Source organism: Puccinia triticina, chromosome 17A, assembly GCF_026914185.1.
Source record: "Puccinia triticina chromosome 17A, complete sequence".
Taxonomy (NCBI): domain Eukaryota; kingdom Fungi; phylum Basidiomycota; class Pucciniomycetes; order Pucciniales; family Pucciniaceae; genus Puccinia; species Puccinia triticina.
In genome coordinates, this window is record NC_070574.1 from 3,622,595 (window position 1) to 3,694,099 (window position 71,505).

Sequence of the window (71,505 nt, forward strand, 5' to 3'; positions counted from 1 at the left end):
GAAGCATCCAACAAACGGACCCGTCACACCGACCAAGAATTCTACATTACAAACCAAGCCCTCTTTTGAAAACAAATATTGTTATCCTGGGTTGATACCAAGAACCAATTCGCGGACATATTTACAAAGAACCTCCCAACCCTCACTCATCAGTATCAGGTACGGGTAGCTCTTGGAGCGGTCTCGTCGAGTGGGGGGGTGTTGTAGCCTGTTACGTAATGTACCATTACGTTACATTCCACACTGTCATGGTAAGTCATACTGTCATGACTTACCATAGACATGGGACTTTCCCATGTTTTCCTCGACTTGACAGCGCTCATCCATTACATACATACTACATATTAGCATGTATATATATAGCCTATGTTTCAGCTTTTGTTGTATTTCTCATTCATCCTGTTTGTTCTCTTCTCTCAAAATACATTCTCCCGCTGTCAGACTCTATTTATAATGGGACTAGAAATACAAGGTTTATTTATAGTCTACATTATGTAACTAGAGAATGACATGAGATAGTTGAGAGATGTCGCGTCGAGACCATAGTGTATGTCAGTCATGACATAACTGTAGTGAGACGTAATGCTTTACGTAATCGAGCTACAACACCCCCCCACTCGACGAGACACCTGAGATCACAAGTTGTTGATTGTGATGGATAAGAGGAGGAAGGTTTTTCGTAAAAACATCGGCAAACTGATTTTTTGTCAATACCCATGAGACTGAAATTTTCTTCTCGAAGAACACCTGATTCGTAATATAAAATTCTTGGTCCGTATGCCTGGTTTGTTTGTTGGACGTATCATTGGAACAAATTCTGACCGCCGCAGTATTATCGCAATAAATATACCCTGTAAACCATTCATTGCACAGGTCGTACAGTAAGTTCCGGACCCAAAGCAATTGCTTAGAGCATCCTTACCGGTGACTAGTTTAGCTCGAAATTAGCTAGTTTAGCCACCAATCTCAACCACACTGGGTGTAGCTAAGCCCAAGCTAAATTAGTGAGAAGCTTGAATTCCAGCTAACCGTCACTACATTTAGTGACGGTTAGCTCGAAGCTAACTGCCATTTCCCGCGCCCACCACTCAGCTCCACCCCGCGCAAGCCAAACCAATAGGGCTGAATCGCTGTCGCTAAGTTAGTTTGCAACAGCTGCGAGTCAAAACTCGCGCCAACATAGCTCGACCGGTAAGGATGCTCTTAGTGCAGTGGCCTAGCGCCATATATTCTGCGTGCGTGAGCCGTAGATGACGCAACAGTAGCAAGCTGTTTCAATACCCAAGAAATAGGGCAGCCATGATAAAAGAGAATCATCCCATAAGTTGAACGGGAAAACTCACCCCCCCAGTTTGCATCAGTAAAGCCGCAAAGGGTTGGTGCTTCTTTCCAGGGATGAATCTGGGTACATAGAGATCTCGTTGTCTCCAAGTAAGCCAGTAGATGCTTCAGCCATTTCCAGTGCTCTCGCGATGGGCACTGCAAAAACCGCGCCAGAAAGTTAACCGCAAAGCATATGTCAGGCCTTGTTCCCAACGCAACATAGCTCAGAGCGCCCAGTATGGATAGATATAATGTTGGCTCGACTCCCTCACCCGCATGGGTCGTCAGTAGATTTCCCGTCGGTAAAGGTGTACGGCTGCTGGAAGATCCGTCCCAGTGGTCCGACAGGACCTTTGCGATTAGTTTTGGCTGGGACAGATGAAAACCACTCAAGTCCCTGGTAATCGCCAGTCCCACCATATCAGTAAGGTCTTTTGTCCATTTGATTTTAATATTAGCTGACAAATCTCGCTCCAATTGCTCAAGCGCCGCAGAGTCAGACGCCGTCACTATGCCATTGTCCACGTGGATCCAAATACAGGCGTTTCCCCGGGCTTTCTTTAAGATATGGAGGCTGCTATCATACTGTGAAGCCTCATAACCCAAATTCGCCAAAGTCCCGGAGAGATGCTGCCACCAGCAGCGTGCCGCCTGCTTTGTACCGTAGAGGGCTTTCTTTAAAAGGCAGGCATATCCTTTTTCAACCGCCAAACCTTCCAGAGGCAAAACCCAAAGCTCCTCATCTATCGGAGAGTTAAGATACGCCACAACAAAATCAAAGGAGTGAACGGGCCAATGATTAACTGCCGCAATCACCAGGAGTATCCTCATGGAGACAAACATAGCAGTAGGGGCAAAAGTTTCATTGAATTGAAGCCCTGCGATTTGGGAATACCCACGTGCAACGTAACGGGCCTTAAAGCGCTCAACTTCGCCCAAAGCATTAGTTTTTTTTGCAAAAAGCCATTTAGCTGTCATAACTTGGGTCCCGGGAGGTACCTTCGCGACTTCCCACACACCAAGAGATTCCAAGTTCACAATTTCTTCTTTGACTGCTGTGGTGATCCAGATCTGTTGCGCGCAACAAAACTGCCAAAACCTCAACTCACAGCCTAAAATACTTTCATATGATAGAATATTACCAGAGAAATAGATTCTACATACAAACTTAACCCTAGTCACTCACTTCAACTACCCAGCTAGCTCTTCTAGTATAGAAGTTAGTTACAATTATAGGTTTAGTACAGGCCATACCCAGGTGGAAAGTCATATAAATCATAAAAGGCATGCATATACAGAAGAGTATAGTTAGATTTACTAGTTAGGCAGGCCTCCACTATTAGCTACAGATCACCTCACGCAACCTGCGCGTTGGAGACTGCATTGACTAGGCCTCCACTCAACAACTCAACAGATTTGCACGGACCTTACATTGATGCATGCGGTCAGAAAGCCTCCACTTTGGCAGTGCAACCAACCTATGCGGCCTTTGCCTTAAAAAGTACAAATCACACATTGTCATGCGGAACATCAGTTTAATTTATGCACCCCTTGCAGAAGGCAGTGCAATCCACAGGGTCACCACCAGCAGAAATGCCTCGAGTGCAGCCCTCACCAGCAAAAATAACTCAGAAAAGAATATATAAGGAGGCCCTCCTCCCAGCATTTTTCCAGCATCACCCAGGCACCCCAGCTCAGTGGTCACCAGTCATCATTTTGCCATCATCACGGAGGACACAGTCATCATACATTATCATAGAAATCTCATACCACACTCCATCATCACTTCCCTCTGCTGAAACCATTAAAAACCCAACAAAACATATTCTCACTTGATTATATTCTTTGCCCATCTTGCCATATAGAGGTTGTATACGCATCTTGTACTTGTTAAAACTGATCTAGGTCTGATAGAGACTACTACATACAAGTTTTCTCCGTCATAAAAGTCACGCCACAACAATAAATAAATTTGTTGTCAGAATTCTGTAGTATAATAGAGGGTCAGGTCTTTCAAACCACCCGTAACAGTAGTATTACTTAGCTGGAATATCATATTGTTATTTCCCCCTCAAAGGACTGCCAACCCATCCCAAAGGAGTTCTCACACCGCCGCCAACCATGCATCCTTCTCATCCAATTTCATTGCCTGTTAGAAAGTATTTGGCACACCTGCAGCAAAAAATTCCGATACCACCGAAGCCACCACATCCACCATTTGGTCTTGCGCACGCACCACCATTTTGTCTTTAAAGTCGCCTAAACAAAGATCTGTCATACTTGCAAGTGAGGCTATTGGTTGAGGATGAGCAGGATCAGGATTAGGAACTGGTAATTTTTGATTGAGAAAACTGGCGATGGCGGAGGAGATGAAAGAGTTTGTCAATGGTAACCAGAACCACCAGCCTTTTGATTTGGGGAGGTATGATATTACCCTGGCCGCAACAGCCCGCTCGTCCAGTTTTTTTCATTTCTCCGCGGGTATATGGACATATGCTAGATCACCAAAAACTCGAGCCGTGTCCAAACTAGGTTTTTGACCAAAGAATTTCTCAAAAGGGGTGACCAGTCCACTAGCGCTGTTGGGAATTCGATTCAGAAGATGACAGGCCCAAGAAAAAGAAAAGGACCAGAAAGAATTGCCCAAGTTACTACCGACCAGGAGAGTGCGGCCCATATCCTGGAGGGTCCGGTTGAAACGTTCAATTGTCCCGTTTTGATAGTGATGGTAGGCAATAGTACGCTCCGTCTGAATACCGTTGTCAGTCAAGAATTTAGCTAAGATAGCGTTGTTGAATTCCCCCCCATTGTCTGAGCAAAGCATTTTCAAACGTTTTCCGGTCTGCTTTTCCAATCTGGTGATAGTCGCTATAAGGTTTGCAGTTGCTTCAGATTTTTATCTTGCTGTACCCGGATCCAATATCCCTAATTGTAAGAATATACTTTCCCACCCCCAATTGCAGTTACTTCAAATGGTCCTATTAGGTCTACAGTCCATGCGTCCATGGGTGAGAAAGTCCGCTGATCAGAAGAAAGAGTGTTATGCTCCACACTCTTCAAAATCTTACATGTTGAGCAATGAATGACTCCTGCCGGTAGGGAAGAGGGCAGACCAAGAGCTACACCCGTCTTGATCATCCAACAGATCACCCAAAGACTTACATGGCCCAACTTTTGATGAAGGTTGAGGAGAAAATGTTCATCCGCTGTTAAGGTGCTTGGCAGAGGGTCTTTTGGCACAGTATCTGGTACAGTAAAAACAAATGGTTCTGTATTTTCAGTAGCAACAGCACGCGCGGACACAATAGTACAAGGCACCGGAGAGTTGGGAACACCGGTAACAGGGAAGGAAGAACGGAGAGCAGGAACAGTATATACATGAAGTGGGGAAGGAAAAAGCCATTTGCGGGTTGAGGGATTGAGAACACATTTGGCCCAAAGGGAAGATTGAAAAAAAACTTTAAAGGAATCGTCTTTGCAGGAGTAGGAAAATGAGTGACCGGCAAGTCAAAGAGCGCCGGGGAGATCAGAGTGTTACCTGTGTGTTCACAGTACAGGACATCCTTAAGCTCTATGACCGTTGAATTCAGTCCACGAAAAGTCAGAGAACCCATGGCTGTGACAAATTGAGAAACACCATTAGTTGCGACTTTCAACGGGATGGGATGTGACAGTACTCTAAAGTTGGATAAAGCTGACTTATCACCCTTTAAATGCTGAGTAGCTCCAGTATCAAATAACGCTTCAGGGGCACCGTTTGGATATACAAACTCTACATGACAAACTTCAGGTTCAGGAGCCCGTTTGTTATTGTATTCCATTGCTTCAGCAGGTGGCTCCTTGGCTGGAACCTCTGCTTCTGCCGCCCTCGCAGCCGGTCTCCTGGATGGTCCCCGAGAATTGGTTGGATAATTGGGCCTATAGTTGTCCGCAACCCGTCGGGTCCCTGCTGGAGCCGCTGGGGGTGGACCAGGGCAAGCAGGAGCGGAAGGAGCTGGTTGTCGGTATCCAACAGGAGGAGTGATAATTGGATAATGGGCTTGAAACTGATCAGGGTTGCTGGAGACCGGAGGTTGAAAACCGGAACGGGCATTGGATGGCCTAGCCGGTTCTGTACAGTCGGCAATCTGGTGAGTTGTGGAGTGACAACGGAAACAGGCTTGCGTGCCATTGTTCGGACGTTGATCTGGTCCGCCGGCAAGCCCGTAGACGTTGTCCAAATGGCTCTTGATTTAAGGAGCCCGTTGCACGCCGGGCCGAGCCGCCATCCCGCCTGGAGTAGGTCCACGAGGAGCAGCCCGGTCTTGGGCATTGAGGCGAGACTGGCTAGCCAAAAGAAGATCAATGAGTCAATCAAAGCGGGGAACTGCATTGTTGTTCCAGGAAAGCTCCATGTCTACACGTTGATTGAATTCGTTCCAAAGGTCTGTCCCGTGAGGAATGGTCGATTGAAGAACTAAACCCAGTATTCCGTCCCAAGAGAGAGTGATACCAGAGGCGACCAAATCGTCAAAACAATCGCAAAGAGATGAGGAAAACTGACTCGCCGAAGTGATTCCGGAAGAGGAGATGTTGATTAACGCATCCCATCTGGCAAGCTGATCGGCTCAACTGATATTGCTGAATCGGTCCTTGATTTGAACCAACATGAAATCACTGCGACAGATGTCATAAAGATCCTGTCAAATCGTTGGGTCCACCGATCCTAGAAGAATGCCCCTTGCCGCCCGCTCGAAGGGGTATCCCCGGCAATCCTTGATGTAGAAATTCTCGTCTCGAAGATAGGAAAAAGCCACCTCCACCAATTCCCTTAACCATAACCAAAAATTTGTCCCATCAGGTCGTAAGGTACATGCTGTGAACCTCGCCGTAGCATCTCTGATCAAGGAGGCTTCGGCCCTGAGTTCCAATGTGCCAAAAGGGTTTGCCGCAGGGAAAACAGGAGAAGGTGGAGAAGGTGGTGAGTTCGGCTTGGTTTCCATGGCGTTGCGGCGTCCATGATCATTCTGCCGGAAATTTGCATCTTCACCATCTTCGGAGTGCCCACGGGTCTCAGCATGTTGTCGGGCGGCCAATCGAGTAGTGATGTTGAGTGGGGATCGCTGGACAGACATGGTGTGATTTGGGGAGTAGAGGAGGTAGGAAAAAGTTGCAAAGGGAAAGGGTCTGGCGTAGATTTTTCCTGAAAATAAATGTCAAGAGAGCAATGAAGAAAGCTGGTTTGTTTGCAAAGTAGTGCTCAGAAAAAAAAAATATGGTTTGAAACGAGGAGATGGATAGATGGTAAAGGTTTGGTGAGCGGATGGGGAGAGTAGAAATTGAGACGGTTGAGGTTGTATATTTATAAGGGTTCCGTTCTAAGATAGTACGAAAGAATTATGGGGAAGTAGAGATATGCCCCAATGAGAAACGCGGGAAGATAGCTGGGAGTTTGTTTATGAAAGAGGAAAACTTTGCGAGAGCCACACAGGCAAGTAACCAAGGATAACCACACAGGTCGGAAAACAAGAGCCACACAGACTTTCTTAACACACCGCCACACAGGCGAAAACAGACTACTAGCCACACAGGCGAATAACACGCGAGCCACACAGGCAGGAAAGACACACTATAGAATGAAAAGGATTTCTAACTGTAATGCCTCAGAATAAAGCGGAGAGGCTCATAACCTAAAGAGGCGCGAGTATGTAAGTAAAAAAGAAAAGAGACTAATCAATTGATTGCATAAAAAGAGAAGGAGACATAATGGGACTAGAAATACAAGGTTTATTTATAGTCTACATTATGTAACTAGAGAATGACATGAGATAGTTGAGAGATTTCGCGTCGAGACCATAGTGTATGTCAGTCATGACATAACTGTAGTGAGACGTAATGCTTTACGTAATCAAGCTACAACAGGATTAACTGGGGATCAATGTGACCTGGAGCTCAATTTAAAATTTTGGAGTTGACATTTCTAATTGAGTTATTGTCTTTTTCAAGAAGCTTGGACCACTGTTCTTTTTTTTTCTTTTCAACATTGATATAAGAGAGATCAAATCTTATAATCTTTTTTGTACATGAGGTTTCTGCCTCATATTATCTCACCCCTTGCTTCCTCCCCAGCAATGAGGTTCTTGGATGGGGGGTTGCACAGATGCCAGCAAGGGTGGGCCACTACGCTACAGGGCCGCTACACAGCATTTTTTTTTGAGCAAAAACTTGCGGCGTGAGCGGGATTTTACGCCGCTAAAGCTAACATGCAGCCTTTTTGTTTCCGCACTAACACTTTTTTAGTGTAAGCGCAGAAAAAACATTGCTACACTAACTGTTACTGTAGCGGATTAACCGCTAACAAATTTTTGCCCCCCCCCCCCAGTACGCTGCGCTAGAAACTGGGCAGAAACATCATTCCAGTTTTTTCCTGTATTTGTGTGACTGTAGTAAAAAAACTGGGGTGTTACTTTTGCCGAGTTTAATCCCTGCAGTTGCCCGGGGACAAAATTGGGCTGTTTCTGCCCAGTTTTGCCCTCAGACGGCACTAGCGTACACCAAAGCTACGCTAAAGGTTAGCGTAGCTTTTTTCTAACCTAACACCGCTACGCTAACGCTACCAATCAAAAAATGTAGCGTGAGCCACTGTTAAAGAAAACCCGCTAGCGGTTTTCTTCTTTTTGAGTAGCGTTAGCAGGATAATTCCAGCCGCTAACAGTAACTTTTGCGTATGTAGCGTAGCTAAAAAAGCTAACATTACGCTATACTACAGCTACTCTTAGCGTAGCTGGCCCACCCTTGATGCCAACGCTCAGCTGGGATGGAAGAATATTGGGAGGGAGATTGAACGGAAAGAAGTGCTACACCAAAATCAGAAATTCTCTCACGCAAGCTTGCCGTCCTTATAAGGCATAAGCCTCGCCTGCACCTCACGCCTCTCGGCGGTGCTCGCGGGCTTTGTTACGCTCGGGTCAGTTGGCCGTCAGACAGACGGACCTCGCCCAGTCTTTGACAGTATAGGCTTGGAATGCTCTGCCGCAGTCAAGCCCCCGCTACTGCCGAAGCCTTTCTCCGCCAGCCACATCGGCCGGATGGGTGCCTCCGGTTTGGCCAGCTGCAGCAGTGGCGATTGTCTGGAATGCATACAAACAAAGGGTTACAAATTTGCTCTTGAATATTGATTGTATGTAATTGTCTGGAATGCATACGAACAAAGGGTTACAGATTTGCTCTTGAATATTGATTGTATGTAACTGGCCAGTTTTCGAAACTCAGAGCAAGACATTAAATACACTAGGGTTCAAGGGCGGCTCCGCCGCCCTGTGACCGATATTGCAATATTACTTTTAAGAATGTTAAAATCCACTTGTTTTAATCATCCTTCAAGCTCCTCTGACCGAGCACGTCGACGACAGCCTGGCGAGTTCTGTGAGCCAAGACAAGCCAGTGAGACCGTCGGGGAGAACCAACGACGGGCTTGGTGGTGGTGGTGGTGAGAGGGCTGGGGGTACAGGTACACCGGTGTTCGCAGTCGACACAGAGCCGACGTGAGGAAATGCGTTCGCGCGACCTCCCCGACGCCACCAACCAGTTTGGCTGGCCGACCTGATGTCTCGTAGCGGGAGGACGCGGAAACCGCGGTCGGCACTTATTCCGACGCGGGCCTTGCGCCAAGCTCCGACGTCGTCTTTTCTTTGACGCAGGGCCTGCGTGGTGGCAGTGCGTTGGCACATCTTTTGCGCAACACAAAATGCATTGCGCCCGGCTTGCGCAACGCGAATTGTAGTATGCAATGCCTGCGTACTGTTTGCAATCATTTGGCTGACGCAAAAATTCACTTATCCCTGGACTCCAACCCACAGCTGTCAGGCACGAGTGTGCCAAGTAAACAGGTTCCACACTCTACCGCAAGACTAAAGACCTTTCATATCATAGCCAATCGATGTGTTATACCAATTCCCACGTTTTCTTGTTCAGTATTCCTGCTGACAAACTTTTTTTGACATGTTCTCTTTTTTTTTTTTGCAAAATGAAACTCTCATCACCTTTCTCTTAAAGCAGAAACGTATATAGGACCCTTGCTCAAAAAAAAAAGAAAAGAAACCAATCAGATGATTGCTTGCCCACCCGGACGGCAAGCCAATCATGACCAATGCTTGATGCGGGCTCAACCAGCCAACAGTGTTGGCTTACTGCTGCTGGCTGTTGTAGTATGTTACGTAATGTACCATTACGTTCCATCCCACACTGTCATGGTAAGTCATACTGTCATGACTTACCATAGACATGTGACTTTCCCATGTTTTCTCGACTTGACAGCGCTACACTATTACATACATATATACATATATATAGCTTATGTTTCTTCACTTGTTGTATTTCTCATTCCATTTTCATTGTTCACTTCTATCAAAATACATTCTCCCATTGTCAGACTCTATTAGGTTATGAGCATTCTTTCTTGCAATTTTTTAGTTACAAAGTTATAAAGAGACTTACATCAGTTTATCATCCAAAGAAAAGCTTAGTGAAAGTTTATATTAGTGTTAAGTGTTGTGCAGTGTTTGCGGTGTATAGTGAAAATTCTAGTGTGAATATTGTGTAGTGTTTGTGCTTGTTTCTTAGTCTTAAGTGTATAGTTTTTTTTACATCTCTACCTGATACCCCAGATTATCCTTTCAAACTCGATATTGTTTATCCTTTTCTTAGCCATGGCTCCCATCAACCGATCCCCAAGCTCTATTGCCACCCGGTCCACCAACGCAGTGGCAGCCGCGTCGAGCAGCAACGCGGCCGGCAAACAAGTTGTTCGCAGTCCTCCGCCAACCTCAGACGACGAAATCAATACCGTCAGGGCACCACGAGAGGAACCGCGCCAGAACGTTCCCAGAGTTAACCTTCCAGATGATGATGCCCCTCTACCTCCTGACTTTGCATACGCGTTGGACCCCAGAAATAAGGACCAGATCATCAAACACGCGCACCATCTATTTCCCGAATCAAAAAAACTAGTACCGGCAGGGTCCAATTTTCGCACCTGGCTGATGAAAATGGAGGAACTCACGGATTTTGCCCTTGATTATTGCAATTTTTACTTCGAGGATTTTTCCTGTCACCCTGTCGACCATATCGCCCGTGTGATTTTTTGCATCGCCCTTTCAGATGAGATCAAGGAGGACATCAACCATTGTGATTCATGCTATGCCATTATGATATCCATCTGACGCCGTTTTACAACGTTCAGTTGTGCGGCCCAAATCAATTGTTGGGCGGCTTTGAAGTCTATTACCTGCAATCAAGGTGTTCCAGCCACTACGGTCGTGGCTACTTATTGACAACGTTTGTTGGATCTCAAAGAGTCGGGAGCTTCTTTAACCCAAGATTCTCTTTTTGGCATGATGCTTCAAGAATCAATTGCCCAAGGGTTGGCCTTACGTCAAGAATTCAACTATTGAGTTGACCAGGAACTAGCTGCCCAAAGACAAATCCCTCTCCTGTTCGTTGAAATGATTGATTTATTAAACAATTGCCAAGAGAAATTCCGCGGTCGGGAATCGGTACATTGAGGTTCAGTACAGCCTTCTACTTTTGAGGCAGAACCAAACTCTGCCCCGCTTCGGAACAACTCCATTGAAAGCCACCCGGACAGCGTCTGCACAATGGCCACCCGCCCTTCAAAGTTCAAGCAATTGCCCTCTCCATTCAGACATTGTTTTTGTTGCGGATCTAGTGCCCATTTGATTGGCAACTGCCCTGTCCCCCCAGAAGCGGTGCAAAAGAAACCGTCAGGCAATCATCAAACTCAGAACCGACTGCAAACCCCTCAGTATCAAGCCTACTACCCGATACTGGCCCCACCGGTCCCTGGGTATGGTTTCCAACAGTTCTATCAGCCAATCGTCCACACCGGTAATAGTCCGGCCAACACTGGCCAACCCGCTGATAACTACCGGCCGGTTTATCCGCAAGGTTATCAACCTCGACCTGCAGCCCGCGAAGCGTTGGCTGACATTCCCCCAGATGGCCCTCAAATGTTTGTTATGCAACCAGCACCTCAGATGTTTACCATGCCTCAAGATTTGGCCCCAATGGTTGGTATGCAGCCCGCCCCGCATATGATGTACGCAATGCCGCAAGACACACCTATGACGCCTGACGTTCAGCTGTCTGCTCAAATGTTCGCGATGGATTGTGATATTGGTTCGACTCAGCCCTCATTCGGCGATTTATCTTTCTCTGCTGCATCTCCTGCTCCTTATGCGGAGTCACCAGCTATTTTTGATACCGGTGCTACTCGCAATTCAAGATATTTTGGTTCACCAGACTCTTCTCATGCAGTTGTGTTACACGATGGCTATGTCTTTCGGCGAAGTAACGTGGACAGAGAACAAATACGCACCGGGCCAAGAATTCTCCCACATCGATCCTGAGGTCGGAGTGACTGCAAGCGCGGCTGCACACGCTCATGAATTTCCTTTCGCCCCCCTCGACAATCACGGTCGTCGCCATCATTACAACGGTGGGTAGTTAAGGTACGGTTATCGGTAATGTACCAATATTGTAACGGTTTTTCTCTTGTTACCGTTACCGTTAACCGTAACGGAAGTGCATTACAATATCGCACACCCAGGGTGTATGGCATTTAACATCCGTTACGATATCTGCCCGCACGGCGGGGCAGATATTGGACTGCATATGATCCAGAGGGGGCCATTTGCCCCTCTTTATCTCGTTAACCGGTGGTTAACGCGTTACGCTACTAGTAACGCAAATAACACACCAAAAAAAAAATCAGGCCTGTTACAATACATTACGGGCCCGGGGTTACAACACGTCGTTACTAGTAGCGCTGACGCCTGAGCGCAGTAACGGCAAGCGTTACGCTACGCAGATAACGGCGGTTATCGTAGCGTATCGTAACTACCCACCGCTGCTATCAAGCTATGTATGGGGCAACTCAACATTATCAACACAACCCCAATTTTTTCTACTCTTTGCTGCAGTACCCGGCCACTCCTACTGGCTACCCTGGTCTTAGACGACAGCCATCCTATCCCGCGCCTAGAAACTCGTTCGGCAATGGCAACAGGTTCTTTGGTGGCAGCGGCGGGCATCAAGGCCCTTTTGACACAAGGAAGCGCGTACGCGGCTATCACGGGTCTAATTTCGTGGAAGGCTTCATTGACAGGCGTCAACCTAAGGGGGGCCCTCCGGCTCACCAAGGCAGGCCGTCGGCGCAAGGGAAGAAGTAGGCCTTTTATCTATTGCCACGTTCTCATGTCCTTTTCCTTCCCTCTTGAGTTTTGTTTTTCTCTACGTTTTTATGCTACTCTGCGCGCATGTTCTGCAGGCGCGACCCATTTTTATAGATTACACCTGTTGTGTTGAGATTTTCCCTTTCCGGCGCGATTCCTTGACCTGTCCTAGGTCACTCCTACTCATCTTAAGTGATCATAGACACTTGCTTTTCATCATTTCCATTCTCTTTATCGTGTTAGTTGTTTTGGATGTTTGCCTGATTTGCTATTTGTTTCAAATTGAATCTTTTAGCCTTTGGCTGTCAGAAGTGAAGTGCGAGATGAACATCCACCTCTGAGAAGAGGCGCTTTGGAGCGCAGGATTGCTTCCAGAGTTGCATGACATTGTTGAGGGTTTTAAGTCGGGTTTTGACCAAGGAATCCCACATCATCATATTAGCGACTTGAGGTGGTTCACCCCGGACAACCATAGCTCGGCCGTCACGGCGGAAGAGAAGATCCAAAAATCAATTGCAGACAAAGTCATTGCCAGGCGGATGATTGGCCCATTCGAATACCTGTCAACATTTCTCCCATTTTTTCGAACTAGCCCGCTCGGTTCTGTAGTGAAAGCGGACGGCAAGATGAGGCCTATCAACGACCTCTCATTCCCTCGGAATGACCCCCTGACTCCGTCTGTGAACTCTTTTGTGGACAAATCAGAATTCAAAACTACGTGGGACAATTTCCGAACGGTTGCCCAATTTTTCAAGGACAACCCAGGACCTTTCAAACTAGCACTTTTCGGCTGGGAAAAGGCCTATAGACAAGTTCCGACGCTACCGGCGCAATGGCCTTACCTGATGGTAAAGGATTTAAAAGGAGACTTGTTCTTAGATACACGCATAACCTTTGGGGGTGTCGCGGGATGTGGCTCCTTTGGCCGCCCGGCCGACGCCTGGAAACACCTCATGCAGCACGAGTTCGACGTTGTGACCATATTTAGGTGGGTTGACGACAATCTATTCGTCAAACGGCCAGATTCGGCTTGCACCATTACGGACGTTGTCAAACACTCCCTAGCTCTGGGCGTCCTCACCAACGAAGAGAAATGCTCCGACTTTGCGGACGTACAAAAGTACATTGGCTTTGTGTGGAACAGAATCAATGCCACCGTCCAGCTCCCGGAGAAGAAGAGGCTTGAGCGTATTGAACAAATAAGGGTTTTCCTGGCTGCCGGGGCGTCATTCAAATTCAGAGCCGTAGAGGTTTTGGCGGGGCGCCTCAACCACGCGTCATATGTTTTGCCGCAACTGCGCTGTTATATTCGGGGCTTGTACGCATGGATGGCGCGCTGGAAGAACTTATGGTTGTTTCAGGAGCTTCCCAAAGACGTTGTAAGACTCAAAAGGTGTCGTGAGACCCTTTTGCTGAATGGTGAAAGGTATGGATGAGGTGCAAGCTCTGCCTTTCTGTATATCAGAAAACAAGACCACCAAGGTAAGCTTGGCAATTTATTTTGTGATAGGATATGTTTGAAGATGATATATATAAGAGGATTGTTGTTGATGTCCAAGGTTGATGGGGTTACTGATTTATGAGATAGGTGACGGTGACTTGATGTCTCAAGTGGGGCTTGAACCTAGGTCCTTGGCCTGGGGGGTATATAAGTTCAGAAAGTGAGGAGTGATGAGGGTGAGAGGGAGCTAAGCTCAACCAGGAGTGGAAACGGGGACTGGTTACTGGTGAAAGGTGTGTGACTGAGTGGTGATATAAATTTCAAATAAAGTGTGAAAGGTATGTGAAACTGAGTGGTGATATGAACTGATAACTGTGATATGGATAGAGGATAATATGAGTGGTGATAATTGAGTAGGGAATATAGACCGCCGGATGGCATGAGGATCTGAGGGGGAATGTCCCCTGATGGGATGAGGAGAAAACAACTGGCAGGCAGAGGCCTCCTTATATAGACAATGATGAGAGAATTTAGCTCCAGGGGAGCAGCTTTGAGGGAATTTGGCTGGTGAGAAAGTAAAACTGAGGTAATTTAGCTAGACTATCTACAATGTGTCCCTTTGATATGCAAACAGGATCATATATATTCATACAAGGATTTTCCAAGACCATAGGTATGCAAATGAGAAACAAACATATGCAAAGAGAAAATAGGAGGTGAGGACTGATAAAAGGAAGGAAGAAAATTAATTCATGTGCCGTATGCATTATGCCAAGTATGGTAGCCAAGAGTTGAGTCTGTGTGTGAACCCACTCGGACTGGTGCGTGAAATGGGTGATTTGCGTATCTTCTGATCCGGTAGAGATATGAGGGTGGTTTCAGTGGGTGACTAGGGGTTATTTTTGTCCTAGATTCCATTTCTGCTGTAAATTTGGCTGTATCTTGAGGCTTTTTGTGAGTACACATAAAAGTTTGAATTTTTCTCCTACAAACACAGGAATAATGACCACAACGTGAGGGTTGACCTGGAATTTTGGCAGGCCACGCTGCAAAGGTACGACTGCACTCGCCTTATTCCAACCCCAGAAGAACAAGAGATCATGTGGGTAGGAGACGCTTCCACCAGCTTTGGCATTGGTGTCCTCATTGGGGATAGATGGTCTCAGCTACGCCTCAAGGGAGGCTGGGAAGGCTCCAAGAAGCCTTTCCGTAACATTGCTTGGCTGGAGACGGTGGCTATCAGGATTGGCATCCTCATGCTAGGGGAACTCGTGTGGGTACGGAAAGGTTTGAATTTTGTGGTCTGGACAGATAATACAACCACCGGCAGTGTTCTATTGGCGCATAAATCGCGCAATGTACACGTCAACAAAGAGTGGAAGCTGATTCAGGCGTTATTGGTTGACATCCAATTGGATGTGACTCCCAAGAGGGTGGTCTCGAAGGACAACATTGCCGACACCTTGTCTAGGGGCATCCGCGGGGCCCATTTACCCGCGAACAGAGTCTGGTTCTGCATTCCTGACGATCTGTCCCCATTCCTTTTTCACGCCTAACAACTTGGTTTAGGCTCGGGCTCGCCTCGCCTCGGCTCACGGCCAGTCGCGCTTCTCCGGCACGCGGCGTCTTTGTCAGGCCGTTCTTTCTCCTTCTTGTAGGCCATCCAGCTTCCTTTTTTTTGGGGAAATTTAATGCCCCGGTATCGTCGTTTTGCTTCCTTGGTTTATGCGGGTTTTGTGGCGCGCTACATCCATAGCGGGGGGCGCGCACAAGAGTGTCGCCTATCGTCTTCTCTCTGCCCTCCGTTTTTCATTGAGGTTTGGGTGTTCGCGCGTGGCTCAGGCTCCCTAAAAAACCTGAGTCATGGGTTTACACCCGAATACCCGAAACCTTGATGTTCTTTGGCATAGAGATGAGGTGCAGGCGCATCCTCTTCTCCTGGTCAAGGTTAGGAAGGGACATTGGCCCTTCCTACCTTTACACCTGCACTTGCTGCGGCTCAATGGCGGCGCCAACGAGCCGCAGCAAGTACCAGGCAAAGAGTGGCCGCCGAAGTGGATTGTAGGGGAGCGAGTGAGGGACGAACAGTTCCCCCCTGTCCATGGAGGCGGCATGAGCGGGCAAAGACCTGGGCGTACCTGGCGCAAGGCTGAACACCAAGTCATGCGCATCTGTGATGCACAGCCTCGCGGGTCATATAAATATGACCCTCAGTGCTGATGGCTTGATTCCCTCAGCGCTCCTCTTCCCCATCATTGCCCAGGGCCAGCTCATCTAGAGCCGCTCCCTTTTCTCACAAAAACCACCCACCCTCCCTTCTCATCTCAGGTTTTGGTTTACAATTGAATCCCCAAAACCTCGATGTTCTTTGGCATAGAGATGAGGTGCAGGCGCATCCTCTTCTCCTGGTCAAGGTTAGGAAGGGACATTGGCCCTTCCTACCTTTACACCCGCACTTGCTGCAGCTCAATGGCGGCGCCAACGAGACGCAGCAATTACCAGGCAAAGAGCGACCGCCGCAGTGGACAGGCGAGTACTTGTACCAAGTACTTGCCAGACTTTTTGCAAAAAACTCAATACCCGCACCTGCACCCGGCACCCGCCGGCAGGTACTTGTGCCCCTAAACAAGTAGCAAGTACCCGCCAACAAGTACCCAAGTGCCATCTTTAGTATTGTTTCTGAAGCTGATGCATTGAAAAAGCGTAAAATTCTTCAAGGTCTGAGTCATAATCAGAATCAGAATCAAGCATCAAGGCAAGGGCAGCAACATTGCCCCCTTCAACTATCTTTTTTCTTTGAGATACTTTTGGCATGATTGATTTTGAGCTCTTGAAGGTTCCAGGAAGTGAATTTGATTGAGGTATCAGTTTGTTAGAAGGCTCCAGGAAGTAAAATTGATTGGGGGTTTAGTTGGGTAGAAGGCTCCAGGAAGTGATTTGGATTGGGTGTCAGTTGGGTCAAAGGTTCCAGGAAGTGAATTTTATTGGGGTGTCAGTTGGGCCAAAGGTTCCAGGAAGTGTATTTGATTGGGGTGTCAGTTGGCTTGAACTTTTGAGGAAGTGGATTTGATCGTGGCATCAGTTGGGTTGAACATTTGGGGAACTGAATTTGGGGCTCAGGTCGCTCAAGTGGGGTGAGTTGAAAAACTATGATAATTTGAATTGAATGATTTGAGTGAAAAAATTGTGATTTAGCCATTTCAAAATCCACCTTGTTTGGGTTGGTGGGTTTCAAAAACCCGTCAATTAGGAATTGTGGATTTGGCAATTTCTAATTGACTGGTTTGTAATGGTGGATTTCTCATATTTGATACCCCCTAATGCATCAAAAGTTGGTCTTGTGAATGATGGTTGAGAATTACATGAGATACAGCAGATGTAACAAAATTAGGGCTGAAATATCTGGTTCTCTCACGTGAGAATTCCTGATAAGTCATAAGTCCCTCTGGCAAAGCCTCAGGCAAGAGAGGGACTTAGTTAATTTCGCGTCAAGAGGGAGTGGGGTTGTATCTAAATTCCTGTATTTAATCATGAGAAGTAAAGTTCACATGAGTCATACACAACAGGGCAAATCAAAAAAAGGTGGTGTGCCACATCCGAGCCAGTCAACACCACGGATGCGCCACTGAGACCTTGGGATTGCCCAGCAATTGCACCCCCATACCATCATCGCGGCGCCTTGCCAACCATGGCGCCATTGGGATGTCCCCAGCACACTTCAGGTACCGTTGCGTAAAATCAGCGTCTGGATGGGCGGCCCCAGGCCGCATCATGCGTGTGACCAATCAATGACCCAGAAAAGCCAGTGGCGCTTTGGTCCCATAGCTTGCATCCAACTCCTACTGCCACCAGGCCGGGCCCATGGCAGCCCTGTGACGCCACAAGTCTGGCATCTGTCTTCTATGATGATGAACAGACTTGTGAATATTTCCATGTATGTATTGCTTCTATCATCAACTGAAACCTAACCGGCTTCATATCCACGGACACCTCACAACCAATTCCTCAGGCAACCCCAGTTTCCCTTGCCAACCATCATCCACCCCCCCTTCTTCCCTCTGACCAACCATCATCCACCCTCCCTTCTTCCCTCCAACTCCCCCTCCAACGCACTTGCTCTCCCCACCCTCAAGCATCAGGCCCTTGGCTGCTCCCCCAGACTCTCTTGTTATTATTTTATTAACATCTCACTCCTTACACTCAACCTCAACTTGCTCACAAGCTTACCATGTCATTGACCATTCCCCACCGACTCTAGGTCTCACCATACACCACCTCCTCAGTCTCTTTCCAGTGGGTCTTGTCGTCCCTTCTGATGCCAACATACAAGAAGAATCGGCTGCCCATGGGATTGTGTGGCCGCCGGTAGCTACTCGGTCCAGTAGCTAGTTACTGACTAACTCGAAGTAGAGATACTATGGTTGATTTCTTTCTTTATAGCAAAGCAATGTTATGGGGGGCCATGCCCACCCCCATGAACCTATTATATTCTATGTGTGTGCCCTGACCCTTGGCCAAGTGCCAGTACCAAAAGACCTACCCACGAGATTCCCATGGGCCCCACAGTTGCTTTTGCCCCATCAGAGTTCCGCAGAGCATCCGCCTGCCATCAGTCGCCAGGATGATCCGATTGATTTGGATCCCAATGGATCTGGCATAAATTGTTGGTGCCGGATCAAATAACTGCAGGTTGCTGCTGAGCGCCTCAAGGGACTCGGGTCAAATATCCGCAGGTCGCCGCTCAGCGCCCCAAGGGTACCAGATCAACTATCCGCTGGTAGTGGCTGAGCGGTCCCCAACCTCGCGATATCCTGACTTAACTAAGCCTCCCGGGACTGGGGGTGCGGAGCACCCCAATGCGAAGCATCTCCCATTCCCAATGGGAGGCTTATGAGTTATCGGCTTTTTTCCGCATGAGCGCTTCAGGAAATTTGTGGCTTTTGGCCAACTTTTGAATCAAATTTACATTACACAGCGCGCACTCATTGTGAGTCAGCAAGCTGAAGTACACGGGATAGCTGAGCATCTCAGCTTCAATGTAGTGTCACTTTTGTGATATCTACACTTGAAGGAGAGTGTTGCCCTTGCTCAGCAGTCAAGGTGGATGGATGATGGAGTTCTGTATTTAAATTGAGTCCAAATGGATCTTCTCGGAATTTGCATACACACTTCTGGCTGAACACAAAAAAATCACAAATTTCAAAGGGGGTTGGAAGGAGTTTGTGAAGGGGGAAAAAGTGGTGATTGACACCAAAAGAAAGAGAAAAATCAGGCCTTTAATCTGGCACCACAGGCAATAGGAATACACAAGGAGAAGACCCCTGAAAGGGGAGCGGGAAAAAACTCCCACCAAAACACTGAAAGCTCTCAAGCCAAATTCTTGGCTTTACCCTGACTTAACTAACCCTCCCGGGACTGGGGGTGCGGAGCACCCCAATGCAAAGCATCTCCCATTCCCAATGGGAGGCTTATGACAACACTGGGTCGCTACGCTATTTCAGCGCTACACGTTAGCGTAGCGGCAAAAAGCGCCCGGCTATTTTGCATAGCGTTAGCGCGCTGTTAGCGCCGCTACGCTACGCTAATTTTCAGCGGCGCTAACAGCGCGCCAATTCTTTGTTAGCGTTAGCGCGCCGCTACAGTCGCTACGCTGCGCTGCGCTGCGCTACAGCGCTTTTAGCGGAAAAAAAGCCCTTTTTTCCCGCTAAAGGCGCTGTAGCGCAGCGTAGCGCGCGCTCTTTTGCGCCCTGCATGCATAGCGTTAGCGCAATTGCGCGCATCTGCGCTAACGCTACGCTATCAGCTAAAATAGCTGCGCACCGCGTGCGCGTAGCGTTAGCGCATATGCGTGCAATTGCGCTAACGCTACGCTAAAAAATAGCGCATTCGCGCTGCGCTACGCTACGCTAACCGCTATGGTTAGCGTAGCGACCCAGTGTTGTTTATGAGTTATCAGCTTTTTTCTGCGTGAGAGCTTCAGGAAATTTGTGGCTTTTGGCCAACTTTTTGAATCCAATTTACATTACACAGCGCGCACTCATTGTGAGTCAGCAAGCTGAAGTACACGGGATAGCTGAGCATCTCAGCTTCAATGTAGTGTCACTTTTGTGATATCTACACTTGAAGGAGAGCGTTGCCCTTGCTCAGCAGTCAAGGTGGATGGATGATGGAGTTCTGTATTTAAATTGAGTCCAAATGGATCTTCTCAGAATTTGCATACACACTTCTGGCCGAACACAAAAAAATCACAAACTTCAAAGGGGGATGGAAGGAGTTTGTGAAGGGGGAAAAAGTGGTGATTGACACCAAAAGAAAGAGAAAAATCAGGCCTTTAATCTGGCACCACAGGCAATAGGAATACACAAGGAGAAGACCCCTGAAAGGGGAGCGGGAAAAAATTCCCACCAAAACACTGAAAGCTCTCAAGCCAAAATCTTGGCTTTACCTGCAAGTCCCTCCTTCGGAGGTCGCGCTTCGCGCGAGGGCGCTTTGCGCCAGCCCAGGCTGTACCAGGGCCCTCTGAAGCGAGGGACTTGTGATAAGTCAGGCTTTACCTGCAAGTCCCTCCTTCGGAGGTCGCGCTTCGCGCGAGGGCGCTCTGTGCCAGCCCAGGCTGTACCAGGGCCCTCTGAAGCGAGGGACTTGTGATAAGTCAGGCGATATCCAGCAACCGGGACGCTCCAGCAGCGTGATCCTCACCCCCATGGGACGCCCGAGGGACGGTCGGGGCTCGTCACTGTGGCGCCAATCCAATTTACGCAAGAGGTGCGTGACCAGATTGCGCAACGGGGACGGTTCATGACGCCTCAGGTGCGTCACGGTGGTGCGCCCCTGGGACATGTCGAGACTGAGCGGCACCGTTGCGGTCATTGACTTGCGGGGTCCCAGGGGCGCAACCCTATCGCCCTCGGGGCGCCCCATCGGCCCCGGTGTGTACTTTTTCATCTGGATTGCGATGTTTATTTCGGTCTTCCCTGGGGCATCTTTCATGGGTTGTTTGTTTTTGGATCCTTTTTTTCCAGCTTTCCCATTGGAATATAGAGAAACTGCTTGAAAGATAAAGAATCGTGATGGACGTACACAAGAGGAGTGCAAGCTCTCGACGTGCCATGTCCATGATGGGTTTGTCTACACGATATTCAACAGCCCGACAGCCACCAGATCACTCACTTCGTGAGTGATCTGGTGGCTGTCGGGCATTTATTCCAACAACAGGATTCGAAAGTCAAGAAGATGTGAGATTTGGACCATGTTTCATGGCGCGGCAGGGCCCCAGGGGGGATGTGATGTGATATTTGAAGTATTTAAGCCTCAAGTTGAGCCTCAGCTGGTGGTAGTTGGGCGTAGGTGTATTATTGGGGCTGAGTAGTTGTGTTCAGGTTGTGGATGCGAAGGGGTTTACAGCCAGCTCCCGACTGAGTGACTCGGGCCGGGCGCTGTGTGGCACGAGGATGACCACTTCGCCATGAACCCAACCGAAGCCAAGCCCGCAACGACAACCACTGCCATCGCTACTAATGAACATCATCCAGTTTATTCAAGAGAACATCTTGCCAGGCTCGATTCCCATCTGGAGCTCATTAGCGCCTTGACTCATTTGGGTACGTATCTGATTCAGATTTTCTTGCCTGGGTGTATGCTGGGGCTGATAGTCTTGAATGAACGCATCATACCAGAATCAGTCGAATGTCAAGTTGACCAGTCTCTTTCTAAGCTCCTATCTTCATCAGATAGGATTGACTCTGCCCTCAATACGATTGGTGAAATCGAACCGATTGTCCAGGACCTGTCAGAAGATGCTGCAGCTTTGCACGAAGTGGTAATCGAACGAGCCGAAGTCGCTGAGAGGTTATCAAGCAAGGTTCGTGTGCTCGATTTGGAACAAAGTCGAGTCAAAGATTGTATCGACCGCGTTCAATCGGCGGCGGAGCTCAAGGATGCATTCAATCAACTTTTTCAAGCAATCGAATATGCTGATTGGGAGGCTGCAACCCGACATGTCCAACGGGCCAACGCAATCGATCGCGCATTTCTTACCAGTCAATTTGTCGAAGCTGTTGTGGTAAGCCCAAATTTCTGCTATCTATTTTATATATCTTATTCTTTCGGTTTATTCACTTAGAAATTTGCGTTTTCTCTGGTCTCATTCTTGCAGCCAACAGCCAATATTCCTGAACCGCCAGCTATTGCATTAGAAAACTTGATCATTCAGTTGACCGAAACCTTCCTCAAGTCTTTCAACGCGGCGGCTCAAGTCAAGGATGAAGCTGCTACAACACGTTTTTTCAAACTTTTCCCACTCCTCGGGCCATCTGCATCAGAATCTGGTCTTTCGGCTTATTCCGATTTCGTTCGCACCTTAATTTCTGTTCCCTCATCGATCACTCGACCAACGGACGGAGCCAAACCAGCGAGCATCGTCATCCAGCTTACTTCAATTGTTGAACAGCTTGCTCTGATCATTGACCAACACCAAGGCGTTGTTGATAAATACTATGGGCCGCGCTCGATGGTCACTGTTGCGTTAAAGCTGAACAAAGAACTAGATCGCTTGATGGTGCGATTGCTATCTGCGTGGGAGACCGATCAACAGCTCAACCGTAAGCTTCTAAGCGTACAACGATACTCCTTCGCGACCCAGAACCAACTTCTTGCTGCAATCAATAACTACGGATCCGTAAACCCTCTCAACTCTCCCGCTGCATTGCACAGCTCCTTGCGGTCACTAGCTGGCAATGTCCAGAGGACGTATAACCTACCTCAGAGCTCTGTATCAAGTCTGAATTCAACTGCAGTAGTCTCACATGAAGAAGACACAGAAGATCCTCGAGAAATTGATTTTTTAATCGCTGAACTGGCCGGCATGAGTTCCCGATGGCAAACCTACAGGAGATTCCTATGTGGCAGGTTTGGCGAATTTAACCTCAATGAAACGCAAAACATACTGGAACGGCCAGATGAACCGCAATCACCTATTTCACCCTCCACTGTTCCGAAAGAACAGCATGCGTCGCCACCCGCGCATATTAGCAAACAATTTGAGCAACTGGGGCAAACAGAGCTGAGCCAAAAACTGAATGAAAATTTGGAACGTTTCTATCTACCTCTCGAAGCGTGGTATCTCAGAATCAACATTGAAAAGGCACATTCAGCCGATGAGATGGACCTGAGTGGATCGCCGTATCTTTCCTCCGCCCTAGACGATACGTTTTATATGGCCAAAAAAGTTATACTCAGGTTGATGAGCGTAGGAAACGTAAAATGTGTTCGGGCTGGTTTACTCAAAATTGAAGAGACAATACAAAGAGATTTTGGAGAGGTGATGAAGAAAAAATTAGAAGGCGTGAGTGCGAATCTATCTGCTGGAACTACTGTTGGATTTGGAATCAAGACCAGCGAGGAGAAAGAAAAGAGGGAAAAATCAGTTCGAAATTCGTGTGTCGTGGGTTATCCTCTTTCCATTTGTTTCTAAGACCGATGATCACCAGAAGCCAGTCAAACCGGTACGAGCTGATGCGTTGAAATTATGTGGTTGTCATATTATTATTTAAATATTTTTTTTGAAAAAAAGGTTTACTTGAATAATCTGAGTATGGCTTCCGAATACGTTGTTCGGCTGGTCGACGAAGTCACAAATGGTCCCACACTCACCCAAAACTTTTTCGTCCCGGTTGAAATTGACGAAATAAAATCCTGTCTGGCGGAGATGTACAGGCTTTCAAAAAAATTAGCAGGAATCAATAAGGTAATTGTAATATATAGTTTTGTCTATTATCGCTTTATTTTTGCATTTCACCGAATCATCCCTCCCAACATGACATAAATCCAGTATTCTTGCCTCAAAGGTTGATTTCTGATGTATCATAATCGTGATTTCTGTCTTAGAGTGGTCTAGAGCAACTCTTCAACCAACTTATACGTCCCAAGATTCGGCCAATCGTATCAGACTGTTATAAGGACGTCACGTATGTATTAGATGATCAATCCTATGCGGAGGCTGAGGTTCAAGATCTATTTCGGAAGCGGTTTCAAAAAGCTTGGGAATCTTTAATGGATCCATATCGAGTTCGTACCTCTATTCATCTTGAAAATATGGTTCACTTTATCTCGATGTCCAACCATCCAAAGCATCATTGCGATATCCCCTTGCTGATATAAGGCTACCCATGTTATCACAAACAAATGGAAACCAATGAAACTATTTTCCAAAAAAAGGACTCAATGACCACAGAGAACTTTAAAGAATTAATCGGGATGACAGTGAATCTGATCGTAAGGACGTGGGAGAACATGATCAAGAACCAAAAATTTAATGAATTAGGATCGATCAAATTCGATAAAGATATTCGAAGCATCTCATCGTTCTTATCTAATCAAACCTCCTTTGGGATCTCGTTGATCAATGAATCGTTTATCAGGTTGAAACAAATCTCATCTTTGTTGCTCATCAAAAGTATCGAGGATCACAACGATGGCGATAATCAGAACGAGGATGATGACCAAGTCTTGAAAAACTTCCTCGTCGCTGAAGACATTGATTGGCGGTTGAACATGTCCGAAATTAAAAACGTTTTAGCTCAAAAAATCTGATTTCCATTCATTTTCTCTGCCCACTTCTGTTTCCCTTGATTTCTCTTCCACTTCCATTATTTTCTTATTTCCTCTGTAAAGCCACTGTGTTGTTACGTTTAGCAAATGATAAAAAAAACCTTAACTCGTTCCGTCTTCATTATTCCTTTGACTCTAGAATCAAACACAGAAACCTGACGTGCTTTCCATTGACAAGAAAGGGTGCCCACAACAAGGCGAGTCTTCCTTGTGCTCTGACCGGTTTTGATGGCTAGCCAGCGTGATGACATCCAACAAGCGAAGGGCCGCACGTTAAATGCGCTGATGAACGAGAAAGAGTTCCAAGCATGAATCGTGATCCGACGACTTGCGTCAATAGTGAGCCGGATACTGGCCCTTTTGCTAGCCGAGACCTACTAGGCCAATACCCTTCCCGCAGCTAACACCATGAAAGTTCAATGCGCTTCTGGGTTTCAATAAATTATCATGCCTCATCTTGCCATTTGGCAGCCGTCGTATGAATTGCGGGCAAGCCGGCCTGCCGGTGGTTGAATGTTCGGTGTGAAGTGGGGACAGGCTCTGTGACAGTCTCTGTCCGTGACAGCTGCATAGTCTCCGTCCATATCAACACCGGCTAATGGGGCCCGGCCAGGTCGGAACTTCACAGCGAACGACCTCACCACCGTCACCAACCCACCAACGCAATCGCAACCACTCAATCGGGAAACATATCGACTCCGTCAACCTCGGCTTGTTCGACTGCCCATCAGCGAGACTTCCGCTGAACGACTTCAGAACATCCCAATCCATTCACCATGCTGTCCCGTCCTCAAAAGTCAGCCTTGATCCTTCTAACCTCGTCCTCATCATCGATTGCCTCATTCTGCTTCTCTTGTAAGAAAAACTGATGGTTATTGTTTTTGCTGATCTCCTCGCAGACAATCCATGTCTGAGCTGAAGCTCCGTAGACTTACAGAGCACAACCAACGTCTACGAGAAGATCTCGAACGTCCTCGAATCCGAGTCTCGGATGCAAGTGCAAAGTGAGACTATCCTCTCATCTTTTTCCCACGCACTTATACCCCAGAGAAAACAGTTCATCCTGTGAAGTTATCTTCACTGACCTTCCTCCCTTTTTCGGACAAAACTTAAACACTGAACAGCTTAATTCGCTTTTGTAAAACGACTCGAGATTACCTTGTACCCTCCGTTTGGGGACCACTCGGCAAGAGCGAAGACCCTTACGCTCCTCAGGCTGCCGGTGCCAGCTGTTGCTCGGTGGCATGAAGTGAGTCTGAATGTCCAAGTGCTGTTGACCTATGATCTCCCTTTAATAGACCAAGGGTGTTGGGCCTCAACGCTTGTAATTACCTGTTCACCCCACAGTCAGCTATTATTGGACCAGTCACTTATTGAAGCCCAATGCCGTGCGCGAATCCCCCATGGTCTCAGTTTTCCCAGAATTGACGAGTTGAACAACCGCCCGGCCGACGTGAACCAATCTTATAACCCACATCAGTCTACTCTACAATCTTCTGCCTATCACACTTTCTCTGGAACGTTCCTATCACCTTTTTCTAGCGCTATCATTCCATTATCTTCCTCATTCTTCCTGTTTTGCACTGTTTTGCATCATTAATTGCAGTCCACTTTTTGTTTCGACCTTCCATCACAAGTCCAAAAATCCATACCAGCATGACTAACATGAGTCGATACGTCCTGCTCTCTCTGCTCCTTGTGGCCATGGTGGCCATCTCGTCGGCTGTCTCGGGGACCTCCAGGTCGGCTGTTTCGGAGACCTGTACCGGTTGTAACAAGATGATCAAGGGTGCAGAGTTTAAGTTCATCGACAAGCAACCGTGTGGGCAGCCAATACTATGCCCTTGGATGTCGACCACGACCCACGGCAATTGCGGTGTGCAGCGGCACCCCTACGTGTTCTACTGTCTCACATGCGGCCGCGACCTTCACGCCAAACCAGTCTTCTATCCATGCGGATCAGATCACCGGGCAAAATGTGGTTGTGGCGTCTCTGGAAGTGCCCCACCACCCTTTCCGCCAACCGACTCTGGAGGTGCCCCACCACCCTTTCCGCCAACCGCCTCTGCGTCCGGTCCACCACGCCGTCCGCCCCCCTCTCCACTACCCCCTCCGCGCACTTCTGGTAACAAATAGCTGCTATTTCCCCTCCTGGCTCCCTCCAAAACAGAAGAAGAATAACATCAAGCTGCTCACATTAGTCATTTAGTAGTATCAACATTTAAACACTCATAAATTCTACGCATCTGCATAGCCTAGTACAAATCATTTAAGGTGTTCAAAGTTGAAATCATAAAATTTTCAATACATACAGTGCGGGACGTCACTTTTGTGCTAGCCCGCGCCCGCAAAAATGTTTTTGTTTTTTGAGACCTATCAGGGTTTACATATATCATGTAAAATACACCAAAGTGACATTTTTGAGCTCTACAGAGCTAGGGGATTCTATAAATATCTTGCCAGCTCTGTGGCACTGCTCAGAAAAAAGTTTCACTTTTTGGGTGGTTTGGATTTGGGACACATGGACTTACAGGCCATAGTATGGCACTATGGAGGTGCATTATGCATATAGACTATGTATTAAGTGTATATTATGCACTTATAGTGGGTTTTGGAGCATTGCAGTACAAAACCAAGGCCTTGTATTCATAGGAAAAGAATAAGTTTCTTTGAGTTTGGGTTGGAGCTAGGAACTGGCATCTTGTACTTTGAATTTCCACTTTTGAGAATTTGCCTTTTCTTCTGTGCTTGCTCTTCTTTATCCTTTGAGTACAAGATTGGCCACAAGATCTTCCTGGTAGCTTTGTCAACTTCATCATTTTCGTTGGAGGTTTTGCCATTGCGACACCAATTAAGCATCTGTTGAATCTCTTCAGCCATAGCAATTTCTTCTTCTTGATATTTTTCTAAGAGAGGAGTTTTGAATAGACCACAATTATCCTGATCATTCTTGCTTTCAATTAAAATAGGGTTGTCTTTGTCAGCAATAAGGACAACAGGCGGTTTTCAAGGCTGCAAGAAGGGTTTCAGCGGCTTTTTTGGTTGGCTTGAGGAGGATTTTCTTTGAAGTAAGGACTCTTTTCTTTGTCTTTTGATCTGAGCTCTTTGTTCTGTTGTCATATGTAGGCGCCATCTTGGAGGGTGGGGAAAGAAATCTTGCACTTGGACTCGTGATTTTTACACTGGTCACCCCCCTAACCCTCCCCACAACCCCCGGGGTATTGGGGGATTTTTGTGAATTTCTCAAGCTCAACATTTGGGACACCCCCAGGGGGCTAGCACAAAAGTGGTGTCCCGCACTGTAAAATCATAAAATCATGAAACTTTCAAGTGATGATTTCATATGTACCATTCTAGAAATGTTGCTGTAATTTGAGTGTTTGGGTGGTACATATTTTTTTCAGCTCAGAATCTTATGATTTTATGGTGTTATGATTTTATGCAAGTCAACTTTGAACACCCTAATTAATCAAACTCAGTCAGTCCTCCTTTTGGAGTCAACAGGCAGATGAAGCCTCCAAAGGAGGGACTTGAGAGTAAGCGGCCAATTTTGGTGTGGAAGCTGAGAACCACCTCAATCTGTTTGGCTGGTGTCACTTACACCACCACAGCATGCTGTGAATCAAATTGGCTGCCCAGGTGCCATATGAAAGCCCTGCATCTTGCCTGCAAGCCTACATAGACCACTGTTTTTAACTCAAGCAGTCTTGAAGCTAGAAAGCTTGTAACATCATGTCTCCAAGATTCTTGGATTGATCATACATTGGCACATCTGTGGTAAGTACATGAAAGGTCTATACACATGCCAAAGTGCATATTATCAAACTCTTGCACTTACTAGATTTGAAAAATAGTGGCTTCTATCACCAAGGGGGGGGGGAGTGCCAAGCCGTATGTTTATTTGGTAACAATAGCTGATGTCAGCCGTGTGAGCATGTGTGATTCAAGATTCAAATTTTTTGAACTTATGTTCAACCAAGGCTGATCTTTGATCCACTCCATGGCTTAGATACTGTTAATTTAGTTGAGGATACCTCCAATTGATGCTTGGTAAGCCATGATATTCTACACTTACCCCTCTTTACTAGACATCAAGTTGAGACGCCCTCTGCTCTATGATTATGGTGTGCAGCAATGGAGTGGAGATTCCCTCCACTTGATTATTGCTGGACAAAAATTGAGTGGAGGGTGTGCCCACTCAATGAAAATATACAAGTCACTGCCCATCAAGTGGAGAAATCCTCCACTTGGTGACTGGTTTTTAATTCCATTGAGTGGATGGATTCTCCACATGATGCCTGGTGTGTGCTAGCCACTGACTGGAGGGGTGGGGCTCTCCACTTGATGACTGGTGTTGATTATGCATTGATTGGAGAGAGACACCCTCCAGAGGTCACTGGGCTGGGAAACAACCAGCTAAATGACCATTGTACATGCTGGAAATTGGCCTGGGCCTTTCCCAGCTTTTCAGACCCGTTAGTACTGTACATTGCTGTGGAAAAGTCCTGGCTTGATGAACAGTACATAGTGTCCATCCAGCTGGGATTTTACAATCCAGTTAGCTAGTATATAATGCCTGCCAAGCTTGAAAAGGCCAGCTTGATGACCAGCATGTGCTGCTCAATGGGTCAGGGCTTCCTTTTACTGATGAAAAGTATGTACTGGTCATTGGATATGAGTTTGGTGAGGCCTTGGATTGATGACTAGGAAATTGTGGCTGTCAAGTGCGGCCTCCCAACTTGATGATCAGTTTGCGCTGGCCATTTATTTGGAGAAGCCCTGGTCCAATCACCAGCACATACTGGTCATCAATCTCAGCCTTTCCAAGCTCAGTGGGCAGTACATACTGCTAATTGAGCTTGGAAAAGCCAAGCTGAATGACCAGTGTGTCTCATACTGTTCATGGTGTGGAGGCTTTCCGAGCTCAATGACAGCACACAGGGTTCATTGAGTCCAGGTAGATCAGCCGCTTGCCAATTTCCTCCTTGATGTTTGGTGTGGTGGACAAAATGGTAGTCAGCGTCAGGGTCAATCTCAAAATCCTCAAGCCTCAAAATCCAACCCTCAAGATTCATCTTCTCAAGCCCTCTCAGATCCCCTTTCTCCTTTGTCCCATCCTTGTTGAAACTGCAACAGCCCAGGGTCCATTGCTCTCCCTGTCACACATCTGTCACTCCTTTTTCCTCCCTCCAGATGAATATGCTTGTTCACCTTCTGCCCACAACTTGTCCCTCAGTTGTAATAGCTACAAAGTCTGCTCATCTGGATAATCAAAACACTATCTGCTTCTGTGCGCATTTCCCTGAGGTCTCTACAGGATACAACCTCTTGTAGCGTGTGTGCTTTTCCGCCACGCAAGCTAGCAGCTTTTTGCCCTCCTAGAGGGCTCCCTTGGCCCCTTTTTGTTGTCTCACTCAGAGCTTCTCTGAGCCTGTTGTTCCTTGGGACCTTCCTCCCTTCGTCTCTGTCATACGACGGATTGGATGGACGAGCACCAATCATTGTGGCAAAAGAATTCAGCAAACTCGATACAAATAGTGTTCGGCCAATAACCTTTCTAGGCCGTCCACATTATTTCTCAAGCAGCAAGAGATCAATAACCCTCTCAATCCCTTGCTTGAATTCTCAAAAACGCATCTAGTCAATTACTCATTATTTCGACTAGCGCGACTCGCAGGTTGTTGAGGCAAACACTAGTTCATCAGATTTCTTTTTGGTCTTAATTCTAGTCTCACATCTCTCGGCGCATGACTTTGTAGCACATACCCCTCGCCCTGCTCACGGTCATTTCGCAGCCACCTTCAGAATTCAGCTGACAAAGGGCTCTTGGGACTCAAAAGGCACCATTGTTCCTTTCTCATTTCATTATGCAAAAACTTTCCCTGTTTTCTTCTATGGAATACCCGCATGTGGGCTCTCATCATCTATAAAGCCTACGATGTTGTATGATTTTGTTCTCCCTCATCAAATTAAGATTATAGTTTCTAGCACCTCTGGCTGCCTTCTGTGCCTTTGCCACTTCGTCCCCCTTCTAGTGTTCTGACTTAAAGTCCAAGTTATCAAAGCGCATTTCTCTCCGAAACAGAAGACACTCTCAGCCTCCTCTTTCTCCGCTGTTAGTGTCTCCATATCCTTTTCTCTTTCGTCTAAGTGCCCACCCGCCTGCCTGTACCAGGCGCCGTGTGACAGTCTCAGCCTTGACCTCCAGTCATAGCTTCAACAATCCTCACTTCTCTTCCCTTTTTTCCTCCTCATCTTTCCTCTTTCTTGGTCCTAACACAGAACTGTCTGTGGATTTATTCCTACTTGTGTCTGTTCTGGTTTTTGTTTCTTCCTTGTTTTTTTCTCAGTCATGTTTATTTCCATTTCTCCTGGTCTCTTTCTTATTTATTATGGTTCTTATTGGTTCATGTTTTCAGCTCTTGGTTCTATTTCTCTTCCATTTCCCTTCTTTGTGTTCTTTTTTTTCTTTTCCTTCTGCTCTCTGTTGTGTGTGCGCGCGCATGGCGCGTGAGGAGATGATGACATGCTTGTGACAGGCCTCCAGGAATCCAAGTTCCCAGCAAACTTGGAGGATGGGAGGCCATAGCATCCTGTTCTGATCCAAGTCAGGGGTTATCAATATCATATATGTGAGCTGTTTTCCATTTTTACAATGTCGCCTTTGTGTACGCGCGTACATTGTGGTGACAGATCACCAGAGGGGCCTTTCACAGCTCCATGACAGTTAAAAACTGGTCAGAAAGCCATTAAAGCCCCAGATAGTCATATTTATGTTGTGTGAAACCCCTTGCACATAGAGAAATTGATCAACATAAATTCGCCATAAATGATTGATAATTGGGCATTGAGTAAATATCATTTCATTATAGGTTGTAATTGAGTTATCCTTAAGGAATGAAACAGTTCTATACAACATTGCATGAGCTCCTGTGATACTTCCTCATAAATTATGAAAGACTTCCCATTGACTTCTGAATAATTTATCAATCATTTCCTAATACACATCTAACTGACATCAGACCCAGAACAACATAAAATTACAGTCAGGCACTCTCTGGAGAGTGCGTCAAATCCTCCCCTAGTGGCAATTCCTTGGATTTTGATAGGCACACAACGGTGCATTGTATTTAGGAGTTGACACATGGAAATCTCCAAACGGTTTCAATATTTTGGGTACTTTGGTCTGCAGATTAGTGGAAGATGGGGCGGCGCTAGAGGCAATGCCTTTAGACTTTGTCCGCTTGTTGCAAAGCCACACTGGGGAGTACCTGTCAAAAACTGTCCCATTAGTTGTTCAGTTGAGAAGTTTGGAATCCCAGAAAGGGTCAGGCTTTAGGCACGCCAAAAAAATGCCGGATGCACGCCAAAAAAGGCGTGAACTCCGGACCACTCCAAGGTTTTTGGAGTGGAGGATTGTTCACTCCAAAACCAGCCCCCATTTGGAGTGCCCAACCCGGCACTCCAGGCTGGTATGCAGTGAACACCCTGCCACGCCAAAACCAGCCCCCCCTCGATGGCCGGTCTGCGCCGGCTATTGAGGGCAGTATGTACACTCGATGACCGGCACAGTTTGGAATGAACAATCCTCCACTCCAAAGATCTAGTTGGAGTGATCCGGAGTTCACGCCTTTTTTGGCGTGCATCCGGCATTTTTTTGGCGTGCCTAAAGCCCGACCCTATACATAAACAGTTGTTTTTCTCTTCTTTTCTTTTTGGTACATGTATTTCAGAACAAAGGCGAGCGAGAACACGTCGGGGAAAGGGACAAAGAGGAGCGGCGCAAAGACACGGGATGTGACCGTTGACGTGAGCGAGCAAGAAGACAAAACAACAACAGGTGTCGTGAGGCAGCAACACAAAAAAGGAAAGAAAAAGACGAAGAGGAGCGCAAGGACAATGGACGAGGACTATGACAACAGGAGAAGAAAGAGAGGAGGCCAGAAGGGGAGACAGACCGCACCAACACCTAGCACCCCCTCGGTCCACAAACGTCCATCACATATAAACATCGTTCCTCCTACTCACCTGACTACATGTACTATACTGTACTACAATTACTATTGCTACGTACTGCGATATCCAGCACACACACACACACACATATATATATAGAGAGAGAGGACCGGAGACCTGACCACGCGAAGTCCGAAACCAACAAAGAACAGAAAGGCAGATGATCGTGATTGGACGTATATGTCGAAATCAGTTATACTAAAAGGGGAGTGGGGGAAAAGTCAGTAAATGAAGTGGTGTTGGTGAGTGAGTGAAGAGAGGGGGCGGACTTTGTCTTTCCATATCCACTGCGAGCCCATCATCTCGACGCCCTGATTGGCGGCCATCCGGTAATACTTCGCGGCCAGCTTGAGGTCTTTCTTGGTCCCCTTGCCATTCGCATAACAGAACCCTAGCTCTGTTCCAGAAAAAGAGCCCATGTCAGCGGTCTGTCTCTTTGAGTCGAGTGGGATGGATGTGTGTGTACCTTGTTGGGCATCCGGGTCGCCTAGCTTGGCCGCTAACTCGAAGTAATTGATCGCCTGCACAAAAGAAAAAAAACGGTAAGGAAGGTTGTGTGAAGGAGAAGGAGGAAGAGGCGACGGACGAGTTGTTTATCCTTCTTGCAGCCCCAGCCGCGCAAGAAGCACTGACCGAGCTCGTAGATAGCGAGGACGAGCTCGGACTTGGCGACGTCGTCCTTCTCCTTTGCCTGGGTGAGACTGGAGGGAGCCTTGGGGATGTTATGGGCGGAGGAGTCGAGGTCGTCGATGACGGACTCAGCGGCCTTCTGGAGCCACTTGAACGCGCGGGCCTCGTGCACCTGACATCCCCAGCCGTGTCTGAGAGAGAGGCCCCACATGAGCATGCCGGCGCCACAGCCGCCGCCTTCGCGGGCCGCGCGCTCGAAGAGGCCCGCCGAGCGCTCCAGGTCGCCCTGCTCGTGGGCGAGGATGCCGGCCTGGAGATAGTCCTGGGCCGTCTGGCCTTTGGAGCCGGCCGCCGCGCTCGGGCCTCCTCCCTTGGCGAGACTCGCCTTGGCTTTGGCAATCGCGCTGTGCAGGGGCATCCCCGAGGAGCTGCGGACCGGCTGGGAAGACTGGGGCGAGTCGAAGGTGAGCGTGCGTGAGTGGCCTGAGCTGCCTGGCCGGGAACGGTCTTCTGTTGCTGGCGAGGGCAGCTGGGAGGTGCTGGGGGTGTCGAAGAGCAAGGGGGAGCGGGACGCATATCGTTCCTTCTGCTCCAGGTCCTCCATCGTCGGGTCGTCGCAGGACGGGAGCGAGTAGATCGACAGCCGGTGCCCGGGCTTCGGGTCTCTTCCTCCCTGGGCGGGACGCAGGGCTTCCTGTGGATGGTGGAAGCTCGTCTGGCCCATCATCTGGACATCCATCTGCTGGGCTCGGTCGGATGAAGCGAACTGTTGGCCTGCTGTCTTTGGATGCTGCTGATGGTGGTGGTGGTCGTAGTGGTGGTGGTCGTGGTGGTGGTCGGGTCGATGGAGCTGGTGGTGTGCGCGGTCGTACTGCGATTGGGTGAAAGTGATTGCGGGGAGGTTGGGGTTGTGTTCGGAGGAGGGCGAGGGGAGCGGGCTGTGGTGGTCGGTGGGCTGGGGGGTCCTGTCGGTAGCAACAGAGAGCTCGTCGTCCTTGCTGTTGCGGGAGCCGATCTGGAAGAGCTTCTTCCACGACCGTCGCGAGCCGCTCGAGCTGTTGGTATCGATGGACGACCTGCTCTGGATGGAGGCCCGGGCGGTATGCCCCAGTCTGCGCATGCTCCCGGTCTTTGTTGGGGTGCTCGAGGAGTGGTGGTCCTCAGACTGGGCAGCAGAGGTGATCATTGCGGTCTTGTTCAGGATGTCTCGGGTGTCCGCCAGTGCGGCCGCGTTGGAGTAGTATCCGGTGTCGGCTGAGGGCGGGTCTCTGGGCGACATTTCTCGCGAGAGGGGGGGCGTGGGCAGGGACTCGGATGGCGGGGCGGTGACTGAGGGCGGTCTTATGGGCCGGCTGAAGTTCGTCGACAGCTTCTTGGCCGCTCTGTGCTGCGGGGCCAGGTGGAGCTCCTCTGCTGGGCTGCTGTGGGGTGGGGCAGCAGCCGGCTTCAATGAGGCTGGGATGTTGTTGCGGGTGTGGGGATGGGCTTGGCTCAGGACGTCCCTGGATTGGCGGGATGCTTCGTATTGCTAAGGAGAGGGATGTGCTATGGGTGAGTACTTAGTTGTTGCTGTGTGTGTGTGTGTGTGTGGAGAGAGATGCTGACCCAGTAGTGGAAGGGATCTTCGCTGCTGGTGCTGTGTCCGCTGGGATAGCGTGCAGACTGGGCGTCATACTCGCTCTCGGAGTCGGCGGAGAGTGCGCTGAGCCAGGTCTGGCGGTCCTTGCCGAGGACCTCCTGGGTGCTGCTGCGGTCGTTGCTGGGCTGCTGGGGCGAGGGGGGGATGAGTGCCTGGTCGCCATAGACACTGGGGATGTGTTCGCGGGCAGTCTGGGTGGTGGCCGTCGAGCTGTTGACTCTCCCGGTTGATGGGCGTCGGAGCGGTGCTGGGGGGATGGTGGCTGGGTGGTGGCCGAGGCTGCTGAGCGAGTCTCCGAGCTGGGCGAGTGCCGAGTCGATGTCCGAGTATCGTGCTGGCTGGTGAGCGTGCTGCTTGGTGGTAAGTGTCCTGGCCAGTTTGTCGAGCGGCGACAGGGTGCGTTCGATGGGCAGCAGTGTCCGCTGGCGGTGGTTCTCCTGGGCCATCGTCGGCTGGTTGCTGGTTGCTGCTGGCTGGCTCAGGCTCAGGGTGCTGGCTTTTGTATGTACTTCCCCGTGACAGGCCCCGTGGCTGTCACACTCCTCCAAGAATTAGAAGAGCATCCTCGCAAATATCAGCTCCCACCTTGGCATGGCACAGACGATTTCTGCCCTTCTGATCTGAGTTACACTTTCTCCTACTACAACAGAGCCCACACTCCGGCTCATAACATGGAGGTCAACCAGGAGGGATTCCTCCTTTTCAACCGTACAGTCGGACCAGTAATCCATACATCCTTATCTCAACCAGGGGATCTCTCCAGCTCAAAAAAACACCCTTGCCAACCTGGAGGATGTCCTCTTGGTTAACCACTCTTTGCCAGGAGGAATCTCCAGTCCTGGTTGAGAAAATAAGGTATTGTCGACCAGGAAGAATCCCTCCTGATCAACCACTCAGTACTGCCTTGTTTACTGGAAAGAATCCCTACCAGTCAAGACAAGACTGTTTTGTTGACCAAGAGGAATCCTTACCGGTCAAACACATGATTCTGTTTAGTTAGAGATAGCCCCAATGAACCCGTTTTGGGTACCTGCTATCCGCAGTCCGCTGGCGTTGTTTGGGTGCGGATGTCTGATACATATGGTGTTGCAAGCTGTTGCAAGCCCATCTGGGCACTCACCAAAGTTTGGCCAAAAAAGGCCAAGTGCGCCTGGCCAACCCTAAAGCCCGCTTGGCCAATCCTCAAGCCTGCCTGGCACACTCCCAATGTCAGCCGGGCTACTATAATAAGTTAGAGCCCAGCTAACTAACATACACAGTTGTTAACTGTACATATTTATTAGATGAAAAACATATTCATTATTGAATACTAATGGCAGCGCAGAGCGCCGCGCATAAGAAAATGAATGAATATGCAATAAGCCTTCCCCTCGAACGACGGATAGAGTCAAGGAGAGACTGTCAAAACTCCAGCCGCAGGTAGCGGCCGGAGAAGGAATGCAGCTATGTGTAAGAACCGTTCTCATGCCAAGAGAACGGGATGTGAAAACGTTCTCAAAGCCAAGAGAACGAATGGCTAGAGAATCTCCTGACCTCTTGTTGTACTAAAGAGTGACAGAAGAACAGATCAATTGGAAACGGCCAGAGGAGAATAGTAATAAAGTGAACTGCTTATTCTCCCCAGGCCTAAAGTTCTCAACCGAGAATAGACATCTCAAACATAAACTCTTCCTCGGGCCGAGGAAGAGTAACACTTGTCATTGAGAAAAATGAACAGGTGTGGTCCGAGTAGTAGAACTCTTGATCACTCCTGTTTGAACAGGTTATTTCCCCCAGCTGACAAGCCGAGGGGAATTTGCAAAAGGAATGGCAACCCTACCGGTCGCCGCTAGATTATTTAAAGGGAGGCTTCTGAGCGAGTAGAAGTCTCCCCAGATTCATACCAACCATTTCGCAGTACCGCCAGCCTCGCCCTTGTCTACTGAACCAGTTCGCCAGTCTGTCCGTCCTTCAATCTTGGTTCTTTTGAGTTGTCTGTCGCTTTTGTCGTGGACTTCCTCGCCGAGTAAGTCCACTGTTTCTTTTCTATATCGGGATTCTATCCCCCACCATCTCCTGGGAACGTTCCATATGTTCAAAACACCCCCTTAACTGGGCCCCAGACGTCACAGGCTTTAAAAACCGCTGCGCACCAGTGCGCAGACCCTGTAAGACTTTTGGAGGGCACTTAAACACCCCAGGCGCTCCTGGCCCCTCCGTTAAACCCCTTTCTTGGGTTTATTAAAAATAACTTTAAAATTTATTTTGCACTTTTTACCGCGCTTTTGCCGCGCTCACCACCGCACCGCTGCACAGTCACCGGTGTAGCTAGAAGAGTACATATACTCTTGGCATCACCGCACCTGACACCCAACCCCCGCTTGGCACATCCCAAAGCTGGTGGGGTTTGGGACAAAGCTCCGCTGGGCCAATTTCAAGTGAGGGGCCACACATGCCAAAAGCTGTGGCCATCAAGGAAAGAAGTTTCCCTCCTCAATGGTTAGTCTACAAACTGGTCATCAAGAAGGAAAGACTCCCTTCTTGATGATCAATACAAGTATTGCCCACCAAGAAGTGAGTCTTTCCTCCCCAATGACCAGCCTACAGACCGGCCATCAAGAAGGAAAAGCTCCCTTGTCAATGTCAAGAAGGGAGAACATCTCCCCTCCTTGAGGGCATGTTGTTCTTGCCTTTCAAGGCAGAGACCAGTACAGGGTCTGATGACTGTGCAGTGTGCATGCCAAGTCAAAGATCCCATTGGCCCAGATCTTGGCCAAGCAGGATGGCTGTGTGCCAAGCTCTGCCCCCCGCGCAACCTAATCAAGCCTGCTGGGCACATACCCAACCCCCGGAGGCACTCGGCCAAGCGGGAGTTGGGTATGACCAGATGCGCTGCAACACCATATTCTGGGTGAATCCTGGCAGGTACCCCGGTATTTTATGCCACACCGGCTACCCCCGCGCACAGCTGTACATGTGTGCGCCACAGCTACACACCACAGGATCTACGAACGGGCTTCCCCTCTGCTGCTAATCTTATCCCCCTTCCTCCCTTCCTCAACCATACCCCACAACTCCTGAACAATGGCCCAAGCATGCAACTAACCCCAACAAAGGTCAGAAGACTAAACTGACAGACCCAGCGGCCATTCAAACAATGAATATGACAATTGCAAAGAGGATAATCAGTAGAGGGTTGATTCTTTGCACAAAGAGTTTTCCTCCGCTGTACATAGTAGGTCCAAATAACCAATATGGGAAAAAAAAGTGTTGAAAACTAAACAATCATCACATGCAAAATTCCCGCAAAAGTTCAAAATAATCCCTATTAAACCATAAGGATTTTTTTTCATTTGAAATAGAGGTATGTGTTACAGGGATAGAGGGAATTTTGGGTTATGCTCATTTTTCCCCACCCACCAAATTGGTGTAAAGGTTTTTTCTATAATTTATGAGAAATTATGCGCTAATAGGGATATTGGCATCTTGTGACATATTCCTAATTCTGTCCTGCCTGAGGGATTGATGTTGGCTGTAATACAGCACAACAGCAATTTGCTTTGAAGTTTGGCACAGCTAATCTTATCTGTCTATGTATATGTCAACATCAATTGGTAATAGGATGTTAAATTTTTACAGTCAAGTTATACCTTAGTTGCCTGTTAGGCGGGAAGACAACTGTAACTCACAATCGACCGAGGCTGCTTGCCTCAACGACCGGGAGGATTTCCTTACGGTTCACTTCATTCACTACCAGATATCCTGAGTGGGATATCCAGTAAGAAATCCAGGATACCCTGTATCCCAAAGCACACTCTGTAATAGGAGTGTGCCAAAGCACACTCCCTAATAGGAGTGTGCCAAAGCACACTCTGTAATAGGAGTGTGCCAAAGCACACTCTGTAATAGGAGTGTGCCAAAGCACACTCCGTAATGGGAGTGTGCCAAAGCACACTCTGTAATAGGAGTGTGCCAAAGCACACTCTGTAATAGGAGTGTGCCAAAGCACACTCTGTGATAGGAGTGTGCCAAAGCACACTCTGTGATAGGAGTGTGCCAAAGCACGCTCTGTGATAGGAGTGTGCCAAAGCACACTCTGTGATAGGAGTGTGCCAAAGCACACTCTGTGATAGGAGTGTGCCAAAGCACACTCTGTGATAGGAGTGTGCCAAAGCACACTCTGTGATAGGAGTGTGCCAAAGCACACTCTGTGATAGGAGTGTGCCAAAGCACACTCCGTAATAGGAGTGTGCCAAAGCACACTCCCTAATAGTAGTGTGACTTGGAGGTGTCACCAAGCACCTACTCCGTCCTAGCTCATGGAATCCCCCCGCATTCAATGTCAATGCAGCTGCCAGCAAGATTGCCATTGCGTCGGACAACAACTTCCTCTCAAACCAAAATTTCAAGATGCGCTGATTGGGAGGATCCAGGGATCTCATGGACCCCTGTCAGGCTGGTATGGTTTTCATAGCTCTTACGGAACCCGCAATAGCTGATGTCTTGGTCAAGCAGCAGGGCATGTTTTTGAATGGTTGTTTCCACAGGGTTGAACGCTTCAAGAAGCTCCCACCGCAGTGCTTCAAGTGCCTGCAGATGGGCCATATTGGAAAATGGTGCCAAGCAGATCCCAAGTGCGGCAAATGCGGCGGGAAGCACAAGACAAGGGATTGTCCGACATGGCTTACCAAACGGGGAAGAAATGTGTCATTTGTAGGGACACGGGCAAGGGCAAGGAAATTTGGGAAAGCCACACGCCTTTTGATAAGGCGCGTGAGGTGAAACGGGCATGGCTTGTCTCTAAAAATCACTTACGTCATGAATAATTTAGGCCCTACACTAACCCCTAATGTCCCTAGTAGTTCTGTTGTAGATAACCATTTTTCCCTTTGTAGAAATGAAGACTTTGTGCCCTCCTTTATTGTGCAGTTGAACTGTCACAATAGCCGATCAACCACTTATAGTATCCTCAACACTGAGCCGGACTCAGTAATTTCCCTTCTCATTCAGGAGCCTTGGATAAACCCGCTGACATGTCTTCCCCCTGACCATGAGGATGGTGGAATTTCTAAAGCCCCAAGCACCAGCCAAAGGACCTCAAGGACAAGCACTGGGTGGTCTCCTACGTCCGCAAATCACTTGCATCCCAGAAAATATAAGTTCTGGGAGGCAGCGGCAAGTTTTTTATTGGTTTGGATTTGACACTACTGACCGGGGCCCATCTACGGGCCCTAAATGTTTACAACCCACCAGGTACAACAACAGGTCTGGATCAGGTACAAGGGTGGCTGGATACAGCCAACAATAGGAAGGTGGAAACACTCATTGGGATGGACTCAAATCTGCATCACCGTTCCTGGAACCCGCCAGGCTACTCCCATGTCCACAAGGACGCTAAGTCCCTTGTCTTGTTGTGTGGAAGGTGCGGTTTCAGATTGGTCTCTCAAAGGGATTCTCCCACTTTTGTCTCCAGCCGGGGCTCCAGGACGACGATTGACCTGACTTGGGAGAACCTCCTCGCTTCCCAGCTGATCCACAGGACAAATACTTGTTTGTATAACCATGGCTCTGACCACCAGAAACTTGTTACAACTCTCAGGCTTTCCCCCCCAAAGCCGGTATACCGCACGGTGGCCCCTCGGCCGGCGGAGTTGGACTGAGACAAACTGAGGAGGTTGCTGGAATGCAAGCTCAACCAGCTAAGTCTTGAATCATTGCGGCTGGATATGGACTCAGTGGAAGAACAACTCACTTCATGCATTTTTGGTGCTTGGCAGGGCCAGGGAAAGAAGATCTGTGATAATCCAGGAAAAGTCAAGAAGTGATGGGACAAGGATATCTTGGGTCCCCTTGTGAAATCAAGGAACAAGTGTCGAAGTCTCCTAGTGATTTCCCCCTCGCCGACTAACACTGACCGATATAACTACTGGAATGGCAGGTTTTGGGAGGAAGTTCACCAACTCAAGCAGCAACACTGGCAGGATTTCCTAGCTTCAACCAAAGCAACAACGGTTTTTCAGGCCCTCCAGTTCACCAAACCCAGAAGCGGCGGGGACATCCTCCTGCTGAGACGGCCGGATGGCACCTTCACCTCAAACAAGAAGGAGCAGGCTGAGCTCCTTTTTGCAGGCACATCAGTGGTATTGAGTGGCTGAGACTTGTTGGATGTCCCCCGGTGGAGGCCTCTTCTTTTGTGGTATACCCCTTTGTCACCTGTGAGGAGGTAACTAAAGTGCTAAGTAGACTGGCAAAGAAGAAGGCCTCAGGGCCTGATTGCATTCCCAATGAAATCCTCTCCATATGCGTTTCAGATCTGGCTGACACTCTTGCTACCCTTTTCAACAGATGCATATGTGAGGACCGGTTTCTTGCTGCCTGGCGCATTGCCACCACAGTCATTATCAGGAAGTTTGCAAAACCGTATTACACCAACCCAGGGGTGTACCGGCCAATAGCCCTGCTCAACACAATCAGCAAAGTCTTTGAGTCAACCATTGCTGAACAACTTACTTTCTGGGAAGAATCGCAGAACATCATCCCCAACGGACGCTCAGGAGGACGCCGAGGTAAAGGGTGCAAAGATGCTCTTCTGGCGCTAACTATGTGGGTAAAGCGGAAATGGAGGGGGGGAAGACAGTCACGGCTCTGTTCTTATATGTGAAGTCGGTCAACCCCTACCGCCTGGTTCATTCCCTCCGTCGGAAGGGATGCCCCACCTATTTGTGGAAGATCATAGGCCGTTTCCTGGAAGGTTGACGCACAAGACTTCGCCTCGGGGATTACAAATCAGCTGAGTGTGAAGTTGATAAGGGGCTCCCGCAGGGCTCACCCTTATCAGTCATCCTGTACATCATCTACCACTCCAATCTGTTGCTAAGGAAATTTGACTTTGATAGGGATGAGGTGTCATTAGGCTTCATCAATGATGTTGTTCACCTCTTGGCGGGAATGACCATAGAAGAGGCCAGGGCGCGATTGAATCAGATAGGGGAGGAGTCGCTCTTGTGGGGAAGGAGCCATGGGGCTATCCTTGATGGCCGGAAGGCACAATTTGTGATCTTCACACTTTCAAAAGCGGCTAAGTCCCCTTTACTCTTTAATGACCAGGAATTGGCCCCGCAGCGGGATGTCAAATGTCTGGGCCTTTGGCTCAATGAGAAACTGACGTTTGGGAAGCAACACGCACAGGTTAGGAAAAAAGCCAATGACACTCTAGGCCAGCTCCTTAGGATTGGCAGCTTGGCGTGGGGAATACGGGAGCAGGAGCGCGGGCTTCTGATCTCGGCCATTCTCGTGCCCAGGGTTCTCTACAGGGTGCAGGTCTGGTTCACCTCCCTGAACAGGCAGAAATTTTCAAACATGATCTCATAGAACGCTTGGCGGTGTGTTTTGCGTTAGGGGCTCTGAAGTCCACACCGGTCAAATACCTTGACAAGTATTGGCCCTTCAGATGCATCAAAACAACCGCTATAAACCGGATTACAAACTTTTACCTGACTAAGCTGACTAGGGTGACTCACAGGGCTACGGCGATAGAGCAGCAGATTCAAACTGAACTGTTGTGGACAGCCAGGACTTTCCCTAGCCCGGTCCACGCTTCCCTCAACCGGGAGGTACTGGCTGGCCTCGCGGAGAAAAGGCTTGAGGTGGTGAATTTCGTCAAAGTTAGCAGGCCCCCATGGCAACCCAAAAGACATATGGAGCTCGTCGTTGACAGGGCCAGCAAGCAGGAGGCAAAAAAATCAGTGGTATTGTTTCTCAAAACAGTAAAACCCGCTTCTGACCTGGTTATCTTCACTGATGGCTCTGCTCACCCAGAGGAAGGGCTAGGAGCAGCGGTGGTCTCAATAGATGGAAGTCTGTCTGAACTTGCATTCTTAGGTCTGCCAGGCACGGCCTCCAGCTTCGAATGTGAATTGGTAGGCATCCGGCTTGGACTGGAGATAGGCAGCATTGCAAAGCTCCCGGTAACCGGGGCCCAAATAGTCATCTTGACGGACAGCCAAGCGGCCATTGACAGGTTGAGGAACCCAAGGGCTCCAAAATCAGGCCAATACATTCTTTCTCAAATCCAGGATACAGCTGACTCTATCCCAATCTCAACACAAATTATGGTCTGATGGTGCCCGGGCCACGTTGGGATCAAGGGCAAAGAGCTGGCCAACAGAAAAGCGGCGGAGGCCAGAGGAGCTTCCCTCCTTGACAAGTCGATCAGGGGCAGCGTGTCAGCCAAGAAGACCAATTTGCTCTGGAAGGAGAAACTATGGAAAGGGTCCCCGCGAATGACCTTTCTTGTCCAGGCGGCATTCCATCAACTTTGCTCGGGGCATGTCCATTTGAATGCTTTCCAATTCAAGTGCAGTCGAGCTCCATACCCGATTTGCTTGGAGTGTGGGGTCCCTGAAACAGTGGATCACTACCTTGTCTCTTGTTCCAGGTACACTGGGGCTAGGGCAGTAGCCAGGACAATCCTCCACGACAAGAGGATCACAACGGTCAGGAACAGAACTCTCCTCCACAACCCCTTGGCCTTCCTGGCCACAAAATCCTTCATCGAACTCTTGGCCAAACTCCCTCAATTCCAACGGGAAAGCGAATTCGGGGATACCCTTTGAGATTCCCCTTCCAGCTCTTTGGACCCAACTTCTCCCCACGGGTTCTTCCCTTTTTCACCCATCTTTTTCCTCCTTTTTCTTTCTTCTCTTCTAAATAAATAAATAGCAAAAAAAAAACTCTCGAAAGCAAACTCCCAGAAAGCCCGTTAAAGTTCTCCCCTCTATTTTCAATTGTAAGGCTGTGTGATTCTGCTACGTAGTTAAGTTTGTAAGCTAGTTGGATATGCATAGCGCGCAATGTTAAATCAAATCTGCACTTAAAAAAATAAAATAAAAAGAAGCCCCTTAACCCGTTCATGGCCTGTTGTTATTTCATTTATTTTCATTGTCTGGGTGAAAGTCGCACGTACAACCGGGGGTTTTATGAGGTTTTATGGTAGTTTCACAATCTGAGATGCGGGCGAGACAGGGCCCAATGGATGCAAGAGAGTTGGCAGCTTTGAATCCATATGATCTGAGATGTGTGCGAGACAGGGCCCGATGGGCGTGAGAGTGAGCCCAATCCGAGAATCCGACCAGATATCCCGGGTATTTACTGGATATCACGTGACCGCTACCGGATATTCCGCGCGGGAAATCCAACAATGTTTGAAGTGTGGGAAACTAGTCCCGTCGCGGTCAGTCTCGGCACTGACGAGTCCGGCTCCAATCTCAGTTTGATTGCATAAGAGAGTATGTACTAACCTGGTTGGAACAGTCCCGTTGCGGTCAGTCTTGGCACTGATGAATCCGGCTCCAATCTCGGTGAGGAAAAGAGATTGGATCTGGGCGCGGGTCCGGCCAGGTTATATATGTAGTCTAAACCTAACCGGTTGGTGATGACTAAGCACTGGTTAGGTTTAGATTCTAAGTACATGATTATGCTCAAACTGATTTTGTAATCTTGGCTACTATGACTCTACTAACTTAACACAAGTCCCCTCCTTCCGAGGAGGCGTGAAGCGCCTCTGAAGGAGGGACTTGAATATAATGTCCCAAATCTTGCGTGAGCGCAACCAGCCATTTGGCTGGGGAGGGCATTACAACCCCCAAATCACCCACAAGTGCTCTGATTCTGGTCACGCCTCCCAGACCATTGAAAAGCTTGTGATTTTTTGGTATATGTACGGCCCTCAAAGCTCCATATTTCCATAGCATTAGGAAACTGTGGGGATGGATAAGTATTGGGCATTGGAGTGATCCGCCCAATGCAGGCCCAGATAAACTCTTGGATCAATCCGCTCCTTATGGCATCAATAGCAAAATGCATACATCACAAGCCATAAGCGCCACCAATTGCAAATATGTACATATTTCATTAAAAATACAATTTAATACTTCAAGAGCCGTGGGACTCTCCCTGATCCGACAAGAGTGGAATCCGGCGGGTTATCAAAATCTAATTTCCCAAATGTGTAAGTGCCCTTGCAAAAATAGCTGCTGAGTAGGCCATTTATGGCCAAATTTCCCCCAAAAAAATCCAGCAGATGCTCAAGATGGGCAGCTACAACTGTGCCAAAAGGCATTGAAGAGAGTTCATTTATTTATTTTTAACTTTGTGCTGAGTTTATTTTTTATCATTTCTCTGCCAAAATTTGATTGTCCTCAGGCCGCGGGTCCGACTTAACAAGTAGGCCTCTCCTTCGGAGAGCGTCCCTTCGGGACGCGGGGTCGGCCCCCCCCGACCCTCCGATCGAGAAGCTTAGTTAAGCTCGATGACTCTACCGGAGGCACTCCAACAATGAGCACCGAACCATCCTCCACTGCCACCCCGCTCAGCCATGTTCTTCAGGGAGGATATGCCCATCCCCTCACGCGGTCCCTCCAGGTAAGCCATCAGTAACTCCAGAAAAAAATGGGATTAAGGGTATCCTTGGCTTCAATTTTCATATACTGGCTGAGATCGTGATATTTTCTACTGAACGTCTGTGATAACATAGGCTGAACGATCCCTGACGAAAGACATGTTAATGTTCCCGCTCTTCATCATCGACGATCCAGATGCCAAACGACCTATCGATTCTTTTCCGAATCAGTATCAGTAAGTCTTCCGAATAGTAGCTCCCACCGCTCATTTTGCACAGCTGACTTAGGTCTGCCTGTCTGCAGATTAGGAATAAACGTACTCGAAGGTTTCCTCCGCCCGTTGATCGAGAAAGGATTGCGGTCGGTCATCTTATTCGGGGTACCTATGAACTGCGAAAAGGTGATTTTACCACACCTACACCGAGAAGAGAAGCCTAATTATTATTAACATTCCGGTCCGTTAACCCAGGACGCCAGAGGGACACCAGCAGATGATGTGACGGGCCCGACGATCTCAGCAATACGGTTATTGAAGGAGAAGTTTCCGAGTCTTTTCGTCGCAGCGGACGTATGTTTGTGCGAATACACAGAGCATGGCCATTGTGGTTTTGCACCAGGCCGGCCGGGGGGCGAGATCGACACGCCGGTCTCGGTGGCCCGGATAGCTGCGGTGGCATTGAGCTATGCCCAGGCGGGTGCGGACTGTGTGGCTCCCAGCGACATGATGGACGGCAGAATAGGAGCCATCAAGCAGGCTCTGGTTGATGCCCGACTGGCTAATCGGTGCTGTCTCATGTCCTACTCGGCCAAATTTGCCAGTGCACTCTACGGCCCCTTTCGGTCAGTCTCTTCATCCTACCGCCTTTTCCTGACTCTCCGCTAGTCTTTCAAACCTTCATCTTCCGTCCTCTTTATTGCATAGGGCAGCTGCTTGTTCGGCACCATCATTCGGTGACCGCAAGGGATATCAACTCCCGCCCAACGCTCGAGGACTGGCGAAGAGAGCGATCGTGAGTACCGTTTTTCAATTTCAACTTTTCCAGATGTCCATATTTTCTGAGATGAACAAATCTTCCGAGGGGCCTAGATTCGAGATATATCCGAAGGAGCGGATATAATAATGGTCAAGCCGGCCCAGACGTATCTAGATGTACTTTCGGAGGCCCGCTCCTTGGCACCTTCTCACCCGTTAGCCTGTTACCAGGTTTCAGGAGAATACGCCGCCCTCTTAGCCGGTGCGGACGCCGGGGTCTACGAGTTAAAACCGATGGTCCTCGAAACTTTGGATTGCATGCTCCGTGCCGGTGCCACTCTAATTCTGACTTACTTTACTCCAATGCTGCTTGATTGGCTGTAAAAGGCGATCTCACTCATATATATGTATTAGTACGTTAGATTCCAAATATAGACCAGTCAAACTTTACTCTTCACTATTGCAAAATATGCGTGAGCATCAGCTGCAACCCAAAATGGCTGAATGTCAACCATTAAAATGTAGTAGAGATATGCCAGGTGTATTAATGTGGACTACACAGGATTACACTGCAAGAAAAAGTCAAGCAACTCCAACCAGTTGGCATGCAAGAACTCCAAGCAAGCTTGTGGTATTACACAAGCCTATATCAAGGCTTACTGTTGACCAACCAGGACCTTGGAAACCCCCTATAGATGTGGGTAACCAAAAATCCAAGATTTTGGCAAAATTCATACATCAGGGGGCACCGGGGAATGGCTTTTTTTGGCTGATTCATACATTTCTGTGCCTATGCCTGGGGCAAAATCGCCCCGGGAAGCCCAAAATGCCCAAAGGCAAGTGGGGTTCTGCGGGTTTTAGGGGATTTAACTGAGTATCAGCAGAAATCCATACATAAATGCCATGTTTGGTGCGTACCCTTTTTTAGATGAGTGAGATAAGTGACCCGACTGATGAGGAGCACAAAAGCAAGACAAACAACAACCAACCTTTTAGACAAGTGAGATAAGTGATCCGACTTATGAGGAGCACACAAGCGAGACACACAACAACCAACCTGAGACACGAGATGTGTGGATCAGTTGAGGAGAAATGCTGCGTTGAATGAAAGAAGAAAAAGAGAACCGGTACAATGTGCCCGTGGGCTCTTGACTACATACAACTAGGTCTTTGAATACTGCGGCAAAGCTACTTGAAGCTATAACAAGGTGACTAACAGGAACCGCGGATAGTTCAATACCCTTTTGGGTTCCAAACCTCATTCATACCAATTTTGTGCCTAACATTTTGCAAAAAAATGTAAAAATTCATACATTTAGGTTACCCACCTACTTCGGGGGTTTCCAGGGTCCTGACCAACCTTCAATGCACAGTGACTGTGCATCATGCACACTGACTGTGCATCATGCACACTGACTGTGCATCATGCACACTGACTGTGCATCATGCACACTGACTGCAGAAAAAGCTTTGTTTGTTGGGGTTGAGCTAGAACAACAGCTCCACACGGTGACCTGCATGTCAACTGCTAACAGTTGAGAGAGTTTTTCTTGTAGTGCTAGATACTGTGATTGAGCTGATGTTCCATGTTTTTGCACATGTTTTTGCAGTCTGACCCAAGCTGATTGGGCTTGCACTGTGACTAGTCTAAGTGGCCAAGCATGGGCCCATATCTATGTACCAAGTTGTCAAACTTCCTTCAAATTAAATGACCCTTTGAAATGAACATGAAGGCCCTTTAAAACCCATAACAGAACAAATCACATGTTTTGTTCAAACACTTCTAAGCAAAATCTGATTGTAGACACTCTCCTTCTGAGTCAAAAAGTACATAGCTGTACTAGGATGGTTCACCCTATCAACTTTGCACATGGGAGGGCCATTTGCTTAGGCATTGTATGCTCATGATGACCAAAATATGTCTGAAAGGTTTGTAAATTGGTAAATACTAAATATTTCCTTTGTATCCATTTTACTGCTCACCCACTTGGTGTATGCCTGAACTCAGGGCTGCTAGGCCCGCCACGGAGTGTGCTTTGGCACACTCCTATTATACTACGGAGTGTGCTTTGGCACACTCCTATTATACTACGGAGTGTGCTTTGGCACACTCCTATTACGGAGTGTGCTTTGGCACACTCCTATTACGGAGTGTGCTTTGGCACACTCCTATTACGGAGTGTGCTTTGGCACACTCCTATTACGGAGTGTGCTTTGGCACACTCCTATTACGGAGTGTGCTTTGGCACACTCCTATTACGGAGTGTGCTTTGGCACACTCCTATTACGGAGTGTGCTTTGGCACACTCCTATTACGGAGTGTGCTTTGGCACACTCCTATTACGGAGTGTGCTTTGGCACACTCCTATTACGGAGTGTGCTTTGGCACACTCCTATTACGGAGTGTGCTTTGGCACACTCCTATTACGGAGTGTGCTTTGGCACACTCCTATTACGGAGTGTGCTTTGGCACACTCCTATTACGGAGTGTGCTTTGGCACACTCCTATTACGGAGTGTGCTTTGGCACACTCCTATTACGGAGTGTGCTTTGGCACACTCCTATTACGGAGTGTGCTTTGGCACACTCCTATTACGGAGTGTGCTTTGGCACACTCCTATTACGGAGTGTGCTTTGGCACACTCCTATTACGGAGTGTGCTTTGGCACACTCCTATTACGGAGTGTGCTTTGGCACACTCCTATTACGGAGTGTGCTTTGGCACACTCCTATTACGTAGTGTGCTTTGGCACACTCCTATTACGGAGTGTGCTTTGGCACACTCCTATTACGTAGTGTGCTTTGGCACACTCCTATTACGGAGTGTGCTTTGGCACACTCCTATTACGGAGTGTGCTTTGGCACACTCCTATTACGGAGTGTGCTTTGGGATACAGGGTATCCTGGATTTCTTACTGGATATCCCACTCAGGATATCTGGTAGTGGATGAAGTGTCAATTGAGGCCACTCGCCTCAACAACCGGGAGGTTTTCCTCCCGGTCAATCAAGTCTGCTTGCCTCAACAACGGGGATAGTTTCCTCCCGGTCAATCAAGGCTGCTTGCCTCAACAACCGGGATAGTTTCCTCCCGGTCAATCAAGGCTGCTTGCCTCAATGACCGGTAAGGATCAGCCCCATTGACCGAGGGAGATTTGGGAGGAATACCTCCCAGTCGCTGAGGCAAGCGGCCTTGGTCAACCGGAAGGAATTCCTTCCGGTTGTTGAGGCAAGTGGCCTTGATTGACCGGAAGGAAATCCTCCCCTACTTTGCGCAGCAGAGGAAAACTTTTTGCACAGAGAATTGACTGTATCCTGATTTCAACAACCACTGTGCGCGCAAGTTAAAAATTACTTTGCACACAGAAAAGAAGGAGTGTGTATTTCCCATCTTTTTTTTTATCAATCCAAACAGGGGGTTTTCCTTACCCTCTTCAAAACATTTCAAAGTTTTTGGAAGCATATTCCTTGTGATGCAAAAAAATGTATATAAACTATTAATCCCAAAAAGTACTTGACAGGCTCCTGGTCCCCTGGGATCACTGCCCTAGTGATCTCTAACTTGCCAAAAGTCAATTGGTTGGGTACACAGCCCCTTGAAAATAAAGTTTGAGGGGCGCCACAATGGCTATTGTTTTGAAAAATTTATTTAATTAGGATTTTCTCTGCAAAATCTGAAAAACTTGTCACACCAAAAAAGTACACTTTTTTCCTGTCCCCAGTTCCTTTTCCTGTCCCCTGTTCCTGTTTCTGGTTGTGTCCCAGTCCCAGTTCCAGTTCCAGTTCCAGTCCCCATTCCTGTTCCCGTTCCTGTCCCTGTCACTGTTCCTGTCCCAGTTCCAATACATGTCTTTTTCCTGTTGTCCTGTGTGTTACATGCTTTCAGGCCCCCTCTTCATCTTGTGCAGGGGGCTCTCTAGTTGTGTGTACGTTTTGGCTCCTCAGAGAAGAAATCAAATCATTTAGTCAGAGCCAAAATAACCAAGACCCACAGTGCCCTAGTCCTCAGACCCAAGCTCCTTGTTCAGCCCCTCCTCCTTGCCTCACAACCTCTCTCTCATCAAGCAAAAACTCAACAACTTTTTCACAAGTATTTGCGCCCAGGAGGGACTTGGCTAAGTTTGGGAGGGAGACTTTGACTCGCAAGCGGTATGGCAGGGGAAGAGATCATGCAACCTGATTGGTGCTGGAGTTATACTTATTGTTTTTGGATAAATCCTTGGACAAACTGAGGCATTGGATGACTTAAATTTATGTGCTTATGCTGCAATGCAGAAATTTTTTCCTTTGGTTTTTGCCACCCACAGCGGCAATTCATGAAGTCATACGCCTTGCTGTGATTAAGCATAAGCAAGCATCCCACCCTATCTGATCACCACCAACTTGTTGGAATATATGCTTCAAGCTCCATTTGAGGGTCCAAGCTATATGATCTAATGTCCCAAAATCACCAGTAAGACCAACTGTGTGTTTAGCTCAGTGGTATAAGAGCAGCTCTCATGAACGTAGAAGGTCGTGGGTTCAAATCCCACAACACACAATTCTTTTCACCTGAGTAATTTCAACACAACTAACATTGCTGCAGCAATCTTTACCAAGAATCTCAGCAACGGTGGGCCGCTACGCTACATTTAGTCTGTAGTTCAGCGCAGCGTAGCAGATCTAAACTAAAAATGACAGGGTTTTCCTTTAGCGGGCAGTGATTGCCCGCTACCGCTAACAGGCACCCCTTGAAACTACAGGGCCTCTATCGCCGCTATCAGCGCTAGCAGTGCTATTCAACCGCTAAAAAAGCTGATAGCGCTGTTAGCGCCCGTTAGCATAGCGTAGCGGCCCGTAGCGGGCGCTACAGCTAATGGCAATGTGTCAGGAACTACGCAACGCTAAACTAGCGGATAGCGCACGCTACGGATAGTTTAGCGTAGCGGCCCACCGTTGATCTCAGTGTGTGATCAGGGACCCGGGGCCAAAGTCTTACAAAAACCGTGGCCAACCATCAGCCCTCTCTTCATACAAATATCCCCAAAAAGGATGGCAATGTGCACACATTGTCATGATCAATACATTGCTATTACATAGGTCTTATGTGGTGTTACCAACAATTATAACCTTGTGATACAGTCATGTAACTGAGATTTAAACTTGTTGTTACTTAGTTAACTGATCACATCCCTCCATACTCATATTGCACATACATCCTGGAAGTGATTTTGGATGATTGTCCAAAATCCCTACTGAGCAACCTGGCTCTACACTGGAATGATCCAAGTAAGAGAATCTTTAGAGCATGGCAATAAGCACACATTGCCTTCCTTTATGGGGTGGTGCCGGGTGTTTGAGTAAAGTAGAAGCGTTGTTTGAGGAAAGTAAGAGGTTTCTTTGAGGGAAGTAAGATACATGTAAGAGTTGTGTTAGAGGAATGTTAGATCATGGCAATCTGCAACACTGCAAGAGCTACACTTCGCTACAAAAAGCGGCGCTTTTGCATAGCAAACCGGAAACACACTACTCTGGATCCAGAGTAGCGTTAGCGCTAGCGGAAAATCGCTACTTTGAGCGGTAGCGAAGCGCCAGAACCGCTACTGCAGTTTTGGCCTGCGCGTAGCAAAGCGCTTTTTTTGCTGCTTCGCTACAGTATAGCGCAGCGGAAAAATTGACGCTTTTTGGCGCTTTTTGACGCTAATAGCGCTTTTTAGCGCCAAAAGCGTAGCGAACTGTAAACCCCCCGCGCCGCGGACGCTATGGAGTTCACAAACATGTCACCAGAACAACAACAGTTCCTTATAGTCCCGCCGTCACCGCCCCTCCTAGCTCAGCAGAGACCCGACCCCTGACTGACTGTCTCTCTGAGCTAGGTAAGTTTCTCTTGTTTCCATTCTCCTCTTCCCTTCCCTTAAGATCAATTGTATATAGGAGAGACCCAACCCCTGACTGACTGTCTCTCTGAGCTAGTTCCCCATTTGCAATCAAGCCCGACATTGGTATCAGAAACTAAGGAGATCGGTGTCTCCCCTGTGCCAACGCCATAGCTCAGTGAAGAGCTCCGGCTCTTACACGAACCGGGTCGCTTTTGTGCCAAAAGCGTAGCGGGCATGTCTGCTTTTTGGTGGAAAATGTCAGGAATAATACACAAACATCAATCCTCCATCATTTTATGATGTGCAGTATTGATGTTTGAATGGTGCTATGGTAGCACAGCAAAATCGCTACAGTAGCTTTTTTTCCGCTACTATAGCAAGAATCACAGTGAATTGCCGCTACTCTGCGCTAAAAAAAGCGCGCTATTTTCTTTAATTTTTTCCCCTTAAAAAATGTAGCAAATAGCAAAGCGCCAAGTCCGCTACAAAAAGCTTAGGGAAGCGAGGCTAAAACCACTACGCTGCCGCTTTTTGTAGCGTAGCTCTTGCACTGTTGCAATCTGCACTCATTGCCATCCTTTTTGGGGTGGTGAATGTTCCTTTATGATTGAGTTTTTCCAACTTGAACCAGGATTGTTTCTGCATGAGATTCAAGAGAAACTGTATGACTTGGCTGAAGTCCTGCTCAGCACCGCAGTTTCTCACTGCAAACTTGTCAAATTTTTGGCAATCAACCTGAAAAAATTGGAAATGTCTGGTTGCTAAATATGCGTTCATGGAGCGGATGGAGTTTTATCCAGCCAAGTTCTTAGTGTTTACAGGTGTGTATATCCAAGCAAACTTTCTTTTTTTGCTCCCAAAGCTGACAGTTCTTTATTGGTTGACTGTCTAGATGAGAGTGCCTTCTGCAACAAGGATCTGCTCCAATCACTTGCCAGGTCAACAAGGCACCCCCTTGGAGCAACTCCTTGTTAATCAGAACACAGCCCAACTCAGCCTTCTCCCAGAAATCTCAATTGAAGGACTGGTGAACCTCACAAAAAACTTTCAGATTTTCACTGGTTTCTGATTCAAGCATTTTTTGGAATTTGACTTGGTGAGCCAATCAGTTGCCAGTACTGTCAGAATTTTGACTAAATTTGTAAGAGCCGGATGGCTCTTCACTGAAACCGTTGTTGAAGGGGCATGAGGGACCGGGCTGAGGAGCCTAAAGCTTCTAGTACTAAAAAAATGGCATGCACTCCACCCTGATTTTTGCTTTGCACTCCAGTGTGCAAATATGAACCGGAGTGCCCACAGTAGTCATCAAGCAGGGCACACCCCACTTGATGACCAGCTAATGTGCAAATCTTCTCAATGAGCAGTACAGACCAGTCATTGAGAGATTTGAGACCCCTAAATGGCTGGTACAGATCAGTCTTTGGGAGGTGTGAGACCCCTTGATGGCCGGTCCGACCAGTCATTGGGAGGTGAGAGATCAATGGCTGGCACCAACCGGTCATTGTACTACGGAGCCCCCCTGATGACTGGTACCAACCGGCCATTGAGAGATATGAGACCCCTCAATGGCCAGTCCCACCAGTCATTGAGAGGTATGAGACCCCTTGATGGCTGGTCCGACCAGTCATTGAGAGATATGAGACCCCTTGATGGCCGGTCCGACCAGTCATTGAGAGGTATGAGACCCCTTGATGGCTGGTCCAACCAGTCATTGAGAAGTGTGAGACCCCTCAATGGCCGGTCTGACCGGTCATCAGGAGGTGAGAGACCCCTTGATGACTGGTTGGACCGACCATCAAGGGGTAATGTACTGTGGAGTCCCCTTGATGACCGGTACAGACCAGCCATTGAGAGGTATGAATCTCCTTGATGCCGGGCTGTTGCGGTCATCAAGAGGCGTTACCTACCTCACAGACCGGTCATAAAGAGCTATGACTCCCCTCAATGACCGGCACAGACCAGTCATCGGAGAGGAGGAGTGAATCTGCTCAAAGCCAGTCTGTACCGGTCATTGAGAGGTGCGAGTCCCCCCAATACCACTACAGATTGGCATCAAGACAAGATGGAGACCTCGGGGAGGATGCCTCCCCGGCAAGTTTCCTTGGATCCGGAACATGTCTGGATGACCCTGACTGGTCATCTTGAGGATTCAAGCTCTCAAGCTGACCTGTAAACACTTGGATGAGTGTGTACAGGCCATCATTGTGTCTCCCCAGGGGCAGGTCCCTGACAACCAAACGTTTTGGTTTGAAGGATGTCAGGGCCCAGGGTGTGTGAGCTTGGTCGGATACTTAAAGGGCTGGGGGTGGGGGGAGCTGTTTGTCCCCCCAGGGGATCTGGTTTTGTCCACCCCCTCCCTCACCTGAAGGCCCCCTATTTCATTTGAGTAGGCCCCTTCTTGATTTCAAGAAACAAAAATTCCAAACCCAAAAAAAACTTTAAGGGGCAGGCTAAATGCACTACCAACTTTTACTACATGTACTCCAAAAGATTGGAGTGGACATTAGTCTACTCCAATAATTTTGGAGTGAACATCAGTACAATCCAAAAACATTGGATTAGACCAATGTTCACTCCAAAAATTTGGTAATTTTTGGAGTGGACCACCCGTGCACTCCAAAAGTCTGGAGTGTACCATGTGCGCCACTCAAAAAATGTTGGAGTGCACAACTTATGCACTCCAATGTTGATCCTGTGCATTCTAAAAAATTTTGAATGCACAACTTTGCATCTCATGAATTTGGAGTTCATCAAATAAGATCCAGATAATTTGAAAATGAATTTGTTTGACAAATCAACTAAGAACTAAAACAAGAAAAAAATCAAAACATCAAATTATCATGTATGTATAAGGAAACCAAACAGAAAAAATAGACAAGGGATCAAGAAACTTGGGACTCCAAATCCTCATATGAACAAGTTCAAGAAACCCTGGAAGGTCTTGGAGGCAGGCCTTGTGTTTAGTATACACAATGCACTCCTATATTGCACTCCATTTCCCAGAGCAAAAAATAGAAAGAAAAAAGTTGAAAAAGGAGTGCACAATAGTGCAGTCCAAAAAATTAGTAGTGCAAGGATTGGGCACTCCAAAAATTGAACATTTTTTGGAGTGGCCGTATTTTTACTCCAGTAATTCATGGAGTGAACTGTTGTACACTCCAACATTTTTGGAGTACACAATTTTGCACTCCATGTTTGGAGTACATGTAGTAAACTTTGGTAGTGTGTTTAGCCTGCCCCAACTTCAAACTCACACAAAACAAGAAAATTTCAACTTTGAACTCACACAACACAAAAAAATTTAAACTTTGAACTCACACAAAAAAAAACATTTGAACACAATCAAGACAAACAAAAACATAAATTAAACTCACACAGAAACAATCCAAGTTTATTAAAGCCTCTGAATCACAAAACAAAAATTCAAGGGTTTCCCTACAAATCTCAAAAAATCACAAAAACAAAATCAAGTGTTTCCCCTCTACAACTTCCAGAAAAAAAACATGAAGGGTTTTCCCTCTACAAATTCCAAAATCCAAGTTTATTAAATCCACACAAAATCATATCCAGCCGCACTTGTTGCCACGGCTATGTTGTCTCCAGCTCAACTCAACGCCACAATGCACCGTCTCCGCCGCCTTGGCCATCCGCCAATCGACTTGTGGCAACTCCTGCCAACATTGCTCAACACATCTCTTGACATCAGCTGGCTTCTGTACCACCGGAATGCAGGCAAGACGTTGCCCTTCAATCAGCCTTGTCTTTGAACCCTACCTAACCACAAGAAGGAAGTACCACCCCACTACCAAGTTCCACTGGGAAAGTACCAATAGTTTGCGTAGTTTTAATATGGTCAGTTATTTTTTGAAGTCATCTAACTCAGACCCCTTATTCCATGCTGGCAAATTAGATGCCAATAGTTTAGGCTCAGTCTTCTGTCTTTCCAACTCCTTCTACCCGGTCCTGGTAAAGCAAGGTTTTAACAATGACTTCTTTCAAAAATACATGATTGAATTTTTTTCTCTACCACTTCTGCAGCAAACACGAACTGGAGGGCTGGAAAAGAGGAAGATGAATTGCGCCAGCTTGTCGTTGTTGGGGTTAGGAGCCAGGGCCCGCTGGTCCGCCATCTCAAAACTATCACCATTTGCGCGCAATTAATTTATGTGATAGGCTATCTGGTCACCCCGAATGCAAGAAAAACACTCACTTGAGTTGAACAAAGCTAGAATTTCGACCATCTGATCAGTCCTTTTGAATGTCTCTTTTGCCTCTTTGGCTGCAGGATCGCTTTTCCTCAACAAATTTCCTAGCCCGCTGGAAACGTCGAACTTGCCTTGGTATCTTCAAGTTTATGAAATTCCTCAGGTCAATCATCCCGTGTTAAATTCAATCATAATGTTGTGTCTTTGTCTCTGGAACTATGCAAAACTGTCACATCTAACCATTTGGCTCTTCATCAAGTTTGGATCAAAAATAGACAACTTGCAGACAACAATGAGAAAAACACTAGAAAAGTAGTAGGAGCAGCCAAGAGGTAATATGGGCAGGTGGTTTGCCTGGAGACAAGTTACAGTCCGCCAAGCTGCACAATGTGAATGAAACATGGAACATGTGAGCATCCTCCGCGTATCCATCCCTCTTACATACACAAAATTGGACCTCATTGACTGGGTCATGCCCTCAAACCCCATCCAATCTCCTCCATTGAAATTCACGGCTGATCCTGTTCTGAAGTCTAACTCATCTACATGTGAAGCACACCAGATCCGTCAAGCAGCTGACATGATCATCAACGCCAAACTCCCGGTTCAGCCGTCCCTCCATCCTTGCTCACCTTCCCAACCAAATACTGTTGGAATATATGCTTCAAGCTCCATTTGAGGGGCCAAGCTATATGATCTAATATCCAAAATCACCAGTAAGACCAACTGTGTGTTTAGCTCAGTGGTATAAGAGCAGCTCTCATGAATGTAGAAGGTCGTGGGTTCAAATCCCACAACACACAATTCTTTTCACATGAGTAATTTCAACACATTATCAGTACGGATGCTCTCAGTGAATTGAATTAAAGTTGGCTAAACCCTGTGAATACTTGATATTCATGCTTCCATATGCATATGCAATATTCAATTTCATAATTGTTATGCATTAATCATTATCTATGATGCATGACAAACATACATGATTTGCATATGCAATATTCATAGTTTGTTCATGGTGCATGAAGCAAGGGGGTGTGTTGGAATATATGCTTCAAGCTCCATTTGAGGGGCCAAGCTATATGATCTAATATCCAAAATCACCAGTAAGACCAACTGTGTGTTTAGCTCAGTGGTATAAGAGCAGCTCTCATGAATGTAGAAGGTCGTGGGTTCAAATCCCACAACACACAATTCTTTTCACATGAGTAATTTCAACAAATACACCCACGTTCTCCCCCGCTATGCGCTCTCCTCTCCCACCACCATTTTCTGGGGAAAAAGTGGAAAAAGGTACCAAGTTCAGCCATCTCTATGTACAGTGCCTCACACTACGCATGCCTGTTCAACTGGGTCATTGCCCGCAAGATCATCCACCATCCTTTCCCCTCCAACCTCCCAGACGCAACGGTGGAGCTTTCTAAACAGGAACATTGAAAATGAACTGTGTCCTCACCCCCAATGGTTCTCAGGACCCTTGGCTCTGCTTGGATGCCCTCACCCTGGGCAGGTCTCAGGACATTAGCTCTGCTTAGCCGCTGCCATTGGGGAGAGACATGGCTTTGAAGGCAACAGTTTGGCCAATAAGGTCATCCTAACAACAAAGGGTAGTTACGCTACGCGTAACGCGTAGATAACGGTAACGTAGCGGAATTTTTGTTGTTATCTACGCGTTACGCGTAACGGCGGTGCTATTACGTTATTGCACCACATTAAGCCGTTTTTTTTATGGTAGTTGCCTTATCCGGGTGCGCGGAGCCCCTGAGAACCAGCAAAAAATTAGGCTAAAGAAGCCTTAAATGGTCCGTTATCGCGTTATCCGGGGGAAACGCGATAAGGCCCGTTACGTTACGCGCGGGGCCTAAAATGACCCCGTTACTAGTAAAGTAACTGGGGTCCCCGGATAACGGGGGTAGTTACGTTACCAAAATTGCGCAGATAACCCAACGTAACAGAACTACCCTTTGTTGATCCTAAGATTGGGTCTTGAGAAAGTGACCTTTCCTTTATTATTCTATTCTTTCACCCTTTTTTCATGTGTCTAGGTTTACCACCACCAATTTCTCATCTTATAATATATGCACGCCTGGTTAGTTGTTAAAGATGTTGCTTGAGAAAATTCCTGTTTTTGAAGGTGAGCCAAGCAAGTTTATCAATAATTATTTTTTGATTGCTTCTTTTTATGTCATCATGATGTTTTTTTTTTTCAGGCAAAAATTTCATTGAATCAACATGATATAGGCTACTTTGGTATATACTTTAACAAGATATCAATCCATTCGGGTTCACCAGTCTAAATGCTGATTCCTTTGATCATTTCGCCCCCTACACAGACAGCGATTATGAGAACAATGTCTAGCTTTTTTGATACCCTCCTCCGCTGCATATACAAGGCAACTTTGCCAACAACGGTCGCGAGGTCTGGGCTTCCGACACCGCCAGCGGGCTCTTCCATCACAACCTCCAGCATCCCAAGCCTTCTGACCGTCATTGAAAGGCCTCCAAGAAGAAACTTGGAAGGTCAGTATCTGTCCCCAACTGTCTGTCAAGGTGCGCCCACGGTCTGGCCTGCTTGTTGGCGTACTTCAGCCCAGCGGGGAACAAGATACAAAGACCTGGTGCGAATTTGGTAGATGGCGCCGGCGGCGAGAGTCTCCTGTCTCAACAGCCCTCTGCCCAACAGGAACTTTGCGCTCGCCTTTCAGGCCAGAAATGTCAACCAGACCGGCTTTTGGGTCTCAGTATGTCATTCATTCATCTACCTTGCGCCTTGCACTCTATCTTCCCCCTCACGCTGATCAGGTCATGAAGGCCTGGATGTCCCAACCTCCACTCCTCCTTGTCCTCCTTCACCCTCCGGTTAATGACCTGTAAGCTCCTCTCCTGTCTTGCCAACACATATACAACAACCCACTCATCTGAGCACTGCTTCCCATGTGTGCACTCAGACAAGCTGGATATATACAGCCCCAAGGCCAAGCTCCTTGTCCCCCTCAAACATCTTGCCTTGACCACTCCCCACTGTCACAGTCCAGCATCCCACAAGCTCCAACCTACAGGTTTCCTTTGCTACCACCACGGGCAACATCTAAATTTGGACCTGAGCCCTCCTGGCCCTTGCATATAATTTTGTAGAAACTTGTGCTCTGGACGTTTTAAATTGTAATCCCACTATTCTTTTTTTTCTTATTTATTTCAGTGGGGGCTTTATGGAAACTTTCCAGAGTATTGGTTCCTCTTTTTGACTCATTGCATGTATGGTATATGCTGTCTTTTTTTTGATGAACTTGGAAATCATAACTGGATTTTTGGCTCATGAAAATTTATATTCTCATTGATTCTCACAAGTATTGGTTGAAAAAATAAAACTTCTATCTGAGGATGATCTAAAGAAACTAAAGCTAACTAATGGAGGGGCTAAATTGAAAGAGGGATAAGTGGGCTGTTGTGTTGGGCTTCAAACTTACAGCGGCGTAGCCGCCTTGGCCTCTAGTAATTAATATATAAACTCAAACAAACCACAAACTCTGTACTGAAAAAAAACTCAAATTTTTTGAACTTAAGGAACACAAATTTCAAACTTTTTATTTCTTCTGCCTGCAATTTCAATGAAATGCAGCATGAACCCATGAAGTCAGTTTCTGTGAAACTGTGGTTTTAATAAACTTGGATTTTGGAAAATCTTCAATACTATTCCAAAAAAATAATGAAAAATCAGAATCAATAGACTTTCATGTGTAAAGAATGATAATGAATGAAAAAAATGAAGTCCAATTTTTTTTCTAGAATTTTATGGGCAGTGAAAATACACCAAAAACTGGTTTTTTGTTGGCTGTGGTGCAGTTTTGCACTTTTTAGTGTGTTTTCACTGCCCACAAAATTCCATGATGAATTTTGGACTTCATTTTTTTCATTCATTATCATTCTTTGCACATTTCAGTCTATTGATTCTGATTGTTCATTATTTTTTTGGAATAGTATTGAAGATTTTCCAAAATCATCATTTAATGCAAGGAATTTTGCAAATCTTTTGATTTTCCAAATACTTTTTATTTTGTTATATTCATTCTTCTGAAGTAATTTTACACACTTGTTCTTGAATCCTCATGCTTCAAGCTTGTGGGTTGGCCTTCTGCCGGAATGAGCTTTTGGGGGTACCAATGTATCTGTCCAGTGACTGTACAATCAAACATGAAATGATATACAACTATATATGAAGTATCCATAAATCAGCTTGAACTCATCTTTAACTCAGTAGTAACTAAACAGCACAACAGAACACAAATTTTCTGGAACCAAAGTTTAACTAAAGTGTCAAGCACCACTCACACACTGTTTGTACCGGAGGGTGATCTCCAGCTGAATGGTGTTGGAACCATTTAAGCCTCCTGTACCTGCTGCTGTGTCCTTGAAAGAATGTGATTGGTTTGTGATTTGTCACCCTATTGCGCGCACATACAATAGGGTGACAAATTGTAGTCCATCAGGGCAGTTTCATTCCAAACCCTATCACCCTCATTTACTTGGCAGAAATCCCCCTCTGGTATGAAAAGTGTCTGATGTGTCTCCCTATATTTTTACGCATATACAATAGGGTGACAAATCACGCACTTTTCAGACCAGAGGTGAATTTTTGCCAAGTAAATGAGGGTGATAGGTTTTGGAAACAATTCAGCAGGACATGTCCCTCTGGTCTGGAAAGTGTGTGACCTGTGTGTAATTTGTTGGGACTTGACTGTAAATGAGGGTATAGATCTTAATGAACTCTACAAGACAATTGATTGATTGGCCAAGCAATAGGACATGGGGTAGAAGTAAGAGAAATTTAGAGGGGGCATGCTAAATGCACCCCAAGTTTTTACTTCATGGACATCAAAAAGGGGTACAGCTGATGTGTACCCCAAACCACTTGGGTTGTACACTTGCACACCCCTGTGAAGATGGGGTACAGTACCTCATACCCCATGGAAGTTGGGGTGAGCCACAGGGTACCCCAAAACAAGTGAAATCTATGGTGTACATGGCCATGACACCCCATCATAATGGGGTGCAAACCCCCTGCACTCCAATCTGATACCCTGTGATAGGGGTGAGCCCCTTCACACCCCAGATGTACATATCCGGCACCCAGCCCGACTTGTCACACCAGTCGCGGCTCGCCACCAAGAGGACAGACCATTGGAGTAGCAACTCCCCTCAATGACCAGCACCAACCAATCATCAAGGGGAGTATCAACTCGCCTCAATGACTGCTACTCCCCTCAATGACCAACACCAATTGATCATCGAGGGGAGTTGAAACTCCCCTTGATTTCTGGTCTCTGTCAGTCATCAAAGGGAGTAGCAACTCCCCTTCATGATCCGTCTGGGTTGGTTACCAAGAGGAGTTGCTACTCCCCTCATTGAGGGGAGTATCAACTCCCCTCAATGATTGGTTGGTGTTGGTCATTGAGGGGAGTTGCTACTACCCCTAATGACCGGCTTGAAGGGAGTAGCAACTCCCCTTGCTGACTGGTCTGGGTTGGCCATCAAGAGGAGTTGCTACTCCCCTTGATGACCGGTAGGGACCTGCGACTGAGGAGAGTCCACCTCCTCTCAACGCCTGGTATGTGCCGGTCACCAAGGGGAGGTGGGAGTAGCAACTCCCCAACAATTGGTCTGTGCCGGGCATTGATCCGAGTCCACCTGCCCTCAATGACCGCCTCCAGAAGTGTGTTTGGGGTGCACCGCTCATGTACACCATCTATGTTGGAGTAAAATTGGATTGCACCCCAATATCTAAGCTCTTTTGGAGTTTTGATGCAAGTAACCCAATGTTTTTGGGGTGGCCAGGTGGGTACCCCTTGAAGATTGGGGTGTAATTAAGAATACCCCAATTTTGTTGGTGTACCCAGTAGTGTACCCCTTTTTGTTGGTGTACATGAAGTAAAAACTTGGGGTGCATTTAGCATGCCCCAATTTAGAGGCCAGAAATTCAAGAAGGCCATGAAAGCTAATGATAGATAGGGAGCAAAATTGATACCTGAATCTTAGAATTGCAAAAGAAAATAGAGATAAAGCCACTTGTAAAGTGACTGGGTGAATTTGAAGCAAAAAAAGAGAAAGAAGGATGCAGAAGACTGAGTAAACCTTCTCAAAAAAAAAAAAAAAAAAAAAAGAAACAAAAGCAAAAAATATGATGCTAGATTGTGGTTGGCCAACAGTTTCTCAAAGAATCAGGTGAGTGTCAATGGATGGCTTTCCATTAATTCAACCATCATATGCCAGCCACATCCTTGACATCTTGTGACATATTCCAAATTATTTTCTGCCTGAGGGATTGATGTTGGCTGTACCACAGCCCGCCGACAGTTTGATTTGACACAGCTAAACTTATATGTCTATGTGTGTATCAACATGAATTGGTCAGAGGATGTTAAATTTTTACAATCAAGTTTACCTTGGCTGCCTTTTAAGCAGCAAGACAGCTGTAACTCACATGGCACTTGGGAAGCTCACTCAACTGCCCTTGTTGTATGAGTGCAGAGGACAGCCCAAAGTGTGAATCCAAAAGGCCTGATGGCATTGCGGAGACTGGTGCTGCATACATTTGTGGCCCATGTGTAGCCGCAAACGATATCAGATGGGATGGCGCATAAGTTGGCTCTCCAAACGACTGCCCTTGTTGTAGGACTGCAGAGCCTGGTGGTGAAAACATTTGCGGTGTTTGTGGAGTCGAAAAGCCTGATGACACGCCGGGTGCCACTGCAGATCCTGGCGGAGCATACGCTGGTGGCCCGTCAGTAGCCGCAAATGATATTGGCTCTCCAAACGACGCTCCTTGTTGTATGGGTGCAGAGCCTAGCGGTGCATACGTTTGTGGCCCGTGAGTAGCCGCAAACGATATCGGTTCTCCAAACAAGGGTCCTTGTTGTATGGGTGCAGAGCCTGGCGGTGCATAGGTTTGTGGCCCGTGAGTAGCCGCGAATGATGTGAATGGCAGGCTTCCTGAACCTCCATGATGGGTTGGTGCATGAGTTGCCTCTCCAGGTCTGCTTACAAAAGTTGTTCTTGCGAGGTTCATGCTCTGTTCTTCCCAGGCTAGCTTCGCTTTGGATGGGCATCGGCAAAGGGGGCATGAAGCTTTTTCAGCGGCAAAGAAACACCATTGATCCATACAAGATTTATGGAGAGGGTGTCCACATTCTCGCCATGGTTTGATGGGAGTGCCATCTCTGAGAGGCTCGTAACAAATTGAGCAATCTTCGGCTTCCTATGCACAACAGTTGGTTCATCGTCGGAATGAGCCAAAAAACACCGAGTGAAGGCACAGGTGCGCGATGGAAATTTTACATACCTTGATAGACTCGCTCACTGAACGTTTTCTGAGACGTTGTACGGTGTTCGAGGGATGAATCAAGGCCAGTACTGGGTCCAACGATTCGGTGGCAGAGTTTCGCACAGTATCAGCCGTGTTTTCTAGTACGGAGTTGGGCAGTTGGGGATTATCCAAAGTAATTAACAGTTGGTTGTGGCCTGTAGCAAGGCCAGAAATCGGCAATGCTGCTTGAAGAAGCTTTGTCCGGAATGAAGGCATGATTAAACCTCCCACTTCGACGTGATGAGCACTGGACAAAACAGAGATTTCTCACCACAACTAGCATTTTAACTTTGCCGAAAATCATTGCCAAGGATTCGCAGGAATAATGTATCTGATCAAAAATCTATCGTGGCACTGGATTTCTAGACAACCGGGGGATGATTATGGGATAATTGACCGGCTCAAAATACTGACCTGAGGGCAACTATGGTCATGCAGCAGTTCTTTATATACAACGATGGGTGAAATGTTCAACTTTCTTAGCAGCGAGGCAGAGACAGAAACTAAAACAAGATGTTGGGAGACAGTTTGAGTGAAGCTATCATTATGTAATATTAACCAGCAACCCTTCTCATTGTCAAATCTAACCCATCGCCCCGGCCGACCACGTGATTTGTTTCCTGAGAAAGCAAAAAGGTTTGGCTGCGCAGCTCCCCTTTGGAAGCAATCTGACATGCATAAACCTTACTCACAGGTGCATGAGCAACGAAATCAGCATTGCTTTTTTTGCAATGTGAACCCCCCTAATTTGTAAAACTTGAGGGCTCACACGGTGTTGAACTTAACACAAGTCCGTGCTCGCGGGGTGCGAGCCCCCTCCCGCCAGGGAGGGACTTGCACGCAATGTCAAGGTTCTTGCATGAGCAGTACTAAATGGCTGGAAAGACCATAAAACCCGCCAGATGACCCCCAACCACTCTGAAATTTGAGAAGGGGGGGGGGGGGGCACTATTGGAATCCTCAGGATTTCCTACATGTCCTGAAAAAAAAGCTGCTGTTGTGTTTGACAAGTAGGTAGGCTCCACTTCCCTTATCTTTTTCTTTGTTGAGATTCTCAGTTGTAGGTGCTACAGGATCTTGAAATCAAAATACAACAAAACAACACAAAAAACCCAGTCTTCTCAGGCTGCAACCCCAACTTTACAAGCAAGCCTCTCCTTTGGAGATGCTTCGCGCCTCCTTGGAGAGGATTAGTTAAGCTCAACACAGTCTTGAGTATACTGTCACACCCTGCAGTCCGACACCCAAACAAATGCATGCGCAGTCACTGCGAAAGCTGCACAGAGACTCTGGATGTACCCTGAACTTGTGCGGGTGTTGCATCACTGTATGCAACACTGAATTCCACACTGTGTCATCTTAAGGTGTGTATGGACAATTTTTTATTTGATAAGTTTTTCTGATTGATCAGCAACATGCAATCCAGTGCAGCTTGCCATAATTTTATATTTCTTTCATAAAGGGCTCAAATTTAGGCTGTGTTTGGCAGTTTAATTATTGTGAATAAATCATTTTGACATGTGACATTATGGCACTGGGTTGTCACATGTCACAATTATTTATTGTGCAATAATCACGCTGCCAAACACGGCCAAACCTTCAAAGTTTGTAAATTTTAATTGTGAACCCTGTTGTCACTCAAGGCTTGAACCCAGGCGGAATTGGGCCGAGAGGAGGAAGATGTTGCTGAGCCTTGTCCAAAACTGAGAAATTAGGAAGAGGGCTTTGGAAGGGAGTTACAAATGATTGACCAGCAAGGTGTTCAAAGGAATTAGGATTTGGGGAAGGAGGTAACAACATGCGGAGAGGGAGTATTGGGGAAGAATTGTTGGACATTTTATGCTTGATGGGCTGGATTAAGAGTACATTATAATTGAGAGATGGGAGGCCGAAGATTTGACGATGATAAAGAAATGGACTTTATGTTTATTTGATGATAATGCTGGAAGATTGACAAGATTTAAGTAAATTAAATTTGATGATGTAGATGATGATGGAAAAAACAAAGATAGCCAAAAAGAAAATATGAATATCTACGGTTGAAGATTGTGATATAATTGGAAGAGCAGCCCTATTACTCTTACTTCTTTAATAGCTATGAACAAACTCAAGAGAGAATGTTGCTTATGTTCAGATGTAATAAGGGGTAGTCTATCTTCAAATGATAAATAAAATCTTGAAGGGTAACTTGATAGGGTTTGATTTCTGTTTAGAATTGGATGATGATGAAAACAATAGAACAAATAATATTGCAATGAGGGAAAAAGGAAAAAGAAAGAGAACAACAAAGGACCATCAAATATACAACAAGGAGATCAGACCACGTCATAAGATCATATAATTAAAGTCTAGTTAAATCAGTAAAGATTAATAAATGGTTATCAACAGGAAACATAACTTATTTCCCATATATTTCATTAATAATCCCATGTAACAATGAAAATGTTACATCAAGGCTGCGCAAGCCCTTGCACGCCCATGCACGGGCATGCACACCCTTGCACACCATTTGGCTCCCACACCCTGGGCTAAAATAGGGTGTGGGGGCGGGCATGTGCCTCTGCATGCCCTTTTTGAAGGGTGTGGGCGTGGGCGTGCCCCCGGGAGAAGGGTGTGCATTTATCAACGCCCCTTCATAATAGTTATGATTGTATCCATGTGTATTCTGCAACAACATCATTTTGATTGCTCTTTTTCAATGTTACTTAGGCCCTGTTTGGACACACTGTTATACATCATAAACAAGGAAAATTTATGATGCACAAACCAAATTTTGCCCCCCATTGCCACCAAATTTTCAAAACCCCCAGGGGGCCCACATCATAAATTCACCCATTTATGATGTGTACCGGTGCATCCAAATGGGCCTTAAGTAGCACTAGGTGTTAAATAATGCTGATACATTATGGACCTTCTGTTTCTAAACCAATCAAATTCATTTGCATTTGGCTAGAATAGCAGGAGTGTCATGCATATGTGATGAAAAAAAAAAAACCTTGTGTCCAGGAATTTTCAAGCTGGGCACAAGTCAACTACGGCTGCAGGGAGGAAACGGTGTGGAACTACTCAAAGGGGAGAATAGAGCTTGGAAGGTAAATGGATAGCAACACTAGTACTAATGTAAGCTATGCAAGGGTGCTGATGAGGCTGCCTTCCTGACTAATGCTGAGGGGATGAGAGTAACACTAAGAAAAAAGAAGAAAAGGTGTGGCTGATTTCTGCTTGATCTTAGGAGCTAGTACTATGAGCTTTAACTACTGACTACTGAGGGTAAGAGAGATGGAGGATTGATGAGAGTGGGGAACTTATAATTTCTTTATCCAAAATTATCTATAAATTCTGTATATATTTCTCTGCATGAGGTACAAGTGAGGGGGGGGGAAGACAATTCTTATAGTAAGGAGGGATGAGCACAGACAATGAAGAGTTCTGGCTATGAGAATGAAGGTTGTACAAATGAGGAAGAGTGATGTGAACATAGTAACAGTATGTAATGATGAGCAATGCTGAAAAGGGAATGCTGGTTATGGGAATAAAAGAATGTACTAATGGGGAAAAGTGATGTGAACATAGTAACTACTTGTAATGATGAGCACTACTGAAAGAGGTAAGCACAGATCTAATGATGTAATGTGTATAATAGCCATAGTACATAATGAGGAATGTATGTAAAGGTTTTAGGATGTGAAAGTAATTATGTAAAAGTAATGTACTGTAATGATTCCAGTAAGTTACTAATGAATTGAGTATTGTAACTAATGAAGACTGTAGATTATCTGTAAGTCTTATATCCTCTATAACTATTGAACCATTGAAGATAAGGGTATACTATGTATGAGGGACTATATGTGAAATTTGATGTAGAATCTGAATATGCAATAATAATGAGGTATTTGTGAAGGGTTATGGGGAAATGTTCAATGTAATGATGAATATATGTAAAAGAAAGCAATAAAATACTACTTATGGTTTGGAATGGAGCACCACATCCTCCCCCAACTTATTGTCTGTCCCCAGGCAATGCACCAAAGAGAAGAGTGATCCAGAAAGAGTTGAAGAATGTTGAGTCCAAGAGTCCAAAGTCCAAAGTCCAGTGTTCTTCCTCCAAAAGGTGAAATCCAAAGTCCTGAGTAGTAATCCAAATCCAAAGAGTCCAGCGTCCAAAGCCAATTAGAATCCAAGTATAAACCAAGTCCAGTATATCTGCGTCCAAGGTATCCAAGTCCAATCCAAAGTCCAATAGTCCTATGTATCCAGAGTATCCATAGTCCAGTATCCAATCCAAAGAGTCCAGTATCCAAAAGAAGGTCCAATTATCAATGAGGGTTGAATGTATAAGAAGATCTAACTCTGCTGAAGGCAATATCCTTGAGACAGACACATATTAGACTAATTTCCACTCTGGAGAATAATTTTCCCGCCTAACTGAGGCTAAGGAAGAATGCAATGATTGATGATGATTGATTGATTGATTGATGAGGTTGATAATTGTAATTTCTGAAGGGTGTGAATGATTTGGAATTGAATGACTGGATTTCTGAGTTTCTGAGTATATAATGTAAAGTTCAGTGAAGAGAATTTGAAGTCCAGAGAGGTTGATAAGCTGTCCAAAGAATATTCTTGCTCAAGTTGGGTGGTTTCTGAGCTGCAATGTGTTGGAAGAAATTGATTATAATGATGAATGAATGAGTGATTGGATTGCTGATTGAATAATTCCTAGAATACAGGGTGAAGATGATGAAGTTCCAATATTGTGGTGGTTGGATGTCCAGTAATTGCTATGGGATGGTAAGGAATAATGATGGATGGATGGATTGATTGATGGATGATTGAATTGATTGATGATCCATAATTGATATTAGATGGTAAGGAATAATGATGGATGGATAAAAATGAGTGATTATTCCAGAATGAATTCCTTTTCCATGATGATCGTTTTCTTCCTTTCCCTTCCTTTTCTTCCATTATTCTTGAGTACTTGACTCCTTTTAATTTCCCCATGTCCACTACGAAAAAAAGCGTTAATTTTTGTACAGATGAGGAATGGAACATGTGTCCATGCGCGCGTGCTGTCGAAAGAGGGGTCCAGTTGTCTGAGCGGGGGCTCCAAGCGGGAGGCGCGCGTGCGGAATGACGAAAAGAAAAATAGAAATTGATCGACCTGTATCTCCGGAACGGCTCGATGAAAATTCTTGAAACCAAGTTCATTCGAAAGAAGCGATTCTGCAGATTAAAATGGTATATACTGGTTATTTTTAAGGGTTGAGTATCGATTGTGTAGGGCCGGTTAAAGATCCAAGCAAGACCCGCGGGCGCGCGTAGTAGTAAAGCCGTGCAGATTAAGAGACCACTTCCTCCAGATATAACTCAAAACCCCGTCGATGAAATTTTCTAATTACGAGCTCATTTGAAAGGCAAGAAGGAGGAGATGAAACTAGAATAGATTGATATTGAGATTCCTTTCGGCCGATAGGTCGCCGTAAACGTTTAATGAATGGCACCCGCGGGGCCGCGTAAATCCTAGGGAAACTTTGAGGGGTTATAACTTCTAAACGGCTCGATAGAATCGTCCAGAACCGAGTTTAAATGAAAGGCAAGATCGCATTTATGAAGACTGTAATGACCAATATTAAATTTGAAGCCGGCCGACCGATTATTCGAGCGATTAAAGCTTTATTATGATTTTCCGCGGTTTCCATCGTATAGGAGTTGAAGGGAGATGAATACATGATGAAATACTCTTAAGGTAACGCCAAGGAGCTGTCCAATTAGACTCCTGAAGCTGGAAAATCGATTGAAAAAAGTTATAGGCGAAAAGAATGACGTGAAAGCATTCCAAGAATTTAATTAAACTGGGTCGAACACCAGAGTCAACATTAAGAAAATGAAAGAGAATCCGCGCCACACGATTCTGAAAGGTAAAGGCGTCCATAGTGACGTCTTTAAATGAAGAAAAATGAGTATCTATAAGGTCCAGGTCGTCGGCCAACGGAAAAGTTCCGTTATCGCATTCAATATCCGTAATGTTTGCCTCCAGCGCTACTTCCACGCCCTCATCGCCGAAAGAAAACCTCGATAACTCCTTAGATTATTCTTCAAACACGTCCATAACTTCATCTCAACTCGACGAAGCAGCCATTATTAGCCCCTCTTACGATATCCCGTTTTCCATTCGTCAAGCGCACTCGGCCGTAGACAACGTCCACGCATATAACTCCGGCATGCGGGACAGTTTCAAACCCGAAGAAATCTACGCCTTGCGCCACTTTATCCAGCAAGGACTCCTCGCCTTTGCTTGTGAGGACCTCAACGACCCGGTTGCCGCACGAAACGCACGTCTGAGGTTGTATAGCCGATTTCACGACGCCTTTGCACATGTATGTCGAGTGGATTCTGTATGTAGATGAATAAGAATTTGAAAAGAAAGAAGATTGATTATAATACTGATATTTTTCCCTGTTTCTATTTTGATTTTTAGATGGATACTCATTCCATAATAGATGCCATGATAGAGGAAACTGAGGAAAAGAATGCCCTGGAGTTGTTAAGGGTGAGGGACCAAGTGGAAGAGGAGGAAGATGGTTGGAGGGTAGAAGCAGAAATGGAGAGGATAAGAGCTGAGGGTAAGTTCTATTTTTATTCTTTATTGAGGATTTTTACTAATGTTATGCTTTAATTTTTCTTTTGATGTCTTTTGATTTTTAGATAAGGAGAAGGGAAAAGAGAAGGAGAAAAGTGAAATGGAAGAGGGTGGTGTAGTGATAAAAGATGAAGAGGTGAGCTTTTGATTTTTATATTTAGTTATTTTTATTTGAGAGTGTTTTTGAGACTGATTTATATTGATTTATTTCTGATTTGTTTATAGATTTGATTTTATTTTGTTGTTATGTTATTGTGTAAGAAGATGAGAAAGAGAGAAGAGAAAAGAGATGAATTGATTATTCCTTATTTGTTTTTACCTGGAGTGGTATTCCTTGACATGAGTTGCAGCAAACCTTCTGGCTAATTCTGTGCCATCCAATTCTTCCAAGATGTAAGATCCTCCTGGGTTTTGAGCTTTGATTCTGTAAGGGCCATTCCATTTATTTTCAAAGAGCTTGCCAAACTGAGAGTCCAAAGATTTGTTATACACTACTACTAATTGACCTTTCTTTAGTGGCTGCCTTGATGTTTTCTTCTTGTTCCAATAGTCCACAGAGTTCTTCCTGGAATCCATAAGCTGCTGGTGTGCTTGCTGCAAGATGGTATCCCTGTTTTCAAGCTGCTGAGTCCTAGCCAATAAAAGATCCTGAGTTGATTCTACCTTTGACCAATCCACTCCAAAGAAGGTTTCCAATTCTAGGTCAATGGGTAAGATGGGGGGCTGTCCAAGAACTAATTCATAAGGTGAGTAACCAGTTGATCTTTTGGTGGAAATTCTGTCTGCAAATAAAACTAAAGGTAAATAATTCCTCCACTTCTTGCCTTCTTTTCCACAGAGCTTGACCAAGGTATCCTTAATTGCCTGATGTCCTCTTTCTACCATACCATTTGCTTCAGGATAATAAGGGGTGGTGACTTTGATTTTGATTCCAGATTCCAGAAGGGATTTTTGAAATTGTTGTCCAAATTCAGATCCTCCATCCACTGTGACTGACCAAGGGGCTCCATATCTGTAGATCCAGTTGTCCAAGAACCACTGAGAGATTTTCTTTGCTTGAATCTTTTCTAGTCCAACTGCCTCTACCCATCCAGAAAGGTCATCTCTTGCAATTACCAGGTATTTCCATTTGCCAGCTTTGATGTGAACTGTATCCAAACTGACTCTTCCAAAGATGGTTGCTGCTCCTGTAGGTTTCTTGGGTTCC

At 46.7% G+C, this 71,505-nt stretch overlaps 6 protein-coding genes across 6 annotated transcripts; 4 read left to right on the forward strand and 2 right to left on the reverse strand.

Annotated features, from left to right (window-relative positions):
- Positions 1-21,460: 21,460 nt before the first annotated feature.
- On the forward strand, positions 21,461-24,585 carry PtA15_17A336 (uncharacterized protein; the record flags this gene model as incomplete). The annotated part of the gene is made up of 7 exons (XM_053164442.1): positions 21,461-21,596; positions 21,672-22,057; positions 22,151-23,314; positions 23,399-23,437; positions 23,567-23,740; positions 23,881-24,060; positions 24,211-24,585. The coding sequence occupies 7 exons, from the start codon at positions 21,461-21,463 to the stop codon at positions 24,583-24,585; spliced, it is 2,454 nt and encodes an 817-aa protein (XP_053028409.1).
- A 616-nt stretch (positions 24,586-25,201) lies between these two features.
- PtA15_17A337 (uncharacterized protein) lies at positions 25,202-25,851 on the forward strand (the record flags this gene model as incomplete). The annotated part of the gene is made up of 3 exons (XM_053164443.1): positions 25,202-25,458; positions 25,503-25,607; positions 25,728-25,851. 3 exons carry the CDS (start codon positions 25,202-25,204, stop codon positions 25,849-25,851), a joined length of 486 nt encoding a protein of 161 aa, XP_053028410.1.
- Positions 25,852-26,259: 408 nt separating this feature from the next.
- On the forward strand, positions 26,260-26,812 carry PtA15_17A338 (uncharacterized protein; the record flags this gene model as incomplete). Its single annotated transcript, XM_053164444.1, has 2 exons — positions 26,260-26,345; positions 26,434-26,812. 2 exons carry the CDS (start codon positions 26,260-26,262, stop codon positions 26,810-26,812), a joined length of 465 nt encoding a protein of 154 aa, XP_053028411.1.
- A 5,996-nt stretch (positions 26,813-32,808) lies between these two features.
- PtA15_17A339 (uncharacterized protein) lies at positions 32,809-35,334 on the reverse strand (the record flags this gene model as incomplete). The annotated part of the gene is made up of 5 exons (XM_053164445.1): positions 32,809-32,817; positions 32,889-33,016; positions 33,086-33,140; positions 33,206-34,777; positions 34,855-35,334. 5 exons carry the CDS (start codon positions 35,332-35,334, stop codon positions 32,809-32,811), a joined length of 2,244 nt encoding a protein of 747 aa, XP_053028412.1.
- Positions 35,335-45,202: 9,868 nt separating this feature from the next.
- On the forward strand, positions 45,203-46,624 carry PtA15_17A340 (uncharacterized protein; the record flags this gene model as incomplete). The annotated part of the gene is made up of 6 exons (XM_053164447.1): positions 45,203-45,289; positions 45,402-45,502; positions 45,571-45,667; positions 45,737-46,107; positions 46,190-46,277; positions 46,355-46,624. 6 exons carry the CDS (start codon positions 45,203-45,205, stop codon positions 46,622-46,624), a joined length of 1,014 nt encoding a protein of 337 aa, XP_053028413.1.
- A 16,125-nt stretch (positions 46,625-62,749) lies between these two features.
- PtA15_17A341 (uncharacterized protein) lies at positions 62,750-63,962 on the reverse strand (the record flags this gene model as incomplete). The annotated part of the gene is made up of 3 exons (XM_053164448.1): positions 62,750-63,550; positions 63,635-63,853; positions 63,930-63,962. The coding sequence occupies 3 exons, from the start codon at positions 63,960-63,962 to the stop codon at positions 62,750-62,752; spliced, it is 1,053 nt and encodes a 350-aa protein (XP_053028414.1).
- Positions 63,963-71,505: the final 7,543 nt, after the last annotated feature.